The 68,938-nt window shown below is 47.9% G+C and overlaps 3 protein-coding genes and 1 pseudogene across 7 annotated transcripts; 3 read left to right on the forward strand and 1 right to left on the reverse strand.

Moving 5' to 3' along the window:
* Window positions 1-9,339: 9,339 nt before the first annotated feature.
* On the forward strand, window positions 9,340-10,127 carry LOC104654281 (annotated as a pseudogene).
* An 8,565-nt stretch (window positions 10,128-18,692) lies between these two features.
* On the forward strand, window positions 18,693-35,377 carry UBE2L6 (ubiquitin conjugating enzyme E2 L6). Of its 2 annotated transcripts, none has more exons than XM_010353396.2 (4): window positions 18,693-18,875; window positions 26,202-26,297; window positions 32,395-32,581; window positions 34,519-35,377. In XM_010353396.2, exons 1-4 carry the CDS (start codon window positions 18,708-18,710, stop codon window positions 34,668-34,670), a joined length of 603 nt encoding a protein of 200 aa, XP_010351698.2. In that variant the 5' UTR covers window positions 18,693-18,707; the 3' UTR covers window positions 34,671-35,377. The 2 variants fall into 2 exon arrangements, with proteins under 2 accessions (XP_010351698.2, XP_030773915.1); XM_030918055.1 differs by lacking the exon at window positions 18,693-18,875 and adding an exon at window positions 19,162-19,449.
* Window positions 35,378-36,727: 1,350 nt separating this feature from the next.
* SMTNL1 (smoothelin like 1) lies at window positions 36,728-50,100 on the reverse strand. The gene is made up of 8 exons (XM_010353393.2): window positions 50,013-50,100; window positions 43,915-44,600; window positions 43,537-43,669; window positions 43,375-43,426; window positions 40,952-41,107; window positions 40,647-40,761; window positions 40,342-40,493; window positions 36,728-37,029 (listed from the first exon to the last, which is right to left on the reverse strand). The coding sequence occupies exons 2-8, from the start codon at window positions 44,596-44,598 to the stop codon at window positions 36,885-36,887; spliced, it is 1,437 nt and encodes a 478-aa protein (XP_010351695.2). The 5' UTR covers window positions 44,599-44,600; window positions 50,013-50,100; the 3' UTR covers window positions 36,728-36,884.
* A 4,539-nt stretch (window positions 50,101-54,639) lies between these two features.
* Window positions 54,640-57,134, forward strand: TIMM10 (translocase of inner mitochondrial membrane 10). 4 transcript variants are annotated; one of them, XM_030917182.1, is made up of 4 exons: window positions 54,862-54,965; window positions 55,085-55,278; window positions 55,387-55,496; window positions 56,698-57,134. In XM_030917182.1, the coding sequence occupies exons 3-4, from the start codon at window positions 55,426-55,428 to the stop codon at window positions 56,897-56,899; spliced, it is 273 nt and encodes a 90-aa protein (XP_030773042.1). In that variant the 5' UTR covers window positions 54,862-54,965; window positions 55,085-55,278; window positions 55,387-55,425; the 3' UTR covers window positions 56,900-57,134. The 4 variants fall into 4 exon arrangements, with proteins under 4 accessions (XP_010351702.1, XP_010351699.1, XP_030773042.1 ...); XM_010353400.2 differs by lacking the exon at window positions 55,085-55,278 and having other exon boundaries at window positions 54,640-54,900; XM_010353397.2 differs by lacking the exon at window positions 55,085-55,278 and having other exon boundaries at window positions 54,643-54,965.
* Window positions 57,135-68,938: the final 11,804 nt, after the last annotated feature.

Consider the following 68,938-nt stretch of genomic DNA (forward strand, 5'->3'; position numbering starts at 1 on the left):
CAAACTCCTGACCTCAAGTGATCTGCCCACCTTGGCCTCCCAAAGTGCTGGAATTACAGGCATGAGTCTCTGCGTCCACCCTATAAGATATTTCATAAATGTTTGTTAAATGAATGTATACACCTTGCCTAAACCAGAAGACAGAAGTTGGAGCACAGGGATCCGTGACAAAGGCCACAAGAAATCTTCCAAGAGTCTCAAGTGATTGTGCATAATGATTAGTAATGATGATGTGTATGTCTGAGAGAGGGGATGGGTGAATTAATTGAGAATCAACCCAGCACAAAAAAAGTTCCTCACCTAGTCAGAGGCCACTTGAGAGGCCCATCTGTTGGCCCCCTAACAATTCCATCTTTCTAATATGTCTCCCTCCTTCATCTGAGTTAGTGAAAGGAAGAAGAATACCAAAAAACAGGAAGAGTGAGGTGTTAAAAGAAGCAGGCTGTGCACACTGGTGCCACCTGCTAACTTCTGCTGTGGCTGGGGGCTACTGTGGGGCACTCATGGGGATGTCCATTGTGGTTCAGGGTCAGAATTCTTGCCTGCCTTGTGGGAGGCTCAGATTCCATTCCTGGTCTGTGCAACTTCCTTTCAGCCCACCAGCTGGCACACAGCAGAAACTCAATAGATATTTGTTGAATGATTGAATGAGCAAGGTCCTTTGATATTGGCTATCAAGGACACAGATTAAATGGTCCAACTGTGCCTTCTAGCAGTTATTTTCTCCTGTACACTACCCATTTCTACAGCCTCTTCTAGCAGCTGCTGCCAGGAGACTGATGGTGCTTGTTACCTCCTCTAGGTAACTGATAAGAAAAAGAAAAAGAGAGAAGAGACACAAAGATATTGCGGGGAGATGGGGATGGAGCAGGGAGAGCAGGACCTCCCCCAAATTCCAGAGAAACAGCTGCGCCAGGAGAATATTAACACTTCAGGTTGAAGGCATGTTTTGGACTCCACGGCCCCCACCCCAGTGTACTTCAGTCATCCGATCATTATAACTTTTCGTCTTGGGTTATTTTCATTTTCCACACCAGTTTATCAAATAGATACAGAAAATGTAAACACATGAGTTGCCTACATTTATGTGAGTGCTACAACAGAATGATCTTTTGGCAAAAATTGCTTTAAAAACCACCTTGACACACAGAGCCAGACCGATGCTCTCTCTCCAGCCCCCAGTTGTATTCCGTCATTGCTTAACTTCATCCCAGGTTTACTTGCTCAGTTTAATGTTCATTTAGGATTCCAACCTGGCTGGGTCTTTTCATGTAGTCAGAAGCTTCGTAGGACCTTTCTGGGTTCTGCTTCAGGCTACAGAACAGCTTAGACTAGTGGCAAAGCTCTTCACTCACAGGACTTTTTCCTCTGTCCGCATTTTCAAAGAGGACACTTTCATCTCCCACTGCCATTCTAATTTGCCATCCAGATAGCTGACCTGGAAAGCTGACCCGGAAAGCGCACCCATTGGTGGATTCCAGCTCTCCCGCTAGGCCTCTGGACTTTTTCTTCAGCCTCTTCTCCGTGAGGTTAAAATAGAAGAGCAGGCGAGAAGGAAAACCCCGGGGAGGGGATGGGGAAGTCAGAGGCCCTGCTTTCTACCTCGGGGATGTGTCCTCTGATCAGGATGTGGTTACCTGGGTGACAGGAGTCAGTCTTCAGGCCTTTGAAGAAGCCCCCTAGTTTGAATGCTAATTTACGCTTCTTCAAAGCTCCCTCATTTTTTTCTTTTTCTTTTTCTTTTTTTTAACAAGGTGAGTCCGCTTGGATTTAAAGGAACTTTATCCTTTGTTGGCCTTCGAATGGTTTTAAAGCGTGTTCTGATGGGAGCAAAACCCAATTCTGAAGTAGTTTTCTCCGAGGGTCCTCCAGGAAGCTGACTGCCTAGGCCCTAGGTCTTGTCAAGGGCAGGCTGTGGGGTAACAACGTGGGAGCTTCCCGCATCACTGTGGGGTTGGTCCCTGCCTGCTAGGGAGGGATCGTCTCATTCCCAGGAATGTGCTCGGGGAGCTGCAAAGTGTCCTGAAGGGTCCGGACAGCCTAGGAATTTCTGTCCCGCCTCCACAAGGTGTTATATCCTTAGACCTCAGTCTCTTCTCCTCTGTAAAACGAAGGGCTTTCATTTTTGCCATATTATTACCACCCCTTGTACTATTATTGAGTTTCATGTTGTTTAATGGACTCATTTTTGTTTACTTGAATACACATACAAAGGAAATGATGTCTTCTCTGTAAATGGAGAACTGGCAGCACTCTTCATAAATAGAATGGATCAGGGCCAACCAGGCACAGGACCTTGAGTCTATTGGCTTTTCGGGGACCAATGGAAATGTTTTCATTGTAATTTCCTTTCAAATTAGGAGGAAAAAAATAAATATAATAGCAATGCATAAATAATAAGGCCTGGTGCAGTGGCTCACACCTGTAATCCCAGCACTTTGGGAGGCCAAGAGCATGGATCACTTGAGCTCAGGAGTTTGAGTTCATCCTGGCCAACATGGTGAAACCGTGTCTCTACTAAAAATACAAAAATTAGCCAGACGTTGTGGCGGGCGCCTGTAATCCCAGCTAGTCAGGAGGCTGAGGCACGAGAATTGCTTGAACCTGGGAGGTGAAGGTTGCAATGAGCCAAGATCGCGCCGCTGCACTCCAGCCTGGGCAACAGAGTGAGACCTTGTCTCAAAAAAATAAATAAATAATAAAATAAAATAAAAATAAGGCCGGGCATGGTGGCTCACGCCTGTAATCCTAGCACTTTGGGAGGCTGAGGCGGGTGGATCACTTGAAGTCAGGAGTTCAAAACCAGCCTGGCCAACATGGTGAAGCCCCGTCGCTACTAAAAATACAAAAAATTAGCCGGGCGTGGTAGTGGACACCTGTAATCCCAGCTACTCGGGAGGCTGAGGCAGGAGAATAGCTTGAACCCAGGAGGCGGAGGTTGCAGTGAGCTGAGATTGCACCACTGCACTCCAGCCTGGGTGACAGAGTGAAACTCTCTCTAAAATAATAATAATAATAATAATAATAATAATAATAATAATAATAACGAATCTAGCCAGGATTATATTCTTATTTATACCAATGCAATCATAAGATATAATTTTAAACAATTTTTTTGGCTGGGCACAGTGGCTTATGCCTGTAATCCCAGCACTTTGGGAGGCCAAGGCGGGCCAATCACCTGAGGTCAGGAGTTTGAGACCGGCCTGGCCAACGTGGTGTAACCTCGTCTCTACTAAAAATATAAAAATTAGCTGAGCGTGGTGATACGCACCTGTAACCTCAGCTACTCAGTGTAGGAGGCCAAGGCAGGAGAATCGCTTGAACCCAGGAGGCGGAGGTTACAGCAAGCCGAGATCATGCCACTGCACTCCAGCCTGGGTGACAGAGTGAGACTCCATCTCAAAAAAAAAATTTTTAGGCAGGAGTCTCACTCTGTTGCCCAGGCTGGAGTGCAATAGCATAATCACAGCTTACTGCACCCTCGACCTCCTGGGCTCAAGCAATCCTCTTGCCTCAGTCTCCTGAGTAGCTGGGACTACAGGTACATGCCACCACACATAGTTAATTTTTAATTAATTAATTAATTAATTAATTAATTTTAGAGATGGGGTCTCACTATGGAGAAAGAGATTCACCAAGGCAAAAATGCTTAGGGCCCGTGAAAGTCCAAATGCAGCCCTGGAATGAATGAAACTGCAAAATAAACGCAGTGAAAACAGAATGATGTTACTAAATTCTAGCTAATTCTGCCTGCTGACATCTCTGCAGTAAAGCCTCCTCCTTCCGTGTTAAAAATGGAGTTAGCATGTGTTAGGTATTAAAGAATGAAGAGCATTAAACTGACACTTAGTCCTTGAGAAATCAAAGAGGATCAAAAGAAACTGAAAAAGAAAAAACATTCTCAATCTGTGATTTTTTTTTGTTGTTGTTGTTATTTAATATCACCTAAAATTGCTTGACACCCCTTTGGTGGATCCATCCTGTGCTTGGGAGACACGGGATTTGATGATGATGACAATGCAGTTATGTCTATTATATGATTGTGGTCCAGGTTTGATGTGTTTACTATATGCCAGCCCCCGGGCTGAAAAATTTAATATGCAAATCTCATTTTTTTCCTTACAGTGACATTGGAAACAAGGTATCATTATCTCCATTTAACGAATACACTACAGCTTAAAGAGGTTAAGTAATTTGCCCAAAGTCACTTAGAAAATGTCAGACCTTTAGGGCTCGGTGTGATGGCTCACGCTTGTAATCCCAGCACTTTGGGAGGTGGAACACCTGAGGTTAGGAGTTCGAGACCAGCCTGGACAACATGGTGAAACCCCGTCTCTGCTAAAAATACAAAAATTAGCTGGGTGTGTGGTGGGTGCCTGTAATCCCAGCTACTCGGGAGGCTGAGGCAGTAGAATCCCTTGAACCCGGGAGGCAGAGGTTGCAGTGAGCCAAGATTGCCCCACTGCACTCCAGCCTGAGCAACAAGAGGGAAACTCTGTCTCCCACCAAAAAAGAAAGAAAATGTCAGAGCCTTAAATCCAACTTTGGCTGACCTTAAATCCCATATTTTTACTCAAGAGGTTATGGTTCCTATTTTTAGTTTCCTCTATTCAATTAGTTTTATTTTTAATTACTTCTTTGAAAAAAAGAATATAAAAATTGTACTTGTTTATAGTTTTGAATGGATACTTATTCTATTGAAAATTTCTTTTTTTTTTTTTTGAGACGGAGTCTTGCTCTGTCGCCCAGGCTGGAGTGCAGTGGCTGGATCTCAGCTCACTGCAAGCTCTGCCTCCCCTGGGTTCACGGCATTCTCCTGCCTCAGCCTCCGGAGTAGCTGGGTCTACAGGCGCCCACCACCATGCCCGGCTAGTTTTTTTTTTTTGTATTTTTTAGTAGAGACGGGGTTTCACCGGGTTAGCCAGGATGGTCTCGATCTCCTGACTTCGTGATCCCCCTGCCTCGGCCTCCCAAAGTGCTGGGATTACAGGCTTGAGCCACCGCGCCCGGCCTCTATTGAAAATTTCTATTCAAATTTTTGCTGGGCACGGTGGCTTACACCTGTAATCCCAGCAATTTAGGAGGCCGAGGCAGGTGGACCACTTGAGGTCAGGAGTTTGAGACCAGCCTGGCCAACATGGTGAAACCCTGTCTCTACTAAAAATACAAAAATTAGCTGGGCGTAGTGGCATGAGCCTGTAGTCCCAGCTACTCGGGACGCTAAGGTAGGAGAATTACTTGAATTGCTTAAATCTGGGAGGCGGAGGTTGCAGTGAGCTGAGATGCCGCCACTGCCTTCCAGCCTAGGCGACAGAGCGAGACTCCTTCTCAAAAAAAAAAAAAGAAAAGAATAGAAAAGAAAATTTCTATTTAAATTTTGTAGTATGAAAAATTTAATGTGCAAAACAGTGGAAAGTAAGTCTCCTTTCTACTCCATCCCTAGACCACCTGGTTTCCCTCTTCAAACTGATAAATCACTCATCCATTTCTTAAGCATCTTTGCAAGTTAGACTATAATTGTTCAAAGATAAGTTTCGGAAAAAGGTAAAATAATGACTCTCATATAGATACAATACGGACACTTGTTAAAGATTTCATTCTACTCTTTTATCAATGAGAGAACCAGACAAATGTTAGAATCAAAGAGATGTTAGAATCAAAAGAGATTCTGAAAACAGACACATTTATAGATCAAGAGCATTGAGATGAATACATAAATAAAGGCAAATTGGTTCTTCCATGGGGTGAGGGGAAGTAAGTCAATGAAGCCTCTGTAATAACTTGAAGACAGTGAAAGGCAGACATGAAAGGATATGCTGTATGTAGACAAAATTGTTTTCCTCCCAAATCGATAACCACTCTATCAGGTGTTTAGGTATCTTTCCAGGTTAGTTTCTAACATGCAAACATAAATATATTGTAGGAGTTTTTTATTTTGTTGTTGTTGTTTGTTTTTTTGAGATGGACTCTCGCTCTGTCGCCAGGCTGGAGTGCAGTGGGGCAATCTCGCCTCACTGCAACCTCTACCTCCTGGGTCCCAGTTCAAGCAATTCTCCTGCCTCAGCCTCCTGAGTAGCTGGGATTACAGGCGCCCACCACCACACCCAGCTAATTTTTGTATTTTTAGTAGAGATGGGGTTTCACCATGTTGGCCAGGCTGGTCTTGAACTCCTGAACTCATGATCTGCCCGCCTTGGCCTCCCAAAGTGCTGAGATTACAAGCGTGAGCCACCGCACCTGGCCTTGCTTAGTTTTTTTTTTTTTTTTTTTTTTTGAGGAGGAGTCTCACTCTGTCGCCCAGGCTGGAGTGCAGTGGCGTGATCTCGGCTCACTGCAAGCTCCGCCTCCCGGGTTCCCGCCATTCTCCCGCCTCAACCTCCGAGTAGCTGGGACTACAGGCGCCCGCCACCGCGCCCGGCTAGTTTTTTGTATTTTTAGTAGAGACGGGGTTTCACCGTGTTAGCCAGGAGGGTCTCGATCTCCTGACCTCGTGATCCACCCGCCTCGGCCTCCCAAAGTGCTGGGATTACAGGCTTGAGCCACCGCGCCCGGCCCTTGCTTAGTTTTTTAAACAAGGTCCTGCTCTGTCACCCAGGCTGGAGTACAGTGACACGATTACGGCAGACTGCAGCCTCGACCTGCCAGGATTACGTGATCCTCTCACCTCAGCCTCTCAAATAGCTGGGATTATAGTTGGGATTATAGGCCACTATACCTGGCTAATTTTAAAATTTTTTTTAGAGACAGGATCTCACTGTGTAGCCTAGGCTGGTCTGGAACTCCTGGCCTCAAGCAATCCTCCTGCCTCGACCTCTCAAAGTGCTGGGATTATAGGTACGAGCCATTGTGCCCAGCCTATGCTGTTATCTTTGAACACACAGGTATGGTGCCATGCCATCTACAGTGTTTGAAAAGCCTTCCCCCCCCCATTTATTAATATATTTCTTGACTTTTTTTAGAAAGTCTCTAAGATTCTCTCCAACTCTGTAATTGAGCCTCCTCCAACCCAGACAGAGCTGTGAAAAAAGATGTTTGTAGCCAGGCATGGTGGCCCGCATTTGTAGTCCCAGTTACCCTGGAGGCTAAGGCAGGAAGATTGCTTGAGGTCAAGAGTTCAAGGCTGTAGGGTGCTCTGGTTATGCCTCTGTGCCTGTGAATAGCTGCTGCACGCCAACCTGGGCAACACAGTGAGACCCCACCTCAAAAAAAAAAGTTTGTCTCATTCAGGAGTGGTAGATGACAATAATTCTCCCCCATGAAGTACCTGAGAGAGACCTGAGCAGCAACCAGCCACTGCCACACCTTCTAGGACAGGTGCACAACTGTGCCTGCAAAGGCCACAGATGTCGTGGAGCATAAGAAACCCTGACCCTAAGGAAAGGAAAGAATCAGAGGTAGGAGGTTAACAAGTGAAAAGAGACTCCAGAACACCTGTTACCTTACAAGGCCAAATGGCAAAAAAAAAAAAAAAAAAAAAAAAAAAAAAAAAAAAAAACAGGTGGTGCTGGCTAGGCCAGAAAAAATAGGAGGTGATGAAGACTGTAGCATACAGGGGTATGCATTCCTGGTGTAGAGTGGCAGCCCTGCTAAGCTCCAGCCAAGGACTGCCCTGAGAGAATGTTGGCCCTGTATTGCCAAGAGCCTCATGGTTTTCTTTTCTTTTATTTTTTTTTTGAGACAGAATTTTGATCTGTCCTCCAGGCTGGTGTGCAGTGGCACAATCATGGCTCACTGCAGCCTCCAACTCCTGGGCTCAAGCAATCCTCCTACCTCAGCCTCCCAAGTAGCTAGAAATATAGGCATGTGCCTCCATGCCTGGCTAATTTTTTTTTTTTTTTAGTTTTATAGAGACAGGTCTCCCTATATTACCCAGGCTGATCTCGAACTCCTAGCTTCAAGTCATCTTCCCGCCTTGGCCTCCCAAAGCACTGGGAATATAGATTGGCATGAACCACCACGCCTGGACTTAATTTTTCAAGAGAAACCAGAAATAAATATTTTACTTTCTTTTGAAAAACGTTTTTCTTTTTAGGATAGCAAAGAAATAGACATTTTAATGCAAACATTTTTTGGGTTAAAAAGAGAATCTTTATATTTAATTGAAATGTTATCTTTTTTTTTTTTTTTTTTTTGAGACAGAGTCTCACTGTCTCTCTCAACACGATTTCTGCTCACTGCAACCTCCGCCTCCTAGGCTTAAACAACTCTCCTGCCTCAGCCTCCCGAGTAGTTGGAATTACAGTCATGTGCCACTATTGCCTGGCTAACTTTTGTATTTTTAGTAGAGAAGGGTTTCACCATGTTGGTCAGGCTGGTCTCGAACGTCTGACCTTAAATAATCCATCCACCTTTGCCTCTCAAAGTGCTGGGATTACAGGTGTAAGCCACCGTGCCTGACTGAAACGTTATCCATTTTTAAAGAGGTAGTTCATTCACCTTATTCACAAAATTGAAGGAAATAGGGTATAAAGTAAAAAATCCCCTCTATCTCCTCCAACCTGATCACCGTGTTACCCTCTCCAGACATCATCACTGTCACCAGTATCTTGTATTCTTCCAGAAATGTTCTAAACATATGAGGCAAATGTTATTTTTCCTTTATTCACACAGATTATAACATACTTTTCACAGGATACTATATTTTGTCTTTTCCCCTTAAAATTTATCCTAAGAGCCTTCTTTATCAATATATAAACAACTTCCTCATTCTTGCTTACAGCTGCCTGATATTTATTTATTTATTTATTTATTTTTAAAATAGAAAAAAGTAAAAATAAAATAAATAGACACGGGATCTCACTATGTTGCTCAAGCTGGCCTTGAATTCCTGGACTCAAGGGATCCTCCTGCGTTGGACTCCCAAAGTGCTGGGATTACAGGCTTGAGCCACCACTGGCATGCCTGATATTTCTTTGTGTGAATGTACCATAATTATTTAGCCAGATCCCTTTTGATAGACATAGAGATTGCTTCCAAAGTTTTGCTATGATAAACAAGCCTATATTTATAGTATTTCACACATTGATAATATATCTATTGGATAAAATGCTTAGAGGCAAAACTGATAGGTCAAAGGAATTCATATTCATGATTTTGATAGATACTGACAATTTACTCATCATAGAGATTGTACACATTTATATTTCTTTTCTTTTCTTTTTTTTTGGGGGGACAGAGTCTGGCTCTGTCACCCAGGCTGGAGTGCAATAGCGCAATCTCATTTACATTTCTATCAGGAACATATGAGAGTGACTGTTTTCCCACACTCTCCAAAAGATATACATTATCAAACTTAAAGAAAAATTCTTTTTTTTTCTTTCCATGCCCAATGCAGCCATGGCTCGTGGTCCCAAGAAGTATCTGAACCAGACAGCAACTCCAGAACATTGGATGCTGCATAAATTGACCGGTGTGTTTGCTCCTTGTCTATCCACCGGTCCCCACAAGTTGAGAGAGTGTCTCCCCTTCATCATTTTCCTAAGGAACAGACTTAAGTATGCCCTGACAGGAGATGAAGTAAAGATTTGCATGTAGCGGTTCATTAAGATCGATGGCAAGGTCTGGACTGATATAACTTACCCTGCTGGATTCATGGATGTCATCAGCATTGACAAGACGGGAGAGAATTTCTCTCTGATCTATGACACCAAGGGTTGCTTTGCTGTATATCATATTACACCTGAGGAGGCCAAGTACAGGTGGCGCAAAGTGAGAAAAATCTTTGTGGACACCAAAGGAATCCCTCATCTGGACACTCAGGATGCTCGCACCATCTGCTACCCTGATCTCCTCATCAAGGTGAATGATACCATTCAGATTGATTTGGAGACTGGCAAGATACTGATTTCATCAAGTTTGACACTGGTAACCTACGTATGGTGACTGGAGGTGCTAACCTGGGAAGAATTGGTGTGATCACCAACAGAGACAGGCACCCTGGATCTTTTGACATGGTTCATGTGAAAGATGCCAGTGGCAACAGCTTTGCCACTCGACTTTCCAACATTTTTGTTATTGGCAAGGGCAACAAACCGTGAATTTCTCTTACCCGAGGAAAGGGTATCCGCCTCACCATTGCAGAAGAGAGAGACAAGAGACTGGCGGCCAAACAGAGCAGTGGGTGAAATGGTCCCTGGGTGACATGTTAGATCTTTGTACATTATTAAAAATAATGTGGCATGATTAATTAAATTTTTTTTTTTGGTCAATCTGGTGAAAAATGGTACTTTGGTGTGTTTTTCATGTGTATTTCTCCTACTATGAGCATAGATGATGATCTTTTCTTTTTTTTTCTTTTTTTTTTTTTTTGAGACGGAGTATCGCTCTGTCGCCTGGGCTGGAGTGCAGTGGCCGGATCTCAGCTCACTGCAAACTCCGCCTCCCGGGTTTACGCCATTCTCCTGCCTCAGCCTCCCAAGTAGCTGGGACTACAGGCGCCCGCCACCTTGCCTGGCTAGTTTTTTGTATTTTTTTTTTTAAGTAGAGACGGGGTTTCACCAGGTTAGCCAGGATGGTCTCGATCTCCTGACCTCGTGATCTGCCCGTCTCGGCCTCCCAAAGTGCTGGGATTACAGTCTTGAGCCACTGCGTCCGGCCTGATGATCTTTTCACACGTTTAAGAACAATTCATATGTTCTTTTCATTGAATTATCTTTTACATGCTTTGTTTTCTTTTTTTTTTTTTTTTTTTTTTTTTTGAGACGGAGTCTTGCTTTCTTGTCCAGGCTGGAGTGCAGTGGCTTGATCTCAGCTCAGTGCAACCTCTGCCCCCTGGGTTCAAGCAATTCTCCTGCCTCAGCCTCCCAAGTAGCTGGGACTACAAGCATGTGCTACCACACCCGGCTAATTTTTGTATTTTTAGTAGAGATAGAGTTTCACCATGTTGACCAGGCTGGTCTTGAACTCCTGACCTCAGGTGATCTGCCCACCTCGGCCTCCCAAAGTGCTGGGATTACAGGCGTGAGCCAACACGCCCGGCCCTTCTTTTTCTTTTTTTTTTTTTGAGACAGAGTCTCGCTCTGTCTCCAGGCTGGAGTGCAGTGGTATGATTTCGGCTCACTGCAACCTCTGCCTTCCGGGTTCAAGCAATTCCCCTGCCTCAGTTTCCTGAGTAGGTGGGACTATAGGCATGCACCACCACACCCAGTTCATTTTTGTATTTTTAGTAGAGATGGGGTTTTACCATGTTGGCCAGGCTGGTCTCAAACTCCTGACCTCAGATGATCCCCCCACCTTGGCCTCCCAAGAGCTGTTGATATTTTTATTCATTTGTAGGTGCTCTTTATATATTAGGGAGATTAATCCTTTGCTGCTTGGAATAAGTTTCCTAGATTGGTACTTCGGTTGCTTTATTATTATTATTATTATTATTTTTTGAGATATGGTTTCACTTTGCACTGAGGCTAGAGTTAGATGGCATGATCACGGCTCACTGCAGTCTCAACCTCCCAGGCTCAAGCGATCTTCCCATGTCAGCCTCCAGAATAGCTAGGACTACAGGCATGCACCACTGCTCATGACTAATTTTTTTTTTTTTTTTTTGAGATGGAATCTCACTCTGTTGCCAAGACTGGAATGCAGAGGCATGATCTCGGCTCACTGCAACCTCTGCCTCCTGGGTTCAAGCAAGTCTCGTGCCTCAGCCTCTTGAGTAGCTGTGATTATAGGCATGTTACAGGCGTGTGCCAGCACGCCCGGCTAATTTTTGTATTTTTAGTAGCGACGGGGTTTCACCGTGTGGCCCAGGCTGGTCTTGAACTCCTGACCTCAAGAGATCCACCCACCTCGCCCTCCCAAAGTGCTGGGATTACAAGCATGAGCCACCATACCCGACCAGTTCTCTCATTTCTAAAAATGTTGCATTGATGGGGTTCAGGATATGCTACTCTAATATGACCAGAATATGTCATCCCAAAATACGCTTCTATCACTGGAAACGCTCATGAAGGCAAAAAGCAGAGACTCAAATCTGCATAACAAATCTTACCCTTGTTTATGGTGTTTTTCCTGGCCACCTCACTTTTCTTTGCTTCAGCAGGCAAGGGTATTTAGGTCACCTCTTGGAGATTTACTCATTTCTCTCAGTATCTCCCATGTATCCATAAAGTGTATATGTTAATAAACTTGTTTTTCTCTTAATCTGTCTTTTGTTACAGGGGTCTGCCCCTACTAAGAACGATGAAGGGTAGTGAAGAAGGTATTTTAGTTCCCCTATGACATCATATTTTAAAACATGTATAAGCCACAAAAAGCCTGCAAAATCAAACTTGTTTCTGAGCCAACAGCTTGCCACCTGTACTTGCTAGTCATAGGAAAATGGATTGGAAAACCAAGGTAGGGAGGCTATAAATTGCATGGGCCAGACTCATGCAGCTGTGACCATGGCGCTCACCATATCCTGGTTCAGGACAAGGGGATGCTTCCTGAATACCAACTGTCCCTTATGGCAATCCAGCAGTGAGGTGGAACCCCGCTGCTCCCACCAAATGGCCCAGTTTGGAAGAATTCATGGATGAGACTGAGGCTGAGCCTGTTGAGAAGAACCTGTGGAGCAGTAAGTAGACCAGGACTGTTTCCCTGAGTTCTAATCCGTGGCCTGGGGCAAGGCATTTCCCCTATCTGGGTTCTTATCCCACCCGGTGGGATGTGGCGGGGAGTGGTTATAGAACACTGCAGTTGACCCTTGAACATGAGCTCAAACTGCGCAGGTCCAATTACAGGTAGATTTCGTTCTGCCTCTGCCACTCCTGAGACTGCAAGACCAACCCCTCCTCTTCCTCCTTCTCCTGAGCCTTCTCATCATGAAGACAACAAACATGGAAAAACATTATGATGATCCACTTCCACTTAATGAATAGTAAATATATTTCCTCTTCCCTACGATTTCCTTAATAACATTTTCTTTTCTCCAGCTTACTTTAAGAACACAGTATATAATCTCTGTAACATACAAAATATATGTCAATCAACTTTATGTTCTCAGTAAGGCTTCTGTTCAACAGTAGGCTACTAGTAGTTAAGTTCTGGGGGTGTGAAAAGTTATCTGTGGATTTTCAACTGAGCACGGGGGTCAATGCCCCTAACCCCCTCATTGTTCAAGCGTCAAGTGTAGATGATCTCAAAGTTCCCTTCCGGTTCTGAGATTAAGGGGGGCTAATTTTAATGACCTGGGACAGCCACATTTTAGAACACTTCTATCACTGGATATTTTCTGCTTAAGGAAAACAACTTATACATGCACATCACTTTCCTGGAATCAAAGTCTTCCAGGTAAAACCACATGAAGTAGACAGGGCAGAGATTCTCACCCCCCCCCCTTTTTTTTTTTTTTTTTTTTGAGACAGAGTTTTACTCTTGTTGCCCAAGTGTGAGTGAAATGGCGCAATATTGGCTCGCTGCAACCTCCACCTCCTGGGTTCAAGCGATTCTCCTGCCTCAGCCTCCCAAGTAACTAGGACTACAGGTACATGCTCCCATACCAGGCTAATGTTTTTGTATTTTTAGTAGAAACACGGTTTCACCATGTTGGCCAGGCTGGTCTCAAACTCTTGCCCTCAGATGATCTGCCTGCCTTGGCCTCCCAAAGTGCTGGGATTACAGGTGTGAGCCACCATGCCTGGCCTTCTCATCCTCATTTTTAACATGAAAAACTTAAGGCCCAGACAGACGTGGCAGTTAATAAGCACGAAGTCAGTAGTTCTGGGTTTAAGTTCCAGCTTAGAGAGTGAACAGCTATGTGACCTTGGGCCAGTAGTCACCTAACCTCCATTTCTTTACCTATAAAATGGAGACAAGGCTGGGTACAGTGGCTCATGCCTATAATCCCAGCACTTTGGGAGGCCAAGGTAGGAGGATCAATCGAGTCCAGGGATTTGAGATCAGCCTGAGCAACACGGTGAAACTCTGTCTCTACAAAAATACAAAAATTAGCCAGGCATGGTGGTACATGCCTGTAGTCCCAGCTACTTGGGGGACTGAGCTGGAAGGATCACTTAAGCCTGCGAGGTTGAGGCTGTGGAGAGTAATGATCATGTCACTGCACTCCAGCCTGGGTGACAGAGTGAGATTCTGTTTCAAAAAAAAAAAAAAAATCTGGTAACAATAAAATAACCTATTTTAGGAAGTTAGAGAGAAAATTAAGCAAGCATTATGAATGGATCAATTATGATACTGCATGTCAAGCACTTAGCACAAACCTATGTTATGGACTAAATGTTTGTGTCCCTCAAAATTCACATGTTGAAGCTGTAACCTCCAGTGTGGTTGTATTTGGACACGGGGCCTCTAAAGAGTAATTCAGATTAAATAAAGTAATCAGGGTGGGGCCCTGATCGGACAGAATTCGTGTCCATGTGAGAGGAGACACTGGAGAGCTCACTTTCTCTAATACCCACATTGCCTGCACAAGCACCTGAGGAAAGGCCATGTGAGGACATAGCAAGAAGGCAGCCATCCGTAAGCTGGGAAGAGAGCCCTCATCAGAAATCAATTCAGTTGGAATCTTAATCTTGGACTTCCAGCCTCCAGAACTGTGAGAAAATAAAACCTGTTGTTAAAGCCATTTGGCCTGTGGTATTTTGTGATAGTAGTCCAAGGTGCTAATACATCCTTGCACATCCAATATACATTAGTTATTGTTGTTATCTGTTGTTACTGTTACTTCTCATGTCCAAAGTCCCACAACAAGGAAGTCAGTGAGTGGCTGAGCCCAGCTGAGGAAGCAGGTCCTTCACTCATCAGGCCACCTTCCTGCTCTTGTGGCAGGAATCCCCCCAGTCCGCTCCTGGGACTCCCTGTCTCCATGATTGCCTCTATCCATCCCTCCACCTCAACCACAAGGGCAGGGCTTATGGTACAGGAGGGGTGTGTGTGTGTGTGTGTGTGTGTGTGTGTGTGTGTGTGAGACTAACCCAGAGGAAGGGGAGCTGTGGGGTAAGCAGGAGGAGGTTCCTTCCCTGATCAAAAGAAGCAGGAAATTCTCTTCTGTCTCTGGTTCCTGGAAACTTCTTCTTCTTTTTCTTTTCTTTTCTTTTCTTTCTTTTTTTTTTTTTTTTTTTTTTTGAGACAGAGTTTCACTCTTGTTGCCCAGGCTGGAGTGTAATGATTCGATCTCAGCTCACTGCAACCTCTGCCTCCCAGGTTCAAGTGATTCTTCTGCCTCAGTCTCCCGAGTAGCTGGGATCACAGGCATCCGCCACTATACCTGGTTAATTTTGTATTTTTAGTAGAGACGACGGTTTCTCCATGTTGGTCAGGCTGGTCTTGAACTCCCGACCTCAGGTGATCCACCTGCCTTGGCCTCCCAAACAGCTGGGATTATAGGCATGAGCCATCGCGCCCAGCCCGGGAACTTCTTTAAGCTCTAGGAAGATAGGGATTGCAGGGGTAGTTCTGAGATTAACCATCCCTAGTCCAAATAGGAACAAGCCCAAGGAATAGGCATGGAAGGAAATCAACTGATCCTTCCTGACCCAAATTCTTCCCTTGAAGATGCACTGAAAGTTCTTGGAGGCATTTGAAAAACCTGAACCTCTTGCCCAGAACTCTAGAGGCATCATAAACAGATAACATACTTTCGCACCTCCAAGGTGTCTCCTAACATATACCATCTCATTTTATCCTCATAAAAGACTGGCAAGCCTTACAGTTGGCAGAGCTCAGTCTTGGAAGAGATGTACCTTATATGTGCATGTCACTTAAGAGGCCTTTCTCCCACCACCTTTTGTCATCACACAGATGGGTGTCTTTTCCTCTCAGTGGTGAAGACAAGCCAGCCTAACCCATGCCTGAGTCCCATAGAGTACCCCATACAGGGCCTTGTGTAAGTAGGTGCTCAATAAATTTTGTAGATGGATGAATAATGCCAGTGACCAGATCAGAGAGAAGTAAAACAGGGTGGCCTACTGGAGAGGATAGTGTTGCCATTGTTCTAAGGGAGCAAGCTCAGGTATCTGTTCCTACAGCCTGGTACATCCACTCCTGCGCAGGCACCTGACATCATTTTAATATTTATTATGTCATCATTATTATAACTGTCACTTATTGTCCACCGTTCAAAGTTAAAGTTCTTTGCAAATATCAAATCATTGTTCCTCACATCCACTATTATGAGTTTCATTTAACAGATGAGGAAATGGAGGTACAGCCTAGTTAAGTAATTTGCCCAAGGTTATTTAGCCAAAAATAGTGGAGCTGGGATTCAAACCTGATTGTTTATATCCTGGCCTTACAATTTTCTCTTTTTATCTTTTTGAGATGGAGTTTCGCTCTTGTTGCCCAGGCTGGAGTGCAATGGCGCGGTCTCGGCTCACGCCTTCCGGGTTCAAGTGATTCTCCTGCCTCAGCCTCCCCAGTAGCTGGGATTACAGGCGCCCGCCACTACGCCCGGGTAATTTTTGTATTTTTATTAGAGACGAGGTATCGCCATGTTAGCCAGGCCGGTCTCCAGCTCCTGACCTCAGGTAATCCGCCCACCTCGGCCTCCCGAAGTGCCGGGATTATAGGCGCGAGCCACCACGCCCGACCTTGGACTTAACAATTTTCAAAGTTCCTCCACTTCCCTCAGCTTAGCCTCACAATGTTCCTGGGAAGCAGACAGGAGTTTCCACGGACCACCCTAGGCCATACTGCACGTAGGAGCAGATGTGGAAGTAGAACCCAGGTCTCCCTGGGGCTTGTTCTGACACACAAAGGTCTGCATTGTGAAAGGACATGAAAGTCACACCTGTGGGGACTTAGGACCCAGCTAAATCCATGGCTGTGAATTCATCTCGGGATGCAGCGTTCCTGTAAGAAAAGAAAAGAAAAGAAAAGAAAAGAAAAGAAAAGAAAAGAAAAGAAAAGAAAAGGAGAGCTACGACGCGTGGACAGACGCTTTTGCTCCAGTTTCCATAGACACTGCCCCATTTGCTCCTGCTGTTCCCTCCTGTTAGAACATCTTCATCCCACGCTCTTACTCTCGCTGACTCATCATGTTTCACAATACACTTGGATTTTTCTCTCTTCCAGGAAACCTCTGCCCCTCTCTGAAGAGGGAAAAAGTGACCCTCCTCATACTCCCAGAGTACCAGGTGATTCTCATAGCATTATCATTAAAAATCAGGGGCTGCATTCTCTCCCTCTGTCCCAGTAGTCTGGGAGCTCCTCAGGGGTGAGGACTCCCCTTTTTCATCCTGGTGTTTCCTATTGGCAATGCCTGCCACTCAGTAGTAGGTGCTTGTTGACTGAGACTATTGATCACAGACAGGTTCGAATGTCTTTGTTCCCTCATCTCTACCCCTGTTAAGGGATTATGGAGTGTCCTACTCATTTCGGGCATATAGAAGATGCTGTTAAAGTGTATTGAATTGAATGTAACAATCATTCTGCAAAATCTGAGCAGAGAAGTCATTTGGTTTCAAAACACTTAGATAAAAACATTAAGGTGGCTCACGCCTGTAATTCCAACACTTTGGGAGGCCGAGGCAGGCAAATTACTTGAAACCAGGAGCTCGAGACCCTGACTACTAAAAATACAAAAATGAGCCGGTCGTGGTAGCGCGCGCCTGTAAATCTCAGCTACTCAGGAGGCTGAGGCACGAGAACAGCTTGAACCGAGAGGCAGAGGTTGCAGTGAGCCGATATCGCCACTGAACTCCAGCCAGGGTGACAGCGAAACTGTGTCAGAAAAACAGGAAACAAAAAACCTGTGAGGTACTGAGATCACAAACTAGTGCTCAAAATATACCGATTTCCTTTCTTGTCTGGACTAAAGGAGGGTAGGGAAGGGTGAGAAGGAGGAGATCGGCCCTCCCAACAAGTCTCATCTTCCCCAGATGCGGCTCGGGGCTCAGGGGCTGCAAGTACTCTGTCTTTGCACAGAGGGGTGGGGACTCCAGCTGTGCATGGGGCGCACACTAGGCCCATAGCTTGTAATGGACCAGATGTAAAGTAAGGGAGGCGAAGCAGACGCTCTCTTGGAAAGGAGGCGCCTGAGTCCGTCTTAGGGCTTCCCCCAGCCAACTGTTTCCCAAATCAGTATACAGTAGGCACTTGGTAAATACTAAGCCTAGTAAAGGACTGAATGATGGTAGACCGAACCCCCGAAGCAAAAGAGAAAGGGTCCAACAGCGCCTCCTTGAGGTGCTCTGCCCCAAGCCACGGGGAGAAACGTTGCAGCCCGTGCCGAACGCTGGACAGCATAAAGGATTCCCGACTGCCGGGCAGCGGTGCTCGGAGGGCACAGGTCTACGCCGTCCCTCACGCAGTTTCGGAGAAGGAGCGCTGGGCCCATGGAGGGAAGGCGGCAGGCTCGGCGGCTCCGGAAGCTCGCTGGGGCAGGGGCTCAGGGCGGAGGTCTGATGGTGGAGGCCACCGAGAACTGTCACGGAGCCGCGTCCGCACAGCAAGCATCCCTTCTTCATTCAGGGCGAGTGTGTATTTGGGGCGGCGCGCGGGGGTGCTGACCAAGACCGGAGAGCTCCCGGCGCCGCCGCCGGCGGACCGAAGGCTAGAACCCCTATGAGCGCCCCCCAGCGCCCCTGAGCGCTCCCTGCCGGTGCACGACGCCCCCCGCGGGAGGCAGGGATCAGCAGAGCCTCGCGCCGCGAGGCCCGCCCCCATCTCCCCACAAAGACCGTGAGCCCTGGGTCCGAGCCCTCCGCGCAGGGACCGGGCGGTTGCCCGGCGCATTGTCCCTCGGCGGCCTTCTGGCCCCGCCGGAGCGGATGCCGGGAGGTCCACGCAGGGACCGCGGCCGGAGGGGTGGGCGGAGCTGCCGGGGGGTGGGGCCCCCGGGGCGGGGCGCGCTGTGTCGCGGGTCGGTGCTCGGTCCTGCTGGAGACTGCCAGTGGCACACACTCGGTCCCGAGATGGCGAGCGTGCGAGTGGCGAAGGTAACCGCATATAGGATGACCCCTTTCTCTTGGCTCCCCTAGCCCCCCGCATTCCCTCCTCTCTCCATCCCCTCCTCGGCTCTCCGAGCACATTCATTTATTTGTCTGGGCACCAGGGCTGGCTGAATCCCTGTCCTTCCCGCCCTCTACTCAGAGGAGGACTGGCCTGCAAGAGTGGCCAGAGTTGGAGTTTTGGGGGTTTGGGGACCTCTGCTTGAGGCTTTTGCGTGGTGAAGATGAGCTAGCTCCTCCAAAACTGGTTTCAATTTCGCTTTTCCTGCCTGAGACTTGTGATAATAACTGGGTGCATCTCCAGTGCAGGAAACGTCCTTGGCATCTTGGTGCCAGGCATTCTGCTACTGCTGGTGGTGGGTTATGAACACAGATGACCAGGATGAAGTCCTTGCCTTGGAATAAGCCCATGGCCCATCCCATAATTTGATGCCTGCATTACTAGAGTCCTGAGAAACACGGAATGCTGATTAGAATTTGGGGCAAAGTTCCCTGGGTATTCTCTGGAGAAAAGATGCGGAGGTGGACCTGGAAGGCCTCCTGGAGTAGGTGGCTTGCATTCGTGAGTTCTACAAGTGTTGAATGCCTACATGTGCTGGCCCTGTTCTAGGAGGTGGCGGGGTGGGGCGGGCAGAGATGAACACAAATCCGGCCCTTGTTGAATTTTATTCCTATCAGGGACACGATAAGATCTGGAAGGATGGGGAGGGGGCAGTTCCCTCCAGAAGGTGGGAAAACCCAGGGTGTTGGAGATGGATTAGGGAGGAAGGTGATCCTGGTGAAGTGAGTATGGCACCGCAAGTCTCTCAGAAGTGCCCCTTCCAGTCTGCAGGGTGGAGGGGCAGGCTCTGGGGGAGGAAGAGGGTGCCTGCTACCCGCAGCCTCTGAGAAGAAAATGGCCTCAGACTGGGACGCCCAGAGCAGGCTTGGCCTAGATCCTAAATCTGAAGGTTGGCAGCAAAATGAGGCAGAGGGTCTTTCCAGCCAAGTGGAAGAGAGATGGGAGCCAGAATTTACTGCACTGGAACCATTACATGCCAAACAGTTTACATGGTTATTTCATCTAATTCTCACAGCAGTTCTGTAAGATAAGTAATATATACCTGCATTTTACAAATGAGGAAATTGAGGCGCAGAGAAAATAACTTGCTTGTCCAGAGTCTTTCAGTAAGGAGCAATGGGACAGGAATATGAAGCCAGGTCCACAGGCCTCCAGCCTGCAGGCTCTTTCAATGAATGGTCTTTCTACTTTCATTTTCTGTTCCTGTTAGTCGGGTGATTTCCTATTAGGCAGTAGGAAAGAACTGTGTGTTTTAAATTGGGTTTCAACTTCCTCAGGCTTTGGGAAAGTTTTGGCAGGACTCACCCTAAATAGATAAAGTCCAAGTGTGCCCAGTTATAGTAAAGTCAGAGAAATGTTTATTCCCAGTTCTTCTCTGGTCAGCCTTGGGCTTTGTTCTTGCCAAAGAGTCACAGATGATAGAGAAACTCTTAGGAGTGCAGATGCTTCTAGTTTGGGGTAAAGATAAATGAGGGGCCATTGACTCTGGGTGGGAGGCACCAGAAGCAGCTTATTGGTTGAACAGAGATGGAAGGTAGACTGAGAGATAGGAGGGGGGCATGGGATGTGTTTATATTATATGTTGGGGGTGGGGAGAAGGCAGAGAAAGTTCAAATGGTCCCCAGTGTTAAAGGACCCCTCCTCAACTGTGGACTGGGTTTGGAGAGCTTCCGTTTCTCAACCTCATCACTGCTGACATTTTGGGTCAGATAACTCTTATGTATCCATTGTATGTTTTTAGATTTAAGGTTACTGCAAGGTTTGTAAATAATATCTTATAACTCGTTATTTTAAACTAATGACAAGTTAATACTGATTGCATAAACAAGCAAACAAGCAAAATGAAAACTAATAAAGGCCAGGCGTGGTGTCTCACTCCTGTAATATCAGCACTTTGAGAGGCTGAGGTTGGCGGATTGCTTGAGCCCAGGAGTTTGAGACCAGCCTGGGTAACACGGGCGCATTGCATGAGCCCAGGAGTTCCAGCTTGGGTAATACAGCCAAACCCTGTCTCTACAAAAAGTACCAAAATTAGCTGGGCATAGTAGCACACTCCTGTAGTCCCAGCTACTTGGGAGGCTGAGGTGGCAGGATCACCTGAGCCCGGGAGGTTGAGGCTGCAGTGAGCTGTGATTGTGCCACTGCACTCTAGTCTGGGTGACAGAGTGAGGCACTGTCTCAAAAAAAAAAAAAAACCAAAAACCAAAAAACAAAACAAAAACCTAATACAAACTGTACACTTTAACTTCATCTTTCCACTTTTTAACTTTCTTTCTTTCTTTCTTTCTTTCTTTCTTTCTTTCTTTCTTTCTTCTTTCTTTCTTTCTTTCTTTCTTTCTCTTTCTTTCTTTCTTTCTCTTTCTTTCTTTTTTTCTCTTTCTCTTTCTCTCTCTTTCTTTCTTCCTTTCTTTTCTTTCTTTCTCTTTCTTTCTCTCCTCTCTCTCCTCCTTTCTCTTTCTCTTTCTCTTCTCTTCTCTTCTCTTCTTTTTTCTTTTCTTCACAGAGTTTCGCTCTTGTTGCCCAGGCTGGAGTGCAATGGTGCAATCTTGGCTCACCGCAACCTCCGCCTCCAGGTTCAATTCGCCTACCTCAGCCTCCCGAGTAGCTGGGATTATAGGCGCCTGCCACCACGCCCAGCTAATTTTTGTATTTTAGTAGCGGTGGGGTTTCACCATGTTAGCCAGGCTGGTCTTGAATTCCTGACCTTAGGTAATCCACCGGCTTCAGCCTCCCAAAGTGCTGGGATTACAGGCGTAGCCACTGTGCCCAGCCCTAATCTGTTTTTCTGTGCACTCATTATAACCAGTGAGTTTTGTACCTTCAGCTGATTTCTTTTCTTTTGTTCTTTCTTTCTTTCTTTCTTTCTTTCTTTCTTTCTTTCTTTCTTTCTTTCTTTCTTTCTTTCTTTCTTTCCTTCCTTCCTTCCTTCCTTCCTTCCTTCTTTCTTCCCTCCCTCCCTCCCTGCTTGCTTGCTTTCTTCCTTCCTTTCTTTCTCTTTCTTTCTTTCTTTCTTTCTTTCTTTCTTTCTTTCTTTCTTTCTTTCTTTCTTTCCTTCTCTCTCTCTCTCTCTCTCTTTCTTTCTTTCTTTCTTTCCTTCTCTCTCTCTCTCTTTCTTTCTTTTTCTTTCTTTCTTCTTTCCTTTCTTCAGAGTTTCCCTCTTGTTGCCTAGGCTGTGGTGCAATAGTGTAATCTCGCCTCACCATAACCTCCACCTCCTGGGTTCAGGTGATTCTCCTGCCTCAGCCTCCCAAGTAGCTGGGATTATAGGCATGCACCACCACGCCTCGCTAATTTTGTATTTTTAGTAGAGACGGGGTTTCGCCATGTTGTCCAGGCTGATCTTGAATTCCTGACCTCAGGTGATCCACCCACCTCACCCTCCTAAAGTGCTGGGATTACAGACGTGAGCCACCAGGCCCAGCCCAGATGATTTTTTATTGCTCATTAAATTTTTTTAAAAATTTCTGATTGAAGAACTCCTTTTTCGCATTTCTTGTAGGACAGGTCTCGTGTTGATGACATCTCTCAGCTTTTGTTTGTCTGGGAAAGTCTTTATTTCTCCTTCATGTTTGAAGGATATTTTCACTGGATATACTATTCTATGGTAAAAGTTTTTTCCCTCAGTCATATTTTATTTAAATATGTCATACCATTCTCCCTTGGCCTGTAAGATTTCCACTGAAAAGTCTGCTGCCAGACATATTGGAACTCCATTGTGTGTTGTTTATTTTCTCTTGCTGCTGTTAGGACCCTTTCTTTATCCCTGACCTCTGGAAGATTGATTATTAAATGTCTTTGAGGTGGTCTTCTTTGGGTTAAGTCTGCATGGTGTTCTATAACCTTCTCCTGGGTTCACGCCATTCTCCTGCCTCAGCCTCCCGAGTAGCTGGGACCACAGGTGCCCACTACCACGCCCAGCTAATTTTTTTTTCTTTTAGTATTTTTAGTAGAGATGGGGTTTCACTGTGTTAGCCAGGATGGTCTCGATCTCCTGACCTCGTGATCCGCCAACCTCGGCCTCCCAAAGTCTTTGTTTATTCTTTTATTCTTTTGCTTCATCTGACTGTATTTTCAAATACCCTGTCTTTAAACACTCTAATTCTTCTGCTTGATCAATTCTGCTATTAAAAGGCTCTGATGCATTTTAGTATGTTAATTGCATTTTTTCTTTTCTTTTTTTTTTTTGAGACAGAGTTTCGCTCTTGTTGCCCAGATTAGAGTGCAATGGTGTGATCTCGGCTCACTGCAACCTCTGCCTCTCCAATTCTCCTGCCTCAGCCTCCCAAGTATCTGGGATTACAGGCATGTGCCACCATGCCTGGCTAATTTTTGTATTTTTAGTAGAAATGGGGGTTTCACCATGTTGGCCAGGCTGGTCTTGAACTCCTGACCTCAGGTGATCTGCCCGCCTTGGCCTCCTAAAGTGCTGGGATTACAGGCGTGAGCCACTGCACGCGGCCTCAATTGCATTTTTTGACTCCGGGATTTCTGCTTGATTCTTTTTAATTATTTCAATTTTTTTTGTTGTTGTTGTTAAATTTGTTGACGGGATTCTGAATTCCTTCTCTGTGGAGGAAATATTTAATTTCTTTGAGTTTCCTCAAAACAGCTATTTTGATTTCTCTGTCTGAAAGGTCACATATCTCTGTTTCTCTGGACTTGGCCCCTTATGCCTTATTTAGTTCGTTTGGTGAGGCTGTGTTTTCCTGGATCGTCTTGAAGCTTGTGGATGTTTGTTGGTGTCTGGGCACTGAGGAGTTAGGTATTTTTTATAGTCTTTGTAGTCTGGGCTCATTTGTACTCATCCTTCTTGGGAAGGCTTTCTAGGTATTCGAAGGGCTTGGCTGTTGTGATCTAATTTTTGGTCACTGCAGCCATGTCTACATTAGGGGGCACTCTAAGCCTAGTAACACTGTAGCTCTTGCAGCCTTTTAGAGGGCACTACCTTGGTGGTTTTGGATAACATCAGGAAGAATTCTCTGGATTACCAGGTAGAGACTCTCATTTTCTTCCCTTACTTTCTCCCAAACAAATGGAATCTTACTCTCTGTGCTGAGCTCCCTGGAGCTGGGCGATGTGTGACACAAGCATCCCCATGGTCACTAGAACTGGGACTGCACTAGGTCAGGCCTGAAGCCAACATAACACTTGGGTTTGCCCAAGGCCCGCTGTAATCACTACCTGGCTATGCCCTATGTTCGCTCAAGGCCCCTAGGGCTCTACAATCAGCAGGTGGTGAAGCCAGTCAGGGTTGTGTCCTTCCCTTTAGGGCAGTTAGCTCGCTGCTGGGCCCCAGACAGGTCCACAGTTGCTGTCCACGGGCCAGGGCCTGCAGTCGGAAACCTTAGAAATTTACCTGGTGCTCTGTTCTACTGCAACTAAGCTGGCACCGAAACCACAGGACACAGTCCTTCCCACTCTTCCCTCCCCTTTCCCCAGATATGGGAGTCTCTCCCCTTGTCCACCACCACCACGGGTCTATGAGGAGTACTGCCAGGGTACTACTGCTGATGTTCGCCTAAGGTCCGAAGGCCCTTCAGTCAGCTTGTGGTGAATGTGATCAGGTCTGAGACTCACCCTGCAGGGCAGCGGTCTCCCCTCTTGTTGGGCCTAATAATGCTTTGTTAGGATGTTTATCAGCATCTCTGGCCTCTACCCACCCTCCCAATTGGTGCAAACGGAAAAATGTTCCCAGATACTACCAAATGTCCCTAGTTAGATAAAACTTGCCCCTGGTTGAGAACCACTGGTTTGTACCAATTCATTGTTCCAGAGAAATGTGACCTGCCCTTGAGTGTCTTTTTATCTTCCCCAACAAGAGAAGGCCTGTAGTCCCACAAGACGGACCCTAAAAGAGGGGCAGCATTCCTTTGTCGAATACATTTGAGAAGTACTGCATGCTGTGGGCCCACATCTTGGTCAATCACCATACACAATAGCATATTAAAGGCTCGGAGAAGTTCTACAGTGAAGAAATCTCTTTAGCCTAGATTTCCCAAATGTACTTGACCTTGGAACGCTTTTCCTGTGCTCCCTATTGACCTTCTGCAGGACATACTGCACACATTTGCCCCATCTGGGCCCTCTACCCTGGTGCTTCTCCCCTTCTCTGCATGGTTTCCTGCTCATTCTGCAAGGCCCAGCTCACAGAGTGTACCCTCTATGAAGCCTTCTTTCTCCCCTCTCATCTCCTTCCCTACTGTATATCCATACACATTCACATAATCACATCCATGTTTTGTCCATTACTCTACTGAAATTCTTGAGGACTGAGTCCTGTCTCAGTTACATGCCAGTAGAGAATGCTCAGTAATAGCTGTTGGGAGAATTCAAAAGGGATATTCAGGTGCTCGGGCAACAGTTCTGGGAAGGTGAGTCACTCCTTGCCCCCTTGTTTCCCCGCTTGGAGTTCTTCTCTGCTGTGGTCTTCTGGAGTCATTTGCTTTCTCCAGCCCTGATCTGGCAGAGTTTGAAGCGGTGGGGTTATGTCTTTGCTGTAGATGCTCAGTAGATGCTTATGGAAGGAAGAAAGGAAGAGAGGCAGGGAATTAGAACCTAGTTAGACTTTCTAGGAAGAAGGCTAGAGAGCAAAGGTTAAGTACCCTGCTTTCAAGAGAAAAGCCTCCTAAGAGCACTTACTCCCAAGTTTTAATATCTGGGAGAAGTGATCTATTTTTCCCTGCACCTAGTACCTAGGTGTACCAGAGTTGTGGTGAGGCCACAGTCAGAAAATTCACTTAAAGCACCAGCACTGGCCGGGCGCGGTGGCTCACGCCTGTAATCCCAGCACTTTGGGAGGCCGAGGCGGTGGATCACGAGGTCAGGAGATGGAGACCATCCTGGCTAACATGGTGAAACCCCGTCGCTACTAAAAATACAAAAAATTAGCCGGGCGTGGTGGTGGGCGCCTGTAGTCCCAGCTACTCAGGAGGCTGAGGCAGGAGAATGGCGTGAACCCGGGAGGCGGAGATTGCAGTGAGCCGAGATCGTGCCACTGCACTCCAGCCTGGGCGATAGAGCGAGACTCCATCTCAAAAAAAAAAAAAAAGGAAAAAGAAAAAAGAAAAAAGAAAAAGTACCAACACTGTGCCTGATACATACTAAGTGCTCAGTAAAGGCAGGCTCTGACTTTACCGGCTTCCGCCCCTAAGATGGCCAGTTTTGGACTTGGGACAGCTTGCTGCTGGGACAGGGGGAGGGGGCTGAAATAGGGAGGACTAAGCCAACTGCCCACTCACTTGTGTCCCCTGCAGGAGCTGGAGGATCTTCAGAATAAGCCTCCCCCGTACCTGCGGAACCTGTCCAGCAGTGATGCCAATGTCCTGGTGTGGCACGCTCTCCTCCTACCTGTGAGTATCCATGGGGACCATGGCTTTGGATTGGGGACACCTTAGGCCAGGGACATGGGCAGGGAGGGTTAGGACTAGGCAAGAATTTTCCCTGCCTTGGGATCCTTTTACTGGAGGTTATCATTGCTGGAGGGGTCCTCTCTCTGAACTGATTGCTTCTGAGATCCAGATACTTCTGAGGTTCATCTTCCAATAAAGATGCGAAAGGACTTTTGGACTTAGTAGGAGACTCCTTCCTTAAATCAGTAGCCACCAAGCCCACCACAGAACTTCAGGAGACAAACAACATCAAAAAGAAGAAGAAATAAAGATCTCTTGGACCTTTGTCAAGGGGTAGGGATAAACTTCCAGGCTCCCACCGTTGGTAGAATTTGCTCCCGCAAACTTAAATTATATTTTGTTTTTCTTTAGTCTTATTTCAGAAAATTGTTACATATGAAAACATAAATGCTCATTTCTACTGTTCTTATTTTTCTCTGTTTATTATTTGGTATTTTTTTGCTAAAGTCTCTCTGAAAGCCGTATTCCAAAACAGTTATCAGAGTGCAGATGTCTCTTTTTTTCATCCGATTATTAGTGACTAAAGATACTTTGAGAAATTAATCTACGCTTTTCGTTACTTGGAAATAAAATTGAAGACATTGAACTTTTGGTTAGTCACAGCTCTTTGGAATGTCAAGGGAATAATTCATCTTATTATTTAGGATTTGGACTTTTTTTTTTTTTTTTTTTTTTTTGAGACAGAGTCTCACTGTGTCGCCCAGGCTGGAGGGCAGTGGTATGATGTCAGTTCCTTGCAACCTCCACTTCCCGGGTTCAAGCGATTCTCCTGCCTCAGCCTCCTGAGTAGCTGCGACTACAGGCATGTGTCACTATGTCTGGCTAATTTTTGTATTTTTAGTGGAGACAGGGTTTTGCCATGTTGGCCAGGCTGGTCTCAAACCCCTGGCCTCAAGTGGTTTGCCCACCTCGGCCTCCCAAAGTGCTGGGATTACAGTTGTGAGCCACCGCACCCAACAGAGTTTACTTTTTATTGACAATGCAGTGGCCTAGGTTGTGCCATCTTCTCTTTAAACTATACTGTAGTCCAGAAAAGTAGGGAAAGGCCTGAGTCAGGTCACCATAGGAATCTGTCAAGTCCCTTGGGTTACTGTGTTGAAGTGATCCACTTACCTGGCTTAGAGTGAGGACACCTGTTCTAGGCCTCAGGTGCCAGGAGAAGATGCTCAAAGGAGCTCCAGGGACTGATTATATCTCCAAGGAGACCAACTTTGAGATGATGAAAGTAAAGCGGGGGTGATAGGAAAACCTAGGAAAGGTCTCGTTTAGCAGAATACTATGAAGTCAGAGGACCTCAATGGTTGGCAAGACCAAGGTGGTTAAGTGGGCCCCAGGAATTGGCCACAGACCTTCCACCCATATAGGTGTCCTGAAGAAACATGATACTTGGGAGGAATCCCAGAACTGGAGGACCAAAGCTTGATGTAAGTCATCAGCTAAGCGGGCCTGAAGGTTCCTGGTGAGGCCATAAAGGAGGGGATGGTTGACTGGCAGAGGAAGGAGAACCAGGAAAGGTCTTTTGGAATAGCAGACAAATTCCTCCTCAAAGACTCGGTCTCAGTTTATGTGTTCACCAAAGTGGCCCCACTTGTCACATCTTGGTCATGGAAGGTTTCAGCTCGATCAGCCTTTTGAAGCTAATAGTAAGAATTGTCATTCCTTGAGAGTCTCCTGTAGACCAAGTGCTGTTTTAAGCACACGACATATGAGGTCATATTGAATCTTCTCAACCATCCAATGAGGAAGGTTGTCTTCCTCTTAAAATTGCGGAGATAGAAACCAAGGAGGTGAAATAACTGGTCTGTGGTCACTCAGAGTAAGGTAGCAGGAGTGGAGTTCAGCAGACTCCAGGGTCTTCCCTTTTAACCACTCCATGAAAAATGAATAGTTTTCAAAATTTTTTAAAAAGTAGCAGGCTGGGCACGGTGGCTCACACCTGTAATCCCAGCACTTTGAGAGGCTGAGGTGGGTGGATCACCAGGGGTCAGAAGTTTGAGACCAGCCTGGCCAACATGGTTAAACCTTGTCTCTAGTAAAAATACAAAAATTAGCTGGGCATGGTTGTGGGCACCTATAATCCCAGCTACTCAGGAGGCTCAGGCACGAGAATCTCTTGAACCTGGGAGGCGGAGGTTGCAGTGAGCTGAGAATGGGCCATCGCACTCCAGCCTGGATGACAAGAGTGAAACTCTGTCTCCAAAAAGCAATAACAAAAAGTAGCAAAATACTTTATTTAACCTAGAACTTAGAAGGTAGTAGGACTTTCTCAATTGACTATAAGATACAGTATGGAATCCTCTGGTCCAACTTCTCCATTTTACAAACACGGAAACTTATCCTCAGAAAAAGCTTAGTCACACAGCAAGCCTGAGACAGAGATGGGACAGGTCCCCAGAGCTCTCAGCTCCATGACTCTGCTACCTCCTTCCTCTGTTAAGCCCAGAAAGAAGCCCTTTCAGGCAGGACACACTGATACCCCTGTCTTAGTCCATTTGTGTTGCTGTAAAGGAATACCTGAGGCTGTATAATATATAGAGAAAGGTTTATTTGGCTCAAGCTTCTGCAGGCTGTATAAGAAGCATGGCGCCAGGCGCAGTGGCTCATCCCTATAATCCCAGCACTTTGGGAGGCCGAGGCAGGTGGATCACCTGAGGTCGGGAGTTCAAGACCAGCCTGACCAACATAGAGAAACCCCGTCTGTACTAAAAATACAAAATTAGCCAGCCATGGTGGTGCATGCCTGTAATCCCACCTAGTTAGGAGGCTGAGGCAGGAGAATCGCTTGCACCTGGAGGCAGAGGTTGCGGTGAGCCGAGATCATGCCATTGCACTCCGACCTGGGCAACGAGAGTGAAACTCCATCTCAAAAAAAAAAAAAAAAAGGAAGCATGGCACCAGCATCTGCTTCTGGTGAGGTCTCAGGAAGCTTCCACTCATGGTGGATGGCAAATGGGAGCCACATGTACAGATCACATGGCAAGAGTGAGAGAGAGAGAGAGAGAGAGAGAGAGAGAGAGAGAGAGAGAGAGAGAGAGAGAGGTGCCAGGATCTTCTAAACAACCAGCTTTTTTCAGTAAGTAATAGAGTAAGAACTCTCTTATTACTGAGGATGGCACTGAGCCATTCATGAGGGATCTGCCCCCAGGACCTATACACCTCCTACTAGGCCCCACCTCCAACACTGGAGATCACTCTGGAGTGCAGAGTGAGACTCACTGCAACCTCTGCCTCCCAGGTTCAAGCAATTCTCATGCCTCAGCCTCCTGAGCAGCTGGGACTACAGGTGCACGCTACCACGCCTAGCTACTTTTTTGTATTTTAGTGGAGATGGGATTTCATCATGTTGCCCAGGCTGATCTCAAACTCCTGAGCCCAGGCAGTCCACCTGCCTCAGCTTCCCAAAGTGCTAGGATTACAGGCATGAGCCACCACCGTGCCAGTCTTGGGGATAAAATTTCAACCTGAGATTTGAGGAGACAAACATCCAACCACAGCACCCTCCCATCCTGCTCTGAGGCCTCAGCCATTGGCCTTCTCTGACTGATAGGCCCAGCCTTTTCTTCTTGAGACCATAAAAGACGAGATATTTTCTCTTTATCTTCCTACTCTTTTATACTCCATCTTTTTTTTTTTTTGAGACGGAGTTTTACTCTTATTGCCCAGGCTGGAGTGCAAGGCTGTGATCTCTGCTCACCACAACGTCGGCCTCCCAGGTTCAACTTCCACTTCTCGGTTCCTGCCTCCACCTCCTGTGTAGCGGGTATTATAGGCACACGCCACCATGCGCAGCTAATTTTGTATTTTTAGTAGAGACAGGGTTTCTCCATGTTGGTCAGGCTGGTCTCGAACTGCCGACCTCAGGTGATCCACCCACCTTGCACTCCCAAAGTGCTGGGATTATGAGCATGAGCCACCGCCCCCGGCCTAGTTACTCCATCTCTTACCTCAGTGTGCTCAAGGTCACCATGATTTCTGTTTTGCCCATTAAGGAGGAGGAGCTCTGAAAATCTTGACTCTCTGCTTAACCACATATGCCATTCTTGCTGTCTTTGCTCTGTCTTTTCAATAACAAAGGTTCTGAAAAGATTTGGTAATTTGGAACCAACCAGAAGGCCCCTTTGTTCTGCACTGGGGTCACCCAGGCTCTGGGGTTTCTCCCTCCTAGGGCTGTGAGTAGTCATCTTGTGTAAAGGTGTAGGGTTGACAGTGCCGGGTTCCCATCCCTGCAAGGCTGCTGTTGTCCTAGGTGAGTTACTTACATACACTGAACTTGAGTTTTCTCCTCTGTAAATAGAGACACCAATAATTGTGAGTTTTTATACCTATTGTAGTAACTGACACATATGTAGTACTTGCCATGTGCCAGGCGCTGTTTTAAATCCTTGGCATAAATTAAATCATCTCATCCTCCCATATGCCTTATGAAGAAGTTTATTATTATTGTCATATGGAAGCATGGAGAGGTGAAGTTACTTGCTCAAGATCACATTGCTAGGGAGTGTCAGAGCCGAGTCACACCCAGGCACGGTGGCTCCGGAGTCTGTGTGACCCCCATACTCTGTTGCCCAGGCGAATGCATGTCAAGTCCTTAGCACAGGACAGCACAGATAGGCGCTCAGAAAAGTGTTCAGATCGCTCAAAGTCTAGAGGGTCTTCTCTTGGCTCCTTGCAGCTCCCAACCCCTCGGTCACTCCAGCCCCTGAGTTTGTTTCTTTTTAATCATGGTAAAATACACATAACACAATTTACTATCTTAACCGTTTTTAAGTATACAGTTCAGTGTCATTAAATAGGATTACAGCTGGGCATGGTGGCTCATGCCTGTAATTCCAGCACTTTGGGAGGCCAAGGTGGAAGGATCGCTTGAGGCCAGGAGTTCAAGACCAGCCCTGGCAACATAGTGAGACCCTATCAAAAAATTTTTAAAATTATCCAGGTGTAGTGGTGGGCTCCTGCAGTACCAGCTACTCAGGAGGCTGAGGTGGGAGGATCACTGGAGCCCAGAAGTTTGAGATTACAGTGAGCAGTGATAATGCCACTGCACTCCAGCCTGGATGACAGAGGGAGGCCCTGCTTCAGGAAACAAACAAACCACCATGGTTGCACCACCATCACCACCATTCATCTCTAGAACTTTTTGTCTACCTGTACTGAAACTCTGTACCCTTCAGTAACTCCCCATTCCTTTCTTTCCCCAGCACCTGGTGACCACTTTACTATTTCGTTTCTGTGAATTTGACTATTCTAGGTGCTGCACTTCAGTGATATCTTGCAATTTCTGTCCTTTTTTGTGTAGCTTATTTCCCTTAGCATAGTGTCTTCAAGGTTCATCCAGGTTGTAGCATATATCAGAATTTCTTTCCTTTTAAGGCTAAATAATACTCCATTGTGTGTATATGCCACGTTTTGTTGATTGATCCACTTGGTTTGCTTTCACCTTTTGGCTGCTAGAAACATTGGTATACAAATACCTGTTTGCTTTCAGTTCTTTGGGTATCTACCCAGAAGTAGAACTGCCAGATCATATGGTGATTCAGTGTCTAATCTTCGGAGAAATGGCCATACTGTTTTCCACTGCAGCTGCACCATTGTATTTTCCGAAGTTCCTGAGTTCTTAGGATTTCCTCATTTTCTCCATTTCCTCACCCCCATTCTAATGTTCTAAGAAAGGATGTTCCATCGTTTTCTGCCATAATCTCAGAAATTCTTGAAAGCTGAGATGGTCCTTAGAGCTCATCTAGTCCATCTTTATCCACTTTACAAATGAGGAAACTGAGGCCTAGAGGTGGGAAGTGGCTCAACCGTGGTCACACAGCAAGAGCCAGGATCAGACTTCTCTGCCTCCCAGGCCAGTGCCCTTTGGTGATTTCACATTTTTACTAATCCATGACTCAGTTGTCAAATGAATGCTGGTGCTATGCGTATCCTGGCTCATGTTTCCCCCTGGGAGTGAAGCAGAGGATGCCTAGGACCCTGGGATGGGGGCAGGAAGGGAAGAAAACCAGACCAGAACTTGAACACTTTTCTCTCTGCACAGGACCAACCTCCCTACCACCTCAAAGCCTTCAATCTGTGCATCACCTTCCCGCCTGAGTATCCGTTCAGGGCTCCCACGATCAAATTCACAACCAAGATCTACCACCCCAACGTGGACGAGAGCGGATATGTTTGCCTGCCCATCATCAGCAGTGAGAATTGGAAGCCTTGCACCAAGACTTGCCAAGGTGGGGCTGGGCTTTGCCCGGGGGAGGGACTGATACTGGGTAGAGATTACTGGAAGGGGGGTTCACAGACTTATTCTGAGCTTGAAAAGCCCCGAAGAGAGAAGGTAAAAATTGTGAGTCTTGGCTGAACTTACTATGAGATACAAGGGATGCTTCCTGGACAGACTGACCTCCTCCTGCCTCTGTTCCTATACCTGGGCAGTTGTGACAGAGGGACATTGCTGTGGTTCACGAGACTAGGCAGCTTGGTTGTACAGGGAAGGGCTCGGGATAAGAAAGCCCGCTGTTCCCTCTGTGGACTTTGGGCAAGTTTTCGTTCCTTTCTGGGACTCAGTGTCCTAAATGACAGTGGAGGGAACTGGCCTCATAATGATAATAGCTGTCACTTGACTGAGCACTTTCAGCGCTGTGCTAAGAACATCACGTGCGGACTTCATTTTCATTTCCTCCACAACGCTGTGAGGTAGTGTTGTCGTTAGCCTTGTTGAATAGACCCGGACATTTGAGGCATGTGAGAGGCGAAGTGGTTGCCTAAGGTCATACAGGTGGCAAACGGCAGCACTTGGCTGAGTCGCGAGCCACACGTGACTGTTGCAACTGAGGAACTCAATTCTTTTCCTTTTTTAAGACGGAGTCTCACTCTGTTACCTAGGCTGGAGTGCAGTGGTGTGATCTCGGCTCACTGCAACCTCTGCCTCCCGGGTTCAGGCGATTCTCTGGCCTCAGCTTCTTGAGTAGCTGGAAGTACAGGCGTGTGCCACCATATCCAGCTAATTTTGTATTTTTAGTAGAGAGGGGTTTTGCCATGTTAGCCAGGCTGGTCTCGAACTCCTGACCTCAGGCGATCTGCCTATCTCGGCCTCCCAGAGTGCTGGGATTACAGGTGTGAGTCACTGCGCCTGGCTGGAACTCAATTCTTAATTGTACTTAATTTTAATTTTTTTTTTTTTTTTCTTTTGAGACACGGTCTGTCTCTACTGCCCAGGCAGTTAGTTCAATGGCGCGATCTTGGCTCACTGCAACCTCTGCCTCCTGGGCTCAAGCCATCCTCCCACCTCAGCCACCTGAGTAACTGGGACTACAGGAGCATGCCACTACACCTGGCTAATTTTTGTATGTTTTGTAGAGACCAGGTTTTGCCATGTTGCCCAGGCTGGTCTCAAACTCTTGAGTTCAAGCCATCCACCCATCTTGGCCTCCCAAAGTGCTGGGATCACAGGCGTGAGCCACCGTGCCCGGCCTGATTTTGATTCATTTAAATTTAGATGCCTGCATGTGGCTAATGGTTACCATATTGAACAACGCAGCTCTAGAGCCTGTGACTGAGTCAGTGTGCAATCCTCCACCTGGACCACCTCAGGAGTTTTTAACTCAGGAAACAAAAGTCCTTAGGTTGGTGGGAGTGGGAGCAGGGAGAGGAGTGGTCCTTAGATGAGCTTCAAGGGGTCTGGGAACTGTCTGTTTTGCACGTGGAGTGTGCATCTATCTCAGGAGATGGGCTGCTACCTTCACCAGGTTCCCAAAGGCATCTGTGAAAGATGAAGAGCCAGGGGGCCATGGTGGTTTTCAGTCTTTAGCCTTAGACCCCTTTTGCCCAAGGAAAAGTTTATTTGGACTATCCATACAATGGAGGAAAACAGAGTAGTTTTTGTTGAAATGGGGATAAGACCCAGAAACCTCACTTATTTCAGTGGCTCCCATGATGAAGAGCTTCTCTGAAGCCATGGAATGTAGTTGTTTGGAAACCACTGATGTAATCAGTCAAGGTCTTGGGTGTCACCAACCAAGAATGAGCAGGGTGTTTGATCTGGTCGTAGAGTCATCCTAAGAGATGGAACCTTTCCTCCAAGGAGTGGGTGTGGAGTATCAAGGCATTGGGAGTGGGCAGCCATGACCCCCTTCCCTCTGCCCTGATGTCCTGGCCTGTCTCTCCCCAGTCCTGGAGGCCCTGAATGTGCTAGTGAATAGACCGAATATCAGGGAGCCCCTGCGGATGGACCTCGCTGACCTGCTGACAGAGAATCCGGAGCTGTTCAGAAAGAATGCTGAAGAGTTCACCCTCCAATATGGAGTGGACCGGCCCTCCTAACTCATGTTCTGACCCTCTGTGCACTGGATCCTTGCCATGGTGGATGGACACACCTCATGGACTGAGGCCAGAGCCCCCTATGGCCCATTCCCCACTCATTTTTTCTTTCTTAGGTTGTTAGTCATTCGTTTGTGTGTGTGTGTGTGGTGGAGGGAAGGGAGCTGTGAGTGTGTGTGTTGTGTGTGGACTCACTCCCGGGTTCACCTGGCCACAGGTACACCCTTCCCACAGCCTTTGCATCCCCCAGAGCTAAGGGAGTTTAAGTTTGCAGAGTTACAGGCCGGTTCTCCAGCTCTCCATCTTAGAGAGACAGGTCATCTTGCAGGCCCGCTTGCAGGAAATAAGCCCAGCAGCCAACTCGAATTCCCCTAGGGCTCAGGCACTGAGGGCCTGGGGACAGTGGAGCGTATGGGTGGGAGACATATGGAGGGTACCCTATTTACACCTGAGTCAGCGGAGCCACTGATGGGAATCTACAGATTTAGGTGCGAAACCGTTTATTTTCCACAGATGAGTCACAATCTGAAAAATCAAACTTCCATCCTGAAAATCTGTATGTTTCAAAACCACTTGCCATCCTGTTAGATTGCCAGTTCCTGGGACCAGGCCTCAGACTGTGAAGTGTGTGTCCTGCAGCATCCAGTCCAGGGGGAGCCACAGAAACCGTGTTCTTGCTTAAGCCATTAAAGTCAGAGATGAATTCTGGAGTGCAGCTGAGTCTTTGATGAGGCGATGGGGTGCTTTCATCAGGACCAGAGAGGACTAGGGATTTAAGCATACATTTCTGACCTTGCTTCCCTTGGATGTTCCCCAAACATCATAAGGAATGTTGGCCATGGAAAAATAGGCCATCCTTGGACAGAGGTGCTTTCAGAAGGTACACAGGGATGACGTCCCCATTTCATTTTTTTTTATTTGAGAGAGAGTCTCACTCCGTCACCCAGGCTAGAGTGCAGCAGTGTGATCTCGGCTCACTGCAACCTCCGCCTCCTGAATTCAAGCGATTCTCCTGCCTCAGTCTCTTGAGTAGCTGGGATTACAGATGCCCGCCACCACGACTGGCTAATTTTTGTAATTTTAGTAAAGATAGGGTTTCACCATATTGGCCAGGCTGGTCTCGAACTCCTGACCTCAGGTGATCCAGCTGTCTTGGCCTCCCAAAGTGCTGGGATTACAGGTGTGAGCCACCACGCCCAGCCAATATCCCCGTTTTAAAGATGAGGCAATTGAGGCACAGAGCACTTCAGTGGATTGCTGGGGTCCACTCTGCCAGTCCACACCCCTGCAGGTGAGCCAGGGTTGTGGCTGGGATGTATTTTGTTTTCTGTATTTTTCATGAGCTGCTTTTATCAGCACACATGCCCCAAATGGCTGATAAAACCAGACTGGATAGTTAGCAGGAAATTGTAATCAGCTCAGGGGTCTGTATCTCATGAGCAATGGAAAAGCAAAAACAAGCCAACACTTCAGCCAGATAGAGGGATTAACTTAACCCAGAGGAAGAACTTTCTGGTTGTAACTGTTGTAAGCTCCTGGAATACTGCTGGCTTTCCAGAGACAGAATATGGGGTGATTTGAGTCAAGGAAGTCACCCAGATCCCACTTGTTTCTAGAGAATCTTCTCCAGCTCTTGCCCTGCAGTTCCCTTACCTGAGAAGTGTGGAAAGAGGGGAATATAACCAGGAGTGCCACCAGAGTCAAAATGTAAGTTTGTTTTTTATTTTTGGTGACCGCTTACTGAACACTTGAGTGGCAGGACGGGGCAAAGCTTTTTGCCCTTTTCATTATCTCATTTGACTCTCGCAACACCTTCATAAGGTTGCAACTCCCATTATCCCCTTTCAGCCTGTAAACTGAGGCCCAGAGAGGTTAACTGTATGGCCCAGTGTCACACAGCTGGTTAGTGGTGAGACCCAGGCCATTGCCCTTTCCCAGACACCTTGCACAGTTATTGATACCTCAGCAGGTGAGGAAACCCCTGTGTCCAGAGTTTATCATCCCAGAGTGCAGACGTTCCTGGGCCAAGTATGGAGAGGGCACTGAGGGGCCAGAGAGGATTTTACAAAAGTACTTTTAATGCAGTTAAAACCAACGCCACATGCCCTTGCCTGAGCCCCTGGCTCTGGTGCCTCCATGGAGCAGAAGGGAGTCCCCGGGCCACAGCTGGTGAGCTGGGCACCCTGCCCATCTCTGCCCACAGAGCCAGTCACCTCCTCATTTCTTCTTGGTCTTCACCAGTCCTTTCTGCACGAGGCTGCGGTACAGCTCCTGGATGTAGGTGTAGACGCACTTGGAGTCAGGCACAGCCAACCTCACCATGTCATCCACGTCTAGCAGCTGAGCACAGTCAGCCAGTTTCCTAAGGATTGGGGTAGAATGAGGAGCAGAAGTTCAAAGGTGAAGGAAATGGGAGCTAAGGGGATGGATGCGGGCAGCCCAGCAACGATGAAGCTCAATGGGCTGGGATGTTGGAGCTGGGATATCATCTACGCCAATCATCCCATTATATAGATGAGATAACTGAGGCCACAGCAGAGTTAAGACAAACCCAGGCCAGATGCTGTGGCTTCCTTTAGCTGTGGTACTCCTATAGGTAGGTCACAGGATGTAGACAGGTAATGCCAAAGCCAACCCCAGTGAATACTTCAATAATTAGTTTGAGGCCAGGCATAGTGGCTCACACCTGTGATCCCAGCACTTTGGGAGGCCAATGCGGGAGGATCCCTGGAGCTCAGTAGTTCGAGACCAGCCTAGACAACCTAGTGAGACCTTTTTGGAGAATGGGAGCTTCTCAAAAAAATAAAAACAAAAATTAAAATAATAGAAAACTCAAACCCAGCTGGGTCTGATTCCAAAACCCACATTTTCATTGCACTTCTTGTCCTCACCTGGGAGCAGGACCCTCTGGTATCTAGTTCTACATTAACCCACCACTTTCACATGCGTGTGTATCTGTCCTCTGGAACCGGGGAACTTCTGTTAGGCCAGGCCCCTCAGGAAGAACTTAAAGGGGCCGGGTGCGGGGGCCCATGCCTGTAATCCCAGGCACTTTGGGAGGCTAAAGCAGGTGGATCACCTGAGGTCAGGAGTTCGAGACCAGCCTGGCTAACATGGTGAAAGTCCATCTCTAAAAAAATAAAAAAAATTAGCTGGGCATGGTGGTGGGCACCTGTAATCCCAGCTACTCGGGAGGCTGAGGCATGAGAATCACTCAAACCCAGGAGGTGGAGGTTGCAGTAAGTTGACATCATACCACTGCACTCTAGCCTAGGCGACAGAGTGACACTCTGTTTCAAAAAAGAAAAAGAAAAAAAAAAAAAGATAAAGGACAGAAACCAAATCCTAGCCAGAGTCCTGGCTTGCAGCTGCAGCATCTCCAGGAGCATCATTCATTCAGTCTCTATGTATTTATCAGGAGCGTATTATGTGCCAGGCCCTCTTCCAGGCTCTGAGAATTCGTCAGTGAATAAAACCAAAACTTCCGCACTGTCATGGCATGGAAATTCTTGTGGCAGGAGACAGTAAGCAACACACAAAGAAGGTGGTACATCAGATGGTGAGAGGTGCTAAGGAGGAAAATAAGGCAGGAAGGGACACAGGGTATGTTCTTATGTTGGAGGAGATCTGGTATTTTTTATTTATTTTTAATGTATTTATTTATTTTTCAGATGGAGTCTTGCTCTGTTGCCCAGGCTGGAGTGCAGTGGGGAGATTTCGGCTCACTGCAACCTCTGCTTCCCGGGTTCAAGCGATTCTCCTGCCTCAGCCTCCCAAGTAGCTGGGATTACAGGTGTGTGTCACCACGCCCGGTGAATTTTTGTATTTTTAGTAGAGACAAGGTTTCACCATGTTGGCCAGGCTGATCTCAAACTTCTGACCTCAAGTGATCCACATGCCTCGGCCTCCTAAAGTGCTGGGATTACAGGTGTGAACCACCGCACCCAGCTGTGGTATTTTTTAATAGGGTGCTCAGGGTAGGCCTCTTAGAGTAAGTCATATGCACATCTGGGGAAGGGAGTCCAGGCAGAGGAAACAGCAGGTGCAGGGGCTCCGGGAGCTGTTGTTTCAGGAGCTGCTGGCACTTGGCAACAAGTCCTCTTTTTCTAACTTCGCAGCTGTCCTTTGGGGCTCTGTGACACCACTGGCTTTGCTGAGTCCGATAATCTGAGCGAATCAGTGTTGAGGCCTCATGCCAATCTCATGCTTTATCAGACGCTTCCCCCTGGACGTTCTCACAGACTCCTTCCCTCCATCCTCAGCCAGCAGAAGAGGAAGCAGAGACTCAGAGTGTTTTGGTGGTTTGCCTAAGACCAAAGTGAGCAACACAACCCCGGGGGCCTGTCTGACACCTCTGGCATCCTTACTGTGAAGCTGGGTCTCAGCAGTCCCTGCCTACCAAACAGCCATAGGTGCTGGCATAGGAGAAAACCAGGGCCCCAGTGGAAATCCTCCCTTGGGGCTGAGACTGCAGGGCCAAAATCCACGCTGGACTGGGAGCCGTGGGAAGGACACACACTGGAGGATTTTGGACAACGGGACAAACTCCCTGCAACCAATGCAGTGCCCCATGGTTGTGGGTTAGGATGCTGTCCCTCTGTGTGGGAGAGGCAAAACCTTCATTCCCATTGAGCCTGGGGAGTGGGTGGGGAAGGGCTCCGCCACGGGGGGGCTTCGGCATTGGCCACTCCCTCCCCTCATCCCCGGACTCCATGGGAATCGGAGGAGAGTTCTGGAACAGGCAGTGGGGTGTGATGGCTGTGGCAAACACTGTTTCCTCTTCACACTGAATCTTTACAGCAAGCCCTGTGATGTGGGGCCTCTAGAGAGGTTAAGACAGCTGGCGAGAGTCACAGAGCTAGGGAGGAGGAGGCAGGATTCAAACCCAGGCACCTCAGCTTCTATTCTCCTCCCTCCTTCTCCACACATCCCCACGACCTCCTGGGCTTTCAGCTGCCTGATGCCTCCTGTCGGCCTGTCATTGTCATCTGATGACTCCTCCCACCTTCCAGCGGCTCTGCCTGGCTCAGAACCAGAGTCCAGGCAGCTACAGGAGCAGGACAGTGGTTCACAGCCTGCAGTTCAGGAGCACTTGGTCAGAGCAGAGCTGCCTGCCCTTCTGATATTCACTTAGAGTTGTAAATCCATACTGCAAGTTTCTCTTTCATTTTTTAAAATTGTAGTTTTTTTTTGAGACAAGGTCTTGCTCTGTCACCCAAGCTAGAGTGCAGTGACTCAATCATGGCTCACTGCAGCCTTGACTTCCTGAGCCCAAGTGATCCTCCCATCTCAGTCTCCCGAGCAGCTGGGACCACAGGTATCCACTACCATGCCCAGCTAATTCTTTGATTTTTTGGTGAGATGGGGGGTCTCACTATGTTGCCCCGGCTGGTCTTGAACTCCTGGCCTCAAGCGATTCTCCTGCCTCAGCCTCCCAAAGTGCTGGGATTATACAAGTAAGCCACTGCGCTTGACCCAAGCAGAGATTTTTGTCTGTTTCACCCACTGCTGTATCCCCAGAGCCTGAAACAGTGCCTGGCCCTCAAAAAATGTCTGTTGGGTACATGAATGTGTGGCACCAGCATCAGTTTAACTGCCTCACTACTCAACCCCTGTGAATCCAGTCCTCGTCTAGGATCCCATCCAGCTCTGCCAGCCCATGGCTGTGGCTTACTCTGCTGTGGAGAAGGCCAGGGTGAAGTTGTGCCGGCGCTTCGTGGGGTCCAGCTCTGCGTAGTCAAAGGCGTCGGGGAAGAACTTGTGGATGAGGGCACAGAAGGCCATGCCGCTGCTCCAGCTGGAGGAGAAGTTCTGGATGTCCACGTGCTATGGCAGGCAGGGCACAGAGGAGGCCTCAGTGAGCCTCAGCCAGATGGTCTGGACTTGGCCCCCTTCCCACCCTCCCACCCTTTGGGGTTTGCACCACTCGAACCCTCCCCGGACCCCTGCCTCACCCATGCAGCTCTGTCCCATGCCCACCTCGTATTTTTTTGTCATGGCTCGGCACCACTCCAAGAGCATGTTCTTGACACCACCAATGGCTGCCCCGGCTGCCTTAGTGTTCCGGAACAGGGCTGTAGGGCCGGACGCTGCCCTGTGAGGGGAGAGGGGTGCCAAGCCAGAGAGGCAGGAGGCCACGAAGGGCCCCACTGGGAGGATCCCCAGCCCTCAGGTGTCATTCCTCCTGCCTTGGTCTGGGCTGTTCCCACAGCCCCTGAGGCTACCCTCCCACCAACCTAGGGTTCCTACGGGAAAACCCAGTTCAGCGCCGGCCTGTGTCCTACCCGCCAAACTTGTCCACGATGGCTTTGCGGTTCTGTGCTCGGGGTCCCCGGGGCCGAGCAGGGGCTGATACCCTGCGCTCTGGTGCCTTCTCCTTCTTCTCCCCTGAGGGAGGGGACTCGGGGGTACTCTGGGGCACATCGCTGGGTGAAGACTCACTATATGGAGAAGTCCAAAGAAGCATGAGAGAGGCTGGGACCAGCACTGCAGGACTGCAGGGAGGGGGCTGTGGGTGGCACTGCAGTCTAAAGGGGTGTGTGCAGTTGTTACACACATTTTTTCTGTGCCCAGCACTGGGAGGACATTGAGAAGGAATCGTGAGTCTCGGTCTAACCTGGAGGAGCATGTGGTCTGGTGAGGACATGTGGGTAGAGCTAGGACACCCCTGAGGTCTGACCTGAGTGTGGAACCTGGCTTTGCTGCTTTTTTTTTGAGACAGAGCTTCGCTCTTGCTTGCCCAGGCTGGAGTGCAGTGGCATGATCTTGGCTCACTGCAACCTCTGCCTCCCGGGTTCAAGCAATTCTCCTGCCTCAACCTCCCAAGTAGCTGGTATTACAGGTGCCCGCCACCACACCCAGCTAATTTTTGTATTATTAGTAGAGATGGGATTGCGCCATGTTGGCCAGGCTGGTCTCAAACTCCTGACCTCAGGTGATCTGCCCACCTCAGCCTCCTAAAGTGCTGGCATTACAGGTGAGCGCCACCGCACTCGGCACAGCTTTGCCTCTTATTTGCTGTGTGATTTTGGGACTGTCACATCGTTTGAGCCTTAGCTTCCTCATCTGTAAAATGAGGACAAGAATACCTACCTGTCCTATGTAAGACGGTGAATGTAAAGCATCCAGTGGTGCCTGCTCAGTGACTATTCACTGGTTATCTTTCTCTAAGAAAGGGACAAGGAGGCCGGGCACGGTGGCTCATGCCTGTAATCCCAGCACTTTGGGAGGCCAAGGTGGGTGGATCACCTGAGGTCAGGAGTTCAAAACCAACCTGGCCAACATGGTGAAACCCCGCCTCTAGTAAAACTACAAAAATTAGCTGGGCGTGGTGGCACACGCATGTAATCCCAGCTACTCAGCACGCTGAGGCAGGAGAATCGCTTGAACCCAGGAGGCAGAGTTTGCAGTGACCTGAGATCGCGCCATTGCACTCCAGCCTGGGCTATAGAGCAAGACTCTATCTCAAAAAATAAAAATAAAAAAAGGGAGGACAAGGAGGCAGATTTCAGCTCCATATAATTCCTCTAATGACTGAAGTTGTGCAATGGCAAGCATAAGCCTCTTATTTTATCCAGCACCTGCCACAGACCAGTCACTGGGCTAAAGTGCTTTGCACTTGTTACTCATTGAAGCCTGAGAATAATCCTACGAGGTAGATACAATTGGTACGCCCACTTCACAGATGAGAAGAGGTTCAGTGACGTGGCCAAGGTCACACAGCTGGTACATGGAAGAATCACTGTCCCAACTCAGGCTTTCTGATCATGCTTTTTGGGTGACTGGCACCATGGAAACATGTTCAGCTGAAAGATAAGGAGCTCCTGTGAAGTGTCAGGGATGATGCAGGGCAGACTTCAGCCATGGCATGGGAAGTGGACCAGGTATCCTTCGTGTTCCTTTCTGCCTCTGGTGTTTTTTTTTTTTTTGTTTTGTTTTTTTTTTTTTTTTTTGAGACGGAGTCTCGCTCTGTCGCCCAGGCTGGAGTGCAGTGGCCGGATCTCAGCTCACTGCAAGCTCCGCCTCCCGGGTTCACGCCATTCTCCTGCCTCAGCCTCCCGAGTAGCTGGGACTACAGGCGCCTGCCACCTCGCCCAGCTAGTTTTTTGTATTTTTTAGTAGAGACGGGGTTTCACCGTGTTAGCCAGGATGGTCTCGATCTCCTGACCTCGTGATCCGCCCGTCTCGGCCTCCCAAAGTGCTGGGATTACAGGCTTGAGCCACCGCGCCCGGCCTTTTTTTTTTTTTTTTTAGAATATCTTGCTTTGTCACCCAGGCTGGAGTGCAATGGCACGATCTCGGCTCACTGCAACCTCCGCCTCCCGGGTTCAAGTAGTTATCCTGCCTCAGCCTCCCAAGTAGATGGGATTACAGGCACCCAACACCATGCTCAGCTAATTTTTGTATTTTTGGTAGAGACAGGGTTTCACCATGTTGGCCAGGCTGGTCTCAAACTCCTGACCTCAGGTGATCTGCCCACCTTGACCTCCAAAAGTGCCAGGATTACAGGCATGAGCCACTGTGCCCCGCTATGCCCCTGGCTTCTTTGGTTTCCTGGGCTCTGCCCTGGGATAGGAAGCTGAATGCCAGGAATCCTGGAATATCTTGAAATCAGGTGCTGGGGGAGCCCAGACTGAGGTGATGGTGGATGCTGAGGGAAGCAGGAGGTCGGGGAAATTGGAGCTGGAACCCCAGAGTTTGACATTACCTGGCTGAAGGACTGGTCTCTCCAGAAGCTACGGAGTCTGGACCCAACCCATCTGGAGGAAAGGGAAAGGAGGGAGGGAAGCTGGGGCTATCCATGACATGTTCCTTGCTCCCCCCCGCAGGTGCCCCTGCGGCATCCTGTGGGCTCTGGGTTCTCACTCACCTGTGCTGAGGTTATGCCCCTCCCCCGTGGGGCTCTCAGGCCACTCCTCTGGGGAGCTGGGAAGCACCCCTGCCCCTCCCTCTGGCTCTTTTTCCACGTCCTGCTCCTGCTCTTCACTGGGACTGCCTGGCTCCTGGAATGAGCATGATCTGTGAGCTCATGGTCACACAGCACCTGCCCTGGCTTCGAGGACTTCAGAAAGATCTGAAAGGCAGTCTGGGACTACGGTGCTGCACTCCTTGTCCCCGCTCCCCCGCCCTGGGCTCTGGAAATCATCGGGAGGAAGACCAGACTTTGCCAACCGACTGAAGCAGAGGGGACTTATTTCCAGGAGCAGGAGATGACAGAGCCTCCTTCCCCCTTTCCTGCCTCACTCACTGCCTCCTCCGCCTCCTCCACCTCCTCCTTTGCATCAGCCTCCTTTGTTGTATCATGTTTGGCCTCCTCTTTCCCATCGGACTCCTTGGGTTCAGCCTTAGCCTCATCCTCCACAACAGCCTTCTTCTGCGATTCAGCCTTGGCCTCTTCGTCAGTAGCCTTCTCCTTGGGTTCAGTGCTGCGCTCCTCCCTCTGGCCTGTCTGCTCCTGAGAGGCTGTCTTGGCCTCCTCCTCCTCAACAGTTGCCTTAGGTTCAGGCTTTTCTCTGTTGTTGGCATCGGCTTTCTGCCCAGATTCAGGTTTGGCCTCTTTCTCCTCCGCCTTCTGCTTCTCAGAGGCCAGCACGCTCTCCTCCTTTTCCTCAGCCTCCTTGGGTTCGGATTTGGTCTCTTCTTTCCTGCCAGTCATCTCCTGAGAAGCTGCAGTGGTCTCTTCCTTCTCACCATTCTCCTCTTTAAGTTCAGCCTCAGAGTCCTCTTTCCCACCAGCCTCCCTCTGAGATTCCACCTTGACCTCATCTAATCCATTTGCTTCCCCCTGGAGTTCCGCTGAAATGCCATCCTCAGCTGGTGCCTTTTCCTGCTTTCCTGCTTCAGGGGCTCCACCTCCTGACATCTCAGGGTTGTCTGCAACTGGGGAGACGGTGTTCCCATCCTCAGAGGGCTTCCCTTCCTTCTGCTCCATATCTGGAAAGAGAAGACAGGCAGACCTGGTCATGCCCCATGCCAGCATGAGGTGAAGACCCCCTCCTCAGAGAGCTCTGGTCTGGGAGTCAGGAAGTCCGTGGTTCAGTCTTGGCTCCCACTTGGATATGAGACCCAGGCATGAAGGACAGAGAAGTGCTTGCCCAAAGCTGGGATAGTTGGGCTACATTGACATGATGTTGGATGGTGTTCACCTGATGCCCCTCTGTAGGTTCTGGCTTTGGCTTTAAAGAACATTGAATCACATAATGCCTTTTCAGTCATGTTGCCTCTTTTTGATGAAGCCACTGAGGTGGTCACAATTTTATTGTATTATTTATTTTTTGAGAGGGAGTCTTGCTCTGTCATCCAGGCTGGAGTGCAGGAGTGCAATCTCAGGTCACTGCAACCTCTGCCTCCTGGGGTCAGGTGATCCTCCAACCTCAGCCTCCCAAGTAGCTGGGACTACAGGTGCTCACCACCACACTTGGCTAATTTTTGTATTTTTTTGTAGAGACGGGGTTTTGCCATGTTGCCCAGGCTGGTCTCAAACTCCTGAGCTCAAGCGATCTACCTGCCTCGGCCTCCCAAAGTTCTGGGATTACAGGCATGAGCAGCGCCTGGTCACAATTTTATGCTGGCATCCTAGAACACCTGTGGAACAATTGCTACTCTCCCCTGAGAGCCTAGGCAAGCAGAAGTATCTAGATAGAAGTGAATAGCACCATTTTGTTTCCATTGTATTTATTTTCACAGTTACTTTCTATTTCTGGTAAGTGATATTGAGTTTCCATTTCCAACAGTGATACAGTGTCTTTTAAAAATACATTTACTGAATTTAAAAATAAGTTGATTCAAAGGAAGTCATTCAGGAAACTGGAATATAGGTGGTGCAGATGTAGCAAAATCATAAAGGTGGTATATAAAAATGGCTGAAATTTAGGAACCCCAGGGCCAACTGGTCTCTGGAGCCTTGCCAGCTCTGCCAGCCTATGGTTTTCGGAAAAGGTGGACCTGGGCAAAGAAATGTTTCCTTGAGTGAAGAATGAAGCGTACTCTCCCTGGCCTCTGCTTGGCAACCTGACCCTCCTCCTGCCCCCAGAAAGCATGGGGGTAGATCATGACATCTTAACTCGGAGTTTCCTATTTAAGTACTGTATATACTGGAGGATCTACAAAACAGGTGTGTAGGGGCCTCGGGTTAGCTCCTTCATGCCTCTGCCCTTCTTGGGGGGTGCAGTTACAAAGAAAACAATCCCCAAATAGGGCTCAGGGCATGACTCAGGCAGTAAGAAAAGTGGACACTCCTGTCACGCACTAAAAATACCCCTTGCCCTTGGCAGTACCATCTTTCTCAGTGATAGTACCGAGGGCACCTGGGTAAATGGGCAGAGGACAGGAGGCAAGAAGACGGACAGGGCTCTGTTCCCACCACCCACTTGGGTCTTACCTAGAGTCCTGGGGTTCCTGAATTCGATGCCCTCACTGTTTCCTAAAAGTAGGCTGGGATTTGTAAAGATGCTCACACTGTCCTATGACTCCTGCTAGAGCTCCCTTCCTGGTTCAGTGGCTCCAGCAATGTCTTAAAGTAAGAGAGAAGATGACACCAGGCATGGTGGCTCACGCCTGTAATCCCAGCACTTTGGGAGCCCGTGGCGGGCAGATCACAAGGTCAGGAGTTCGAGACCAGCCTGGCCAATATGGTGAAACCCCATCTCTACTAAAAATACAAAAATTAGCTGGGTGTGGTGGCGGACGCCTGTAATCCTGGCTACTTGGGAGGCTGAGGCAGGAGAATTGCTTGAACTCGGGAGGCGGAAGTGGCAGTGAGACGAGTTCGCGTCACCGCATTCCTGCCTGGGTGACAGAGCGAGACTCTGTCTAAAGAAAAAAAAGAGGGAAGTTGAGCCAGGGCGATGGATGTACATCATCCATCAGCAGATAATGCTGGGAGCCGGGAAGTTGTGGAACTGGCTGTGACCTGCATCTTCCAGTCCTGACTGAGACCTGAGCAAGTCCTTTTCCCTCTCTGGGCCTCAGTTTCAACTGACAATGATGGGGTTCATTTGGGTCAGGTTCTCCCCACTGTGTTCCGTGGAAAACTAGGGTCTCCCGTGACATGGAGAGGGTTTTCTGTGGGGTTGGGAGAAAGAGTATTCTCTGGCTAAGGTTGCTCCACAGAAAAGCCTACTCTTATGCCGGGCGCGGTGGCTCAAGCCTGTAATCCCAGCACTTTGGGAGGCCGAGACGGGCGGATCACGAGGTCAGGAGATCGAGACCATCCTGGCTAACATGGTGAAACCCCGTCTCTACTAAAAATACAAAAACTAGCCGGGCGAGGTGGCGGGCGCCTGTAGTCCCAGCTACTCGGGAGGCTGAGGCAGGAGAATGGCGTGAACCCGGGAGGCGGAGCTTGCAGTGAGCTGAGATCTGGCCACTGCACTGCAGTCCGGGCGACAGAGCGAGACTCCGCCTCAAAAAAAAAAAAAAAGAAAAGCCTACTCTTTACCCTCTTAGAGATACACAGTTTCAGCCAGGCGCAGTAGCTCACACCTGTAATGTTAGCATTTTGGGCTGCCGAGGTGGAAGGAGTACTTAAGCCCAAGAGTTCAAGACCAGCCTAGGCAACATACGAAATTCTGTCTCTATAGTAAAGAAAATAAAATTAAACAAAACAAAACAAAAACAGATACACAACTTCATTAGCAATTAAGTAGATTTTAGAAAGCAGATAGTCAAGAAAGCTTAACCTTGCTTACATTTCATTTAACTCACTTTTCTCCAAACCTATTTGACCATGACTCTTTTCCCCCTCCCTTTGTTTTCTTTTCTTTTTGCTTTGTTTTTCCTGAGGAGCATCTACTGCCGTCTCTAGCAGCAGAAGAAAGCATGGCAAATGCTGGTCTAACACAATCCGTTCCCCTCCTGCTCTCTGCTCTTGTTTGGAAGGTGACATGGACTAGTGGTGAAAATCATTGATTCTTGTGTCTTGCTGTGACGGGATCCCAGCTGCCATGGGTTACTAATTGTGTTAACCTTGAGCAAGCTATCCATCCTCTCTGTGTTTTGATTTCTGCAGATAACAGTAGATCCCATCCCATAGGGATGGTGGAGGATTAAGGAAGCCCATGCTTAGAAAATATTTGGAGGATTAAGGAAGCCCATGCTTAGAAAATATTTGGAGGATTAAGGCAGCCCATGCTTAGAAAACATTTGGAGCCAGGCGTGGTGGCACATGCCTGTGGTCCAGCTAATTGGGAGGCTGAGGCAGGAGGATCACCTGAGGCCAGAAGGTCAAGCCTGCAGTGCACTATAATGATGCCTGTGAATAGCCACTACACTCCGGCCTGGGCAACAAAGTGAGACCTCAGCTCTTAAGAAAACAAAACAAAACAGGATTCGGAGGCATGCTTGGCATGAATGAGTACTCAGGCACCCATCATCTCGTATGGTGTAGGTTGGCTGTGACCAGCCCTGGGCCAGGGCAAGGTCCTGACCCAGCCTCGAGGGCATTTATCAGTGAGTCAAGGCAGAGAGACCTGAATGCCAGTAGGATGATAACAAGCCCTTTTTATACCTCGAAGTGTGACACTATTTGGCTAAGACATAGGTAAGTGCTCCAGTGCTTTTTTTTTTTTTTTTTAAGAGACAGGGTCTTACTCTGCTGCCCAGGCTGGAGTGCAGTGGTTCAATCATAGCTCCCTATGACCTCGACCCCCTGGACTCAAGGAATCTTCCCACCTCAGCCTCCCGAGGAGCTGTGACCACAGGTGTGCGTCATCACACCTGGCTAATTTTTTTTTTTTTTTTTTTTTTTTAATAGAGATGGGGTCTCACTATGTTTCCCAGGCTGGTCTCAAACTCTTGGCCTCAAGCGATCCTCCTGCCTCGGCCTCCTAAAGTGCTGGGTTTATAGGCATGAGCCACTGAGCCTGGCAGCTCTAACCATCTTTCCTTCTGTCTACATGCTGCATACTTAGGGTGGTAGAGGGGAAGGGTAGATGCACACACATGCACACGCATACGCACACACACCTCGGCTATCCTGCATGTTTATCACCTCAGCTTTCCACCCTCCAGGCTTGTCACAAATAGAAAAGCAGTGAAGATGCTCAGAGTGCTGAGAAATCAGGACGCCACCACCCACCCCCAGCATTCATACCAGGACGCCACCACCCACCCCCAGCATTCATAGCCCTACTGTAGTTTACAGCTTACGCTGCAGAGGCCCTGCTTTCTCTTGGTCGTTTCTTGCTGTGATCCTTCAGGATAGGTTATTGGGCCCATTAGGGAGCCAATAGGAATTTGGCCCTCAGGGAATTGAAGTCCCGTGGCTAAAGTTATAGGACAAATGGCCTGGCCCTATCTAGAATCCAAGTGTCCCAACTTCCACTCCAGAGCTCACACCAAATGTATGCTCCCACTAGCTCCTCAGCCCAGTGTCCCTCCAAAGGCCCCGGCCCAGAGTTGGGGCACCCCACCAGTTGGGAAGGGCAATCAGATTCAGCCGAGGAGTTTCTCTCTCTTTCTTCTAGGTGCACAGTAGGCCCTTCATGAAAGTTTCTCCGCCCCTCCTATCTTTCTCTACTTTCCTTCCTCCTTCCTTCCCCAGGAAGCCTCCAGACCATCCCTGTTTTGTGTCCAAAGCAGCAGTGCAGATATCTCCCCTCCCTCTCTCTTCCTGTTTCTTCTGGCAGACCAGGAGGAAAGGGACCCAGGAGCCCAAGAACCAAGCCCCCAGTAGTATAAACGCTGGATGTTCTGTGATGTGTCCGCCACCCACTGCAGCCTCTTCTGTCATCTCGTTGTCCTAAGGCTTCCACCTTCCCCACTCAGCCAGGGGCCCTCCCTTGGAGAGGCCGATCTCAATTGCTTAGTCTAGGAGTGCCCAATCTTTTGGCTTCCCTAGACCACACTGGTAGAAGTAGAAGTGTCTTGGGCCACATGTAAAATACGTTAACACTAATGATAGCGGATGAGCTAAAACAAAAATTGCAAAAAAAAAAAAAACAAAGCAAAACCAAAAATCTCATAATGTTTTAAGACAGTTTAGGAATTCATATTGGGCCACATTCAAAGCCATCCTGGGCTGCAGGTAGCCCATGGGCTGGACCGGCTTGGCTTAGACAGTCTACCCCCCAACCCAGCTTGACTCTCCAGACTCCCAAGGTCCCCTCCCCTGCTCTGAGGCCTCCTCATGGATGGTCACTGGCAGTCTGCTCTGTAGGTGCTCTGGTGCAGGGCTGAGACCCTTCGCATCTAAAGAGAGTAGATATCGTGGTGGAGAGAATTAGAAAGGAGCCTGGATTTCTCCAGCTGGGGGGCCCTCCTGGGAGGCTCTGGCCCTTGAAAGGTGGGAGTGAGAATTGGCAGATGGGGAGGGGCCCTTAGAAAGAGGCCCAGGGCTTCTCCTACCTGTGGGGCTTCTGCTTGTGGCTCAGGAGCTGTCTTTCTTCCAGCTGAGCGGCCTCACTCCTAGGCTGCCTTTAAGCCCCAGTGGCCTCTAGCCCCTAGCTCTTTGGTCCCGCCTCCCCCCTTCCTCTCCCTCTTCCACCCCACCCCACCCCCACTTCAAGAGGCTTGGGCTGCCTGAAGAGCATTGTTTACTGGCCTGTTGGTACAACACTTTCCCTTAGACTGGGAGGCTCGGATTTCCCGTGGAAGATCCGACAGGTGGCACCTTTCAATCACGGCACGTCCCTCCCGCCCTGAGCCTGGCAGCATCCGTCCTGTGGTCACCTTTCTTCCCAATGTACTCTCCTAACCATAGGGACCTTGACAACCATCTTCAGGACCCATTTGGAGCATGGCCCTGGCCTCCACTGCTCAGCCAGAGCCCATACGAGGCCTCCTGTGCTCTCTTCACACCCGCCCCTGCCACGTTCCTTACATAGGCCCTTTCCCTCGTCCTCAGACAAAAGCAGCTGCTTAAGGCTGGGCTAAGGAGGGGATGAGTGGGGCAGCTGCCAACACAGGGGATGTGTCTCCGGGCTCACAGCTGACTGAGAGATTTGGAGGGGGAGGGGCAGAGAGAGCAAAAGTGATGGGACAAGCTGACAGATCACTGGATGGAGCCTGGAAAATACAAAACTCCTGAGTTCTATTTTGAGCTGAAGTGACAGGTACACATTAGGCTCCGAACACATTTTTATACTAAGAAAAAATTGAGTATTTTAGCACATTTTGCTAAGAAAAAAACAAAACAAGCCTGGGCTCGGTGGCTCATGCCAGTAATTCCAGCACTTTGGGAGGCCGAGGCGGGTGGATCACTTGCAGCCGAGGCGGGTGGATCACTTGAAGCCAGGAGTTCACGAACAGCATGGCCAACAGGGTGAAACTCTGTCTCTACTAAAAATATAAAAATTAGCCAGGCGTGGTGGCGCGTGCCTGTAATCTCAGCTATTTGGGAGGCTGAGGCACAAGAATCACTTGAACCTGGGAGGCAGAGGTTGCAGCAAGTCACACTGCACTCCAGCCTGGGTGACAGAGACTCCATCTCAAAAAAAAGTCTTCACTTTGTGTGTTTTATGATCTAAGAAAGGCACTGCTTTTGGAGAATGGGTGCAGGGGACACTCTTACTACTACGAAGCTTGGGACCCCCCAGTCCTCCTACCCGAAGCCCCACCACTGGGCCACAGTGGCCTCCTTCCTATTCCTTAAATAAATCCATCCCTTTTCAGACTCAGGACCGGTTTTCCTTCTACTCTTTGTAAGACTGGCTCCCTCTTACTCTTCTGGACTCAGCTGAAATTTCATTCCCTCAGAGAGGTTTTCCATGACCTTCAATTCCTTTCCATCATTTCAGCTGTTTTTATTGTCCTCATAATACTGTTTGTATTGTCCTCATAATACTAAAATTACCTTATTCATTTCCTTATTATCTGTCTCTCTCACTAGGCTTTAAGCTCCATGAGGGCAGGGATTTTATCTACCATGCTCGTGGCTGTATGCCCAGAGCCTAGCAGAATTGCCTGGCTCATAGTAGGTACTTGATAAATACATATTGAAGGAAATAACTAATTAAGAGAAATATGACGGGAACTTGGAGGTCTTGCCCGGGATGATCTGAAAGAGGGATCTTTTTGTGCATCTGCGTTTGGGTACTAGTGATTAAATAGTTCAATATTAATGGTTGCCAGCTGGCTCTAGTAATACTTGAAACCCGGCTGGGATTATAGGCATGAGCCACCACGCCCAGCGTATTTTGTTCTTTTCAATATTTAATGACAGTAGGACAAGAGAAATGAATTTAAACAAAAAACCAGTAAGCCAGAGAGAGATGTAGAAGAACTCACCAGTCTTGGGCAGATACACTCTGGATGGGTGCTGTTTTGAGAAAAAAGTGAAGAAGCATAGATACAAGTGGGGAGAGCAGTCAGGAGATAAACTCAATGACCCTGGTGCAGGATGGTGGTTGCTTGGACCACAATGTCAGCCATGGAGGTGAGAAGAAGTGATGGGAAACAGTAATAGTGCAGACAGTGATTTGTTTTCTTTTTTGTAGTGATTTTTAAAACTTTTTATTTAGAAATAATTATAGGTTCACAGGAAGTTGCATTAATAGTACAGAGAGGTCCTGTACACCCTTTAGCAACTTCCACTAAAGGTTAAATCTCACATAACTATATTCAATATCAAAGCCAGGTAATTAACATTGCTATAATGTGTGTGTGTAGTAGTTCTATGACTTTTTTTTTTTTTTTTTTTTTTGACAGAGTCTCACTCTGTCGCCTGGGCTGGAGTGCAGTGGCACAATCTCGGCTCACTGCAACCTCCACCTCCCAAGTTCAAGCGATTCTCCTGCCTCAGCCTCCCAAGTCACTGGGGTTACAGTTGCCTGCCACTACACCCAGCTAATTTTTTGTATTTTTAGTAGAGATGGAGTTTCACCATGTTGGCCAGGCTGGTCTCGAATTCCTACCCTCGTGATTCGCCCGCCTTGGCCTCCCAAAGTGCTGAGATTACAGGCATGAGCCACTGCGCCCAGCCAGTTCTATGACATCTTATCACCTGTGTAGATTCTTGTAACCACCACCACAATCAGGATACAGAATTATCCAGCAACACAAAGATCTCTCTTGTGCTACCCTTTATAGGTACACTTCTATCTCCCCATCAACCCTAACACTAGGCAATCAGAAATCTCTTCTGCATCTCTATAATTTTGTGAGTTTGAGAATCTTACTTAAGTGCAATCGTATGAACCTGGGAGGCAGATTTGGCTGAAATGATGGAGAGGAATTGAAGGTCATGGAAAACCTCTCTGAGTATGTAACCTTTCATAAGGTCCAGTATATATTGCAAGATTCCTCTTGTAAGAACCCATCTCCTTTTCCCACGCAGTTTCTTAACTTTCCATAATGTTGCCTATATTTTTTCTTTTTTGCAGGGGGATCAGAGTTTCACTCTTGTTTGCCCAGGCTAGAATGCAATGGTGTGATCTTGGCTCACTGTAAGCTCTGCCTCCTGGGTTCAAGCGATTCTCCTGCCTTAGCCTCCTGCTTAGCCTCCTGAGTAGCTAGGATTACAAACATCCGCCACCACACCGGGCTACTTTTTTTGTATTTTTAGTAGAGATGGGGGTTTCACCATGTTGGCCAGGCTGGTCTCGAACTCCTAACCTCAGGTCATCCACCTGCCTCAGCCTTCCAAAGTGCTGGGATTACAGGCGTGAGCCACCACACCTGACCAATGTTGACTATATTTTCAAAAGCAAACCAAGGCAAGATATGTCCATCTGTACAAGAGTATCATAGCAGCATTATTGCATAATAGGCAAAAACTGGAAACAATCCAAACATCCATCAACAGGAGAACGGATAAATGAATTGTGGCATACTCATACAATCAAACACTAGACAGCAATAAAACAGAAGGAATAACAGATGCACACAATAATATGGATGAACTCTTACAGGTACATTGAGCTAAAGAAGTCAGGCACAAAATAGAAAATAATGTGTAATTCCATTTACATGAAGTTCAAGAACAAGGAAAACGAATTGATGGTGATAGAGGTCAGAATAGTGGTTAACTTCAAGAGGGAGTATTGATGGGGAAGGAACACGAGATGACTTTTTGGGGTGCAGGAAGTATTTTATATCTTGATCTGGGTGGTGGTTATACAAATGTATATATACACATATATATTTAATTAAGCTTGAGATTCGTGTATTTTATGCACTTTATGAATATTATACCTCAGTCTTTAAAATTCAGGGCACAAGGTTTCACAAAGATGAGTCTTCAAAGCAGAAAGGTCAATTGTTTAAAATCAGGATGGTCTTGGACAATTAGGGAAGCGTATGATGACCGCACATATCAAATGTCTAGCCCACCTTTTCCAATGGCCAATGTGCCCTTGCGTCATCAATTTACATCTTGTAAATTTATTGTACTAGGAAATTGCGTGACAAATCAACGGACTGAGTGTTGTTTCCTTCTTTTTAGTGGGGAATGAGTGAATGGTACAGTTTGAAGAATACATTAAGTCTTGAAAGTTGAAAAGTTCACCAGTACCCTCCTTCTCCCTTACCCAAGATTAGCCCCGGTGGCAGCCGAAATTGCTTTTATTAATCTCTTTGTGGCTCAGGACCTCTGACTGTTGAAGAAAACGTATTTTACACGTCTTGTCTTTCTACGAGCAGGAAGCCTATCTCGCTTATCGTTGCAACCCCAGAAGGGGCTTAGTGTGACCTACACACAGTAGTAATCGCACAACGTCCCATGGAGCACTGCTTCTCAAATTTGGCTGTACATACGAATCACCTGGGGAATTTTAAATTGTATTGATGCCTGGGTCCTACTCCCAGAGATTCTGATTTAATTGAAATGAGGTGAGTCCTGGGCACTGGGACGTTTAAAAACGTTCCAGGGATTTTAACGCGAAACAAAAACACAATCGCTGTTTGGGGGCGTTCTTCCTTCTCCACCCCTGATTTGCGCTCAGGAGTCGGCTGTCCGGAACCGGGATGAGGTTCACTGATATCTGTCGCCACGCCTCTTCCTGAAGACCAATAAACTGAAGCGGCTCTGTGACATCCCAAGGGACTTGAATTATAAGCGGGCTGTAAACTCTCTGCACCCCGCCCAAGCCCCTATGGTACTTTGGCGTCCCCTCTAGCATTGACAAGTCGCCTTCCTCTTCGCCCGGCGCCGGCAGCTAACTCTCTATGATCGCCGAGTTCCCGGCGCCGTCTCGTTGGTATTTAGTTCCGGAAGCGAGTTTGAATCAGAGGAGAGGCTGGACTTCCCTCCCGGAAGTAACCCACGTGCTTCCGCTGGAGCCTTCTCGGGAGGCAGGTAACGTTATAGTTTTTGTCAGAAGTTGGGGTCTCCGTGAGCATTGTGATCCGTCCCAGGCAGTGGTGAGTGACCCATGACCTCTAAATTCAATGTGGCCCTGATTATGGCGTCGCCATTTCAGAGGTGCAGCCTTTGGGCTGCGTCCCGGGCGCCTCTGTTCAGCCTACGATCTCATTCCCAGGGCCCTGGAGGTTCAGGCTCATGGGTTAGAGCGTTCTGCCTCGGTCCTCGATCTTCTGAATAGAGGTGACCTCCAGGGACTGGGGCATCAGAGATCCGGGGCTCGATTTCCAGGCTCGCCATGGACGTCCTGTGCGACCTTGGGCGAGGCCTCAGTTTCCACATCCGTGAAATGGGGTGGTTAAGCTCACTGAGGTTAGTGGCCCGTGGTGGTCTGTGAGTCCTCTGTATCCTCTAGCCCCAGGGGTAGGAGAGTGAACGGCGGCGGTGGGTGCTGATGGTGATGTCTGCTCCCACGATTAGGAGGCCAGAAGGAGATACCTTCCACGGTGCTAGGCTGAGATGGATCCTCTCAGGGCCCAACAGCTGGCTGCGGAGCTGGAGGTGGAGATGATGGCTGATATGTACAACAGGTAAAGAGAGCTATGTGCTACCCTGTCTTGGAAAATAAGTCTTGGTCACCCATATCGAAGGTGAATGACTTACAACAAATTCCTTCCTGAATGTAGGGGAGCCTGAGGCCCATGCTTACCCTCCCCATACCCACCTCCAAGGTTGATCCTAATGTAGGTGCAGTCATTAGAATGAGTTGGGCATTTAGATGGGGATGGACCTGGCAGTGCAGGAGCCAAGCAGGAAGAGAAACTCCAGTCCAGGCTCTGGTTAGGTTCCAAGAAAAGCTGAGTATTTGCCTCTTGATAAATAGCTCATAGCCAGCCAATTTAGTAGTTAACATTTTAAAACCCTTTATTCTGTGTCAGGTTCTTGTTAATCTTCAAAATAATCCAGTGGGTTAATTTTATTAGTCCCATCTTAAAATGAGGAAATTGATGCTGCTAGAGGTTAAGTAACTTCCTTAGGGTCCACAGCTGGTGGGTAACAATGCCAGAACTAGCACCTCAGTCTGGTTCTGCAACTAGTGCTCATAACCATTTGGCACATTTGGGAACAAATCCTGGCTCCACCGATCACCAGCAGTACACTTGGACATGTTACTTGCACTGTTTGACAATTGGTTTCCTCATTATGAAAAAGACATAATGATACCTACCTCATAGGGCATCATAAATATTAAATCTAAAAATATATGAAAGTCCTTAGCCTGAAGCCTAACACTTAGTAACAGTGAAATGTCTGCTATTTTTTATTGGCTTAAGCTCTCTTGATTGGTTGGTTTATCCTGATGGCTATAAATTAGAAGGATTGTTAAGTGTAGACTGTGAGGTCAGATGACCTGGGTTCATATCCCAGCTCTATGTGATTCTTAGAAAATTACTGAGCCTCTGTTTGCCTTAATTTTCTCATCTGTAAAATGGGGATAAGTATCTCTTGGGGTTATTGTAAGCATTGCATAACAGAATGCAGGTAAAGCACTTAGCATGATGCCTGGCACATAGCCAGTCCTTAACAAATTGTTTCTACTTAATTAGTCATATACATGGGCTCAGGCAAGTTTCCTACTTGCAAGGACCTTCCAGTGGTTGAGGTGTAAACTAAGGATTTACACTGCCTTCTTGGGGAAGGTGAAATCAATATAGCAGGGCTGGAATGGTTGAGGGTTCCTGGGGTGTCACAGGATGCTGCTGACATGACCTTGCCCCTCCCTCCCTCCAGAATGACCAGTGCCTGCCACCGGAAGTGTGTGCCTCCTCACTACAAGGAAGCAGAGCTCTCCAAGGGCGAGTCTGTGTGCCTGGACCGATGTGTCTCTAAGTACTTGGACATCCATGAGCGAATGGGCAAAAAGTTGACAGAGTTGTCTATGCAGGATGAAGAGCTGATGAAGAGGGTGCAGCAGAGCTCTGGGCCCGCATGAGGTCCGTGTCAGTATACACCGTGGGGTACACCCCACCCCTTCCCACATTAATAAAAGTGCTCTCTGTTGGGTGTCATCTGTGAAGACTGCCAGGCCTAAGCTCTCTGTTGCGAGTCTTCAAGATCCTGGAGTGGTAGCGCTCTCTTCTGGTGAAGGAGTATTTGTCACACTGGAATGTGACTGTGTGTGTATGTATGTATGTATATATATATTAAAACAAGTTTGTTGACACCTATTATGTGCAAAGCAGTGTGCGTGGCATTTGAGAGTAAAGAAAACAGACACAGCCCCTACCAGCAGAGGGAGACTAGTGTAGTGTTTAAGAGTAAGACAGGCCAGTCACAGTGGCTCACACCTGTAATCCCAGCACTTTGGGAGGCTGAAGTGGGTGGATCACTTGAGGTCAGGAGTTCAAGACCAGCCTGGCCAACATGGCAAAACCCCGTCTCTACTAAAAATACAAAAATTAGCTGGGTGTAGTGGCGGGTGCTTGTAATCCCAGCTACTCAGGAAGCTGAGGCAGGAGAATCGCTTGAACCCAGGAGGCGGAGGTTGCATAAGCCGGGATTGTGCCACTGTACTCCAGCCTGGGTGACAGCGAGACTCCATCTCAAAAAAAAAGTAAGACAGCTTAGGTATGCCTGCTGTCTGCCGCTTTTTGTGTGGCCCTGCACCTGTCACTTTTGTGTGCTTTAGCTTCCCGATCTGTAAAATAGGGTTAGCCCCCTGACTAATCCTGTTTTACAGATGAGGAAGCTGAGGATTTAAGAAGTAAGTTGTGGGCCGGGCGCGGTGGCTCAAGCCTGTAATCCCAGCACTTTGGGAGGCCGAGACGGGCAGATCACGAGGTCAGGAGATTGAGACCATCCTGGCTAACACAGTGAAACCCCGTCTCTACTAAAAAAATACAAAAAAATAGCCGGGCGATGTGGCGGGCGCCTATAGTCCCAGCTACTCGGGAGGCTGAGGCAGGAGAATGGCGTAAACCCGGGAGGCGGAGCTTGCAGTGAGCTGAGATCCGGCCACTGCACTCCAGCCTGGGCGACAGAGCGAGACTCCGTCTCAAAAAAAAAAAAGAAGTAAGTTGCTTGCTGGAGGTCACACAAGCAGAGCAATAACATGGAGGCCAGACCCAACTGCTGCGTTTGCTGTATCCAGATGGGACTGTGGTTGACACCAGTGCCACTGTGACAGTGGTACCTTCAAAGTGGAGCTTCCTGGTAGAAGTGTCCGGGATGTAACTAGATCACTGGAGTAAAGGAGATAGAATAGAGGCAGTGAGTTTGGGACTTGTGAGTGCAGGTTCAAGCCAGACTGCTTAACTTGGAGTTTCTACTGAAATTTTCTAGCAGTGTGATCTTGGGTGAGGCATTTTAACTACTCTGTGCCTCAATTACCCCATCATAAAATGGCAGTAAGGTTACCTACCTCATTAGGTAGTTGCAAAAATTAAACGTGTTAATAACCAAAGCACTTAGGAGAGTACCTAGCATACACTAAGTATGCAATAACATTAGCTTTTTTCATTGCTAAGTTTGGTGGGAGTGAAGATACCGGATGTACTGGAAAACTTCAAAGCCATTACTCATGTCTTAGGGGTAGAAAGCAATAAAGCTGCTTTCCAGGTACTGAAGTGCAGATTTTGGTCAACAGGTGGCGCTGTCTGCTCATGGTCAGCGCTGCTGTGGACAATTCTGCACATTTTATTATTTGCCTATTCTCTGCTGGCCTTGTTCTTGGAAGAGAGGACAGGTGAGGAAAATCGATGTTGTGCATGCCCTCAGGTTTAGCAAGAAACATCAAGAATTCTCTGTTAGCACATAGACGGAACATCTAGAAGGTGGTAGGAGCGGGGATTAGAGGTTCCAGCTGGAGGCAATGGCACTTGCAAAGGCTTTGTTGAAGTGGCGCTAAGTGTGGAGGTGGAGCATTCAGGAAAGGAGAGCTTGAGCTTCAGTGTGGCTGGAGTGCTGAGTGTGAAGAGAGGTGAAGATGAGACTTGGTGGCTGGGCAGACAGCTCCACAACAGCTTGGTGAGCTGTGATAAGGAGTTTGGATTTTCTCCTACTAAGGGCAACAGCAAACTATTGAAGAGTTTAAATCGTTCAGTGATAATGACAAGTTTGCGTTGTGGTGGCTCACGCGAGCTGCCAGCCAGGTAGACAGTGGCAGAAGATAGTCGATAAAGGACTAAAGGGTGATGAGGCAGGAAGCCAGTGAGGAGAGAAAGGGGGTAGATGATGTGAGTGACAGTAAGTCATTTATTGAGTTGCTGTTGTGCGCTCAACTCTGTGCGAAATTCTTCATATGTATTATTTCAGCGAATCCATCTAACAACTCTCTAAGGCAGGTACGATTGTTCCCAGCTGAGGAAGCTGAGGCTCTCAAAAGCTAGTAACTTGCCTAAGGTTGTGCAGCATGCAAGTCATCCAGCCAGGATTCTAACTTAGACACCAGAGACCACTTTTAACCCCTGCTCTAGGACAGGGGGAAATATGTGAGATATGTGTCGAGTTTCATATTTCATTCAACAATATTGTTGGCCTGCTACACGCAAAGAGCTGTGGAAAGTGCTCAAAGTGAATTAGTTAGATCCCTATGAGCAAGTGTGACGGGGGTGGAGTGGACAGTAAGAGGGTTGGAACACACATAAAAGGGTATAAGAAATAACAATTAGGCCGGCCAGGGGTGGTGGCTCACATCTTTAATCCCAGCACTTTGGGAGGCCGAGGTGGGCGGATCAGTTGAAGCCAGGAGTTTGAGACCAGCCCGGCCGACATGGTAAAACCCCATCTCTACTAAAAATACAAAAATTAGCTGAACTGGTGGTGCGTGCCGGTAATCCCAGCTACTCGGGAGGCTGAGGCATGAGAATCACTTGAACCTGGGAGGCAGAGGAGGTTACAGTGAACCGAGATTGCACCACTGCACTCCAGCCTGGGAGACAGTGTGACCCTGTCTCAAAAAAAGAAAATAAAACAAAACAATGAAGTAGGTACTTTCTGCCATAGGGAGGAGTCATAAACTGCTATAATAAATAATTAATAAAATAATAAACGGGTGTATTTTTGCTTATCCATTTTAAAAATCAGAAAATGTCTCAAAAAATTAGGGTGTTGGCTTCTTTTGAAAATTTGGGCCAGAAGCGGTGGCTCGTGCCTGTAATCCCAGCACTTTGGGAGACTGAGGAGGGTGGAGGGTGGATCGCCCGAGGTCAGGAGTTGGAGACCAGCCTGACCAACGTGGTGAAACCCCGTCTCTACTAAAAATACAAAAATTAGCTGGGCTGGTGGTGCACACCTGTAATCCCAGCTACTCAGGAGGCTGAGGTATGAGAATCACTTGAATCTGGGAGGTAGGGGTTATAGTGAACCGAGATTGCACCACTGCACTCCAGCCTGGGAGACAGCAAGACACTGTCTCAAAATAAAAAGAAAAAGAAAATTTGGAAGATCTGACAACAGTTGACCTGTATTCCTGCTTGGCATCAGCCTGATGGAGGGTGGGCAGAGGCTCAGTTGTCTGCCAAACCTCCCCCGACTGATGTCTTCCCTCCCTGTCATCATCTGCTTGACCTGTAGGCATTCAGTGTGTGCCTTCTGCTCTGGGTGCCCAGATAAATCGGATGCTATATGAGAAAACATTCTGTACATGTCTTGCAGTAGGCAGCCTCAGAGATCACTGGGGCCTCCAATGATCCCTCCTTCCTGGTATTCATGCCTGTGTATAATCCTCTCCATTGAGTGTGTACTAGACCTAGATACGTGCTTCTAATAAGCAGAACACAGCAAGGGTAATGGGGTGCTACTTTTACGGTTAAATTACAAGAGTGTAAAGTCTGTCTTGTTTGTTTCCCTCTCTTGATCTTCCTCTCATTCTCTCTCTCCCTCTCTCCCTCTCTCACTGTCTTGTTCTTCCCTCTTGTTTACTCTGATGAAGCAAGCTAGCAAGCATCCATGTTGTGAGCTAACCTATGAAGAGGCCCATGTGGTGGTAAGGAACTGAGGGCAGCCTCCAGCCAGCAAGGAACTGAGTCACTCACCATATGGGTGAACTTGGAGGCAAATCCTTCCCCACTTGAGCTTTCAGATGACTGCAGCCCTGGCTGACGCTTTGCAGGCTTGTGAGAGACCCTGAGAACACTCAGCTAAGCTATACCCTATCTCCTGACCTAGACAAACTGAGACAATACATGTAGTTTTAAGCCACTGTGTTTTGGGATAATTTGTTACTCAGCAATAGATAACCGATACATATACTGTCTACATAACTGTTTCAGTTGTCTGAGACTATATTTAGTCATTTTACACCTACATCAAGAATGTGCCAGGCACCATTCTAGGTACTTGGAATACATCAATTAACAGAATAAGTAAAGAGGCCAGGCACAGGGCTCACATCTGCAATCCCAGCATTTTGGGAGGCCAAGGTGGGAGGACTGCTTAAGCCCAGGAGTTGAGACCAACATGGGCACAATCGTGAGACACTGTCTCAAGAAAAAAATTAGTTGGGCATAGTGGCACGTGCCTCTGGTGCCAGCTGCTCAGGAGGCTGAGGTGGGAACATCGCTTGAGCCCAGGAGTTTGAAGCTGCAGTGAGCCATGGTCACAAAACTGCACTCTAGCTTGAGCAACAGAACAAGACCCTGTCTCAAAAAAAAAAAAAAAAAAAAAAAGGCCGGCCGCGGTGGCTCAAGCCTGTAATCCCAGCACTTTGGGAGGCCGAGACGGGCGGACCACGAGGTCAGGAGATCGAGACCATCCTGGCTAACACGGTGAAACCCCGTCTCTACTAAAAATACAAAAACTAGCCAGGCGAGGTGGCGGGCACCTGTAGTCCCAGCTACTCGGGAGGCTGAGGCAGGAGAATGGCGTAAACCTGGGAGGCGGAGCTTGCAGTGAGCTGAGATCTGGCCACTGCACTCCAGACCGGGCGACAGAGCGAGACTCCGCCTCAAAAAAAAAAAAAAAAAAAAAAAAAAAATAGGTAAAGGTCCTTGATTCTTGCCTTCTTGGAACTTGTATTCTAGAGGGGGATGGTTTTTCATAGTAGAAGTCTGTGTTGGCAGCGTTGTTTGAAGCTCCTTTAGCATCTGGGGAAAAGGTTCTTCTTTCAGATCTTAGGCCTCTTGGAAAATCTGACAGAAGTCACAGCCTGTCTCCTGAATGCACATAGAATTATGCAATTTTAGAGATTTACTTTTTTTTCTTTCTTTCTTTTTTTTTTTTTTTTGAGACAGTCTTCCTCTGTCACCCAGGCTGGAGTATAGTGATGTGATCTTGGCTCACGACATCCTCCACCTCCCAGGTTCAAGCAATTCTCCTGTCCCAGCCTCCCAAGTAGCTGGTATTACGGGCACCTGCCACTGTGCCCGGCTAATTTTTGTATTTTCAGTAGAGAGGAGGTTTCATCTTGTTGGTCAGGCTGGTCTCAAATTCCTGACCTCAGGTGATCTACCTGCCTCGGCCTCCCAAAGTGCAGGGATTACAAGCAGGAACCACTGTGCCCAGCCACAGTTTAGAGATTTTCATAAGAGCTCTTGTGGGCTGACCTGAGAGGAGTCTTGTGACAAGCATTGTTTTAGGTGCTGGGGCAAAGAAGATAGAAAATCTAAACTAGTTGTGGCCAGATACGGTGGCTCACACCTGTAACCCCAGCACTTTGGAAGGCCGAGGCAGGAGGATCGCTTGAGGCCAGGAGTTTGAGGTCAGCCTGGGCAGCACAGTGAGACACTCATCTGCCCCCCAAAAAAGAGATGTTCAGCAGGGTGTGTAAAGGAATGTGTCCCGTTGTCTTGGTGCTCAGGGAAACTGCCCCCCAGAAAGTAATAGGTGAGTGAGATTTGAAGGATGGTTAGGAATTTGTCAGGCAGGAGGCATGGTGGGTGGTGGGTTCTGTGTTACGTGGTGAGAGGATAGTGGTGAGGAAGGTGGCCACAGGCCCTTGCCCTCTGAACTGTCGGAGGAACAAATGTATGATGAGTTTTATCAAAGGGAAACTCAGATGTTACATAGGTTACATTGCAAAAGGATTTATTGCTGGAGTCAGTCAAGTTACTACAAGAGGTCAGACACTTAAAGGAAATGACCATTAAGATCTGAAGAGTTGCCTGGGCACAGTGGCTCACGCTTGTAATCCCAGCACTTTGGGAGGCCGAGGAGGGTGGTCATTTGAGGCCAGGAGTTCGAGACCACTGGCCAACATGGTGAAAACCCACCTCCACTAAAAATACAAAAATTAGCCGGGCATGATGAGGGGTGCCTATAGTCTCAGCTATTCGGGACGTTGAGGCAGAATAATTGCTTGAACCCAGGAGGCGGAGGTTGCAGTGAGCTGAGATAGATTGCACCATTGCACTCCAGCCTGGCAACAGAGCGAGACTCTGTCTCAAAAACAAACAAACAAACAAAAGATCTGAAGGATTAGTTGGCTAGGCTAGTGCAGAGAATGTTCCAGGCCCAGGAAGAACTTGAGGTAGGAGAGAGCATGGAGTATTAATGGGTGTGAAGGAGGTTACCATGGCAAAAACACAGAGGGCAGACCCAGATGGCACAGGACTCAGGGGCCATCACTGGGAGTTTGTGCATTTCCCCAAGGGTCACAGGAAGCCTCTCAAGGGATGTGGCTTGATCAAATCTGCATCTCGAGTAGCCCATTCCGATGGGCTGGTGGGGTCATGTGTGGGTGGTAGGATTGGGAAGACCAGGTTAGAGGGTTGCAGGAGTCCAGGCCTGAACTGATGGTGATCTGGGCTTGGGGGACAGTAGTGGCTGGAGATGACAAGTCTTTACGTGGTAGGACCCACAAGCTCGCCGATAGGCTGGATGTGGAGAGTGAGGCGGGGAGAAAGCCTGGGATGACTTGAGTTTCATGTCTTAAGCCACTGGGTGGAAGAGGGTGGTGCTTTTATGATACGGGCAACAATGGAGGCAAGGCAAGTTAGGGAGGAGGAAGGTCAGTTTCAGTCATTTGAGATTATTGCATACTCTTTATTGTCTCAGAAGATCCAATGTAATCAGCTTGTTACCTTTCCAGCTGAAACCTCACACCACAGGCCCTGTATCCTATGTGTTTTGTTCACACCGTCCCTCTTTTAGCTCTCGGAATGTCTCTGCATCCTCCTGTTGTAAGATTTTTCATTTGCTGTTTACTCCTCTGGAGGATTGATAAATTCTACTGATTCTGACATGGAAAATTCTTAGCACAAGCCTCACCCTGAAAGATTCCTCCGTGAGCCCCAGTCTAGATGAAATCCCCTTCTCTAAGCATATGTTCTCATGGCACCATGTCTCTCCTCCATGGTGCTTCCTGTAGATGACGTAACACTTGATTTGTCTGTGACTCTCTCCCACTGGGCTCTGTGTTCTCTGAGGATAGGGTCTGTGTCTTATTCACCATTGAATCCCTAGTGCCTGACACATGCAAAGGTTGTTGTTGTTGTTGTTGTTGTTTTTTAATTGAGATATAATTCACACACCGTACAATTCACTCTTTTAAAGACTACAATTTAGGCCGGGAGCAGTGGCTCACACCTGTAATCCTAGCACTTTGGGAGGCCAAGGTGGGTGGAGCACTTGAGTCCAGGAGTTCAAAATCAGCCTGGACAACATAGCAAAACCCCATCTCTACTAAAAATACAAAAATTATCTAGGCATGGTAGCACATGCCTGTAGTCCCAGGTATTCGGGAGGCTGAGGCAGGAGGATTGCTTGAGCCTGGGAGGCGGAGGTTGCAGTGAGCTGAGATCTTGCCACTGCACTCCACCCTGGGTGACAGAGTGAGACCTTGTCTCAAAAAATATATATAATAAAGTATACAATTCAGCGTGTTGTATATTCACAAAGTTTTACAATGATCACCATTATCTAATTGTACATTTTCATCACCCCAAGAAGAAACCCCATACCATTAGCAGTCATTCCGCATTTCCCATTATCTCCCCTCTCCAGTCTCTGGCAACCACTAATCTACTTTCTGTCTCTACGGATTTGCCTATTCTGGGCATTTCATATAAATGCAGTCATACAACATGTGGTCTTTTGTGTCTGGTTTCTTTCACTTAGCATAACGTTATCAAGGTTCATCCATGTTGTAGCATGTATCAGTACTTCCTTTTTATGGCCAAATAATATGACATTGTATGGGTATGCCACATTTTGTTTCTCCATTCATCAGTTGATGGACTACTGGGATGTTTGCACTTTTTAGCTCTAATGAATAATACAGCTATAAACACTTGTGTACACATTTTTGTGTTAACAGATATTCTCAGTGCTCTTGGGTGAGTGGAATTGCTGGGCTATAGTGGTAACTCTATGTTGAACTATTTGAGGACCTGCCAGACTATTTTCCGAAATGGCTGCACTATTTTATGTACATTCCTCATGCAGATTTTTTTTTTCTTTTTTGAGACGGAGTCTTGCTCTGTTGCTCAGGCTAGAGTGCAGTGGCACGATCTTGGCTCACTGCAACCTCTGTCTCCTGGGTTCAAGCGATTCTCCTGCCCCAGCCTCCTGAGTAGCTGGGATTACAGGCACCTGCCACCACACCCGGCTAACTTTTGTATTTTTAGTAGAGATGGGGTTTCACCATGTTGGCCAGGCTGGTCTCAAACTCCTGACCTCAGGTGATCCACCCGCCTTGGCCTCCCAGAGTAGTGGGATTACAGGCGTGAGCCACTGCGCCTGGCACAAAGATTTATAATAACTATTTGTTAGGCTAAATAATTCATTACATACTGAATTGAATTGGATACTTTTATTTTGAGCACTTAACAGACTGGAAGAATGAGGCTCATGAGATGGAGTGATTTGGACAAAATCGCAGAAATAATCAGCTGCAGGATCAGGATTTAGACCCACCCTGTCTCAGTGTTCTTGTCCACTAAGCTGTGAAGCAGCCGCTAGCCAGGAGCCCACATGACAGCAAATGTGATAATGCTGTTATACGTAACCTATGAGTAGTGTCAGCAGAACAGAGTTGAGGAAGGAATTCGTTTTGAGGGCAGGGGAGAAGGTTGATAAATCCTATTGATTCAGATTTGGAATCTTTCTGGTCTCTTTCCTCTTCTCTGTTTTTTATTATTTTATTTATTTATTTAAAGATAAAGTCTTGCTCTGTTGCCCCGGGTGGAGTGCATTGGCGTGATCTCAGCTCACTGCAACCTCCGCCCCCCAGACTCAAGTGATTCTCCCACCTCAGCCTCCTGAGGAGCTGGGATGACAGGCACACACCACCACTCCTGGCTATTTTGTTGGTTTGTTTTGTACTTTTTGTAGAGACAGGGTTTTGCCATGTTGCCCAGGCTGGCCTTGAACTCCTGGGCTCACGAGATCTGCCTGCGTTGGCCTCCCAAAGTGTTGGGATTATAGACTTGAGTCACCATGCCCGACCTATTTTTTATTATTTTAAATGTGAATCATTTTTGTTTGCTTGTTTCTTCTTTTTCTTTGTTTTTTCTTTATTTCTTCTAAAAACAAAACAAAACAGGATCCATGTGCAGAATGTGCAGGTTCGTCACATATGTATACGTGTGCCATGGTGGTTTGCTGCACCTGTTGTCCCATCCTCTAAGTTCCCTCCCCTCACCTCCCACCCCCACTCCTCAACAGGCCCTGGTGTGTGAGGTGCCCCTCTCTGTGTCCATGTGTTTTCAGTGTTCAACTCCCACTTATGAGTGAGAACATGCGGTTTTCTATTCCTGTGTGTTTGGTTTTCTGTTCCTGTGTTAGTTTGCTGAGGATGATGGCTTCCAGCTTCATCCATGTACCTGCAAAGAACATGATCTCATTCCTTTTCCCTTTTTTTTATTTTTATTTTTATTTTTTTGAGACAGAGTTTCACTCTTTTTGCCCAGGCTGGAGTGCAATGGCACCATCTCTGCTCACTGCAACCTCTGCCTCCCAGATTCAAGTGATTCTCCTGCCACAGCCTCCTGAGTAGCTGGGATTACAGGCATGTACTGCCACACCTGGATAATTTTGTATTTTTAGTAGAGACAGGGTTTCTCCATGTTGGTGAGGCTGGTCTCAAACTCCCGACCTCAGGTGATCCGCCCGCCTCCGCCTCCCAAAGTGCTAAGATTATAGGCATGAACCACCATGCCTGGCCTCATTCCTTCTCATGGCTGCAAAAATGTGAACTATTATGGTGGTCTCCTACTGCTTTAAGGTTTCTGTCCTTTCCAATATATCCTCCATTAATTAAACACAAAAACCTGACGATAACTCTCGCCTTCATTAAAAACAAACAAGGCCGGGCGCGGTGGCTCAAGCCTGTAATCCCAGCACTTTGGGAGGCCGAGACGGGCGGATCACGAGGTCAGGAGATCAAGACCATCCTGGCTAACACGGTGAAACCCCGTCTCTACTAAAAAATACAAAAAACTAGCCGGGTTAGGTGGCGGGCACATGCAGTCCCAGCTACACGGGAGGCTGAGGCAGGAGAATGGCGTGAACCCGGGAGGCGGAGCTTGCAGTGAGCTGAGATCCGGCCACTGCACTCCAGCCTGGGCGACAGAGCAAGACTCCATCTCAGAAAAAAAAGAAAAAAAAAAAAAAGAAATCAGCCCGGGGGTGGTGCGTGCCTGTAATCCCAGCTACTTGGGAGGCTGAGGCATGAGAATTGCTTGAACCTTGGAGGCAGACGTTGCAGTGAGCTGAGATTGTGCCACTGTACTCCAAACTGATCAACAGAGCTGGAATCTGTCCAAAAAAAAAGAAATGAAGGAAATCTGTCATTCCCACAAGAAGGGATAGCAGGTATAAAGACTGGGAGGTATGAAACCAGCTGGCTGACTCTTCATTGCACATATGCTGAGTGCCCCTTAGGTGCGGGTGCTGTTCTGGGTGCTGGGATACACAGCAGTGAATGAACACACCAAATGAGGCCTGTGTCCTCATGCAGCAGGCAGTCCAGCCCCATGGAAACATGGGTTGGGATGAGGAAGAGCAAGTGTTCCAGCCATGGGGGTCCATGGACCACTAGAGTCTCATGGAAAGGGCCCATGAAAATCTTGAAATGTGAATGTCAATGAGTGTGTGTGTCCATGTTCACACAAGCATTTTTGTTGAGAGTAGATCAATAACATCTTTATTCTTTTTTTGTTTGTTTGTTTTGAGACAGGGTCTCTGTCACCCAGGCTCAAGTGCAGTGGTGAGATTTTGGCTCACTGCAGCCTCGACCTGCCGGGCTCAGGGATCATCCTACCTCAGCCTCCCCAGTAGCTGAGACTACAGGCACATGCCACCATGCTCAGCTAAATTTTTTGTAGAAATAGGGGTCTCACTATGTTGACCAGGTGGGTCTTGAACTCCTGGGCTCAAGTGATCCTCCTGCCTCAGCCTCCCAAAATGCTGGGATTATAGGCATGAGCCACTGCCACCGCGCCCACTGTCTTTTGTATACTCAAAGGGATCCATGACCCTCCTAGCTTAGAAAGTTGACTCTAGGGCCCCCTGTGCAGAGCTGAGGAGTTTGACCTTGATCTGGAAGTTCTGGGAGGCAGTACTGCATTTTAAGAAGTTAAACCGTCAGAGCCTGACGTGTGCTTTGGCCAGTGAGAACTCCTTGTGCCTTTCCCACCGCTAAGCCTTTGCTCTTGCCGTTCTCCTTCTGGGAGGGGCCGTACTTAAATGCTGGGCCGACCTGACTCTGCATCCTACCTCTAACCTTGCTCCAGCTGCAAGCCTACAGTTTTCTCCCTCTGTGAAAAGCTATGAGGTTCAAGTGAGACCATGATGTCTTGAGGAATTAATAACAATATTTTTATTTTGGAAAGTGCCCTGTCTATGGTAGCCATGAGTTCCTCTCTTGGCTTGGTGGCTCATCTGTTCAGGGGTTCCCTTTTATCAGAGGCCTTCTTGGAGCCTTCTGTAGTCACTCTTGTTTTGTTTTTGAGACAGAGTCTCACTCTGTCACCTAGGCTGGAGTGCAGTGGCATGATCTTGGCTCACTGCAGCCCCTATCTCTCCAGGTCTAGTGATCCTCCCACCTCAGCCTGCGGGGTAGCTGAGACTGCAGGTGCGTGCCACCATGCCT

This window comes from Rhinopithecus roxellana, chromosome 15 (genome assembly GCF_007565055.1).
Source record: "Rhinopithecus roxellana isolate Shanxi Qingling chromosome 15, ASM756505v1, whole genome shotgun sequence".
Lineage (NCBI taxonomy): Eukaryota > Metazoa > Chordata > Mammalia > Primates > Cercopithecidae > Rhinopithecus > Rhinopithecus roxellana.

Excerpts from the sequence above, each read along its gene's own strand:
- UBE2L6 (XM_010353396.2), top strand. The coding sequence starts at position 18,708 with ATGCCGGGAGGTCCACGCAGGGACCGCGGCCGGAGGGGTGGGCGGAGC. Across the intron at positions 18,876-26,201 it reads CGAGCGTGCGAGTGGCGAAG|GAGCTGGAGGATCTTCAGAA; the intron begins GTAACCGCATAT and ends TGTCCCCTGCAG. Across the intron at positions 32,582-34,518 it reads TTGCACCAAGACTTGCCAAG|TCCTGGAGGCCCTGAATGTG; the intron begins GTGGGGCTGGGC and ends GTCTCTCCCCAG.
- SMTNL1 (XM_010353393.2), bottom strand. The coding sequence starts at position 44,598 with ATGGAGCAGAAGGAAGGGAAGCCCTCTGAGGATGGGAACACCGTCTCC. Across the intron at positions 43,670-43,914 it reads TGGAGGAGGCGGAGGAGGCA|GAGCCAGGCAGTCCCAGTGA; the intron begins GTGAGTGAGGCA and ends TGCTCATTCCAG. Across the intron at positions 40,762-40,951 it reads ATCGTGGACAAGTTTGGCGG|GGCAGCGTCCGGCCCTACAG; the intron begins GTAGGACACAGG and ends CTCCCCTCACAG.
- TIMM10 (XM_010353400.2), top strand. The coding sequence starts at position 55,426 with ATGGATCCTCTCAGGGCCCAACAGCTGGCTGCGGAGCTGGAGGTGGAG. Across the intron at positions 55,497-56,697 it reads ATGGCTGATATGTACAACAG|AATGACCAGTGCCTGCCACC; the intron begins GTAAAGAGAGCT and ends CCCTCCCTCCAG.